Source organism: Mercurialis annua, linkage group LG3 (genome assembly GCF_937616625.2).
Source record: "Mercurialis annua linkage group LG3, ddMerAnnu1.2, whole genome shotgun sequence".
NCBI lineage: Eukaryota > Viridiplantae > Streptophyta > Magnoliopsida > Malpighiales > Euphorbiaceae > Mercurialis > Mercurialis annua.
The window spans coordinates 57,708,860-57,780,948 of NC_065572.1; the positions used below are offsets into that span (position 1 = coordinate 57,708,860).

Below are 72,089 nucleotides of genomic sequence, written 5' to 3' on the forward strand. Positions count from 1 at the left end.
GTCATAGAACAATGTTGTTATCGGTTGTTAGGTCTATGAGAAAAGTTGGAAACAGCCTAAAATACGGTTTAGAGCTGTAAAGATGATTGGTAAATAAACTAGTAACGAGAGAATGTACGGATTTTGCCAACTAGTTTATTATCCTAAGTCTGTATGGAGAATTAGAAGAAAAGTGAGTATTGCGATAATCTAAATCGTTACGTTTGTGTGATTGGACCAATAGTAAATATTTAAATATTATTATTTTATAATGTGTTTAAAGTATTTAATGTATGTTTGTAAGTTGTAAACTCACCAGTTAATCTGACCTCGTTGTTGTACGATTTTTCAGGTACATATGTCTTTTTGGCGGGACTTCATCTTTCTTGATCCGTGAAGTCTCAATTTTGGTGTTGTGATATTATGTATATTTACCTATGGTAGCGCTGCAGTAGAACTGTCTAGACACCTAAACGTTTAGCATGCTTTTTAACTTTGCGATGGATTGCCATGTATTAACTCTGTTTATTTTCATCGCATAATATTATGTATATGTATCCATGCTTATAGTTGATGTTTTGCGATGCCTCTCGATTATATGGGATACCGAGATATATGTGGAAGACAGTAATGAAATTGTTGGCATCGAGACGATAAGTGTGATGTGGGCCCAGCATGGCATATGTATGGATTGCATGTCTTACCCTAATACGGTATGAAAAGGAGTGGTGATAAAGACATCTTTTAAAATTATAAAGACGGTTTTATTAAATGGTTTGATCAAATGAGAATGTTTTAAAATTGAAAAGCAATTATTCTATTCAAGTGAAAAATTAATAGTGAATTTTGAAACATTTTAAGACAAGCAAACTTTTTGAAGTAAAAGTTCAACCGTTTAATTATAAAGTGGATTTTATTTTAAGGCTTGCTACGAGTTTCAGAGCAGCCACTCCCATTCCCTAGCGCCGGTCTCGATCCGAGAATCAGATCGTGATAATGATTCAAGTCTAACTCGAACCAAACATCCAACTAAAGTAAACCGCAAGTTTATAGTCTGGAAACATTTGAATAAAAAAATCTCAATTTGAACCCAAAAACTACTCAATAATCCAAGTATAGCAACAATGCCCATAAAGTGTTCGATAAAAGTCTTCAAAGGACGAAAACACATATATAGGCCAAAAACCAAACCATAACAGCCCTAGTATGTATACTGACCGCATATAATATAATTTATGCCATAATAAAACAATCGAAAGCAAATAACATGCTTTTCCATAAAATCAGCCAAATACAGAATCGTAAAACTTAGCCTAAAATGGGTTCAATCATGAATCACCATCCAAAACATAGGAGATCAGATTATTACATGCCATATCATATTACATGATTTCAAATCAAATCCTAAGTCATTGAAAAAAAAAAAACAAATTCGGATTCATAGCAATTTGACGTAAAACTAGCTAGTTTCACATTTAAGCCAACAAATATCAACACCAGCATGTAACATTAACTGTAAGCAATATAGATTAGATAATAAACACAAAATATAATATTGTGTGATTTAAAATTAGATCCTAGTCATAGCAAAAGATAATATTCGGTTTCATTATAATTTGACGTAAGAATCGCTAGTTTTGCATTTTTAACAAACATAAAGCAAATACAGCACATGATATTGATTTTAAACATGTTAGATCAGTATTATATCATACATATGTCTAATATTTCAAAAAAAATCAGATCCAAACATATTCCATAATCACCTTATGAATCGATATCACAAAAACGCTAGAAATTGCCTAAACATGCTTAATCATGCATCATTGATTAGAATCATGTAACATTAAATTATAAACAATCAAATCAATATAATAATCATGTTAAAACCGTAGCTACGAAATACCAAAGAATTTATATGGATTCAACAATCATAACTCATGAAAATCGCATTTTACGCAACAAAAGCGTAAAACAAATCACATTATGTAAAGGAATGAGAAACGTTACCAAAATATGATTTATGAACGGATATACAATGTATTGAACCAAGGAACAAAGGCCTGGACCAAAATAAATTGAATCACTAAGCCACCAACGATAAACATGAATGCACGAATCGACTAGATCTTGCGAGAAGGATTAAAAATCATGTTCTTAGTGTTTAAAATAGCACCCGGACTTTAGATGTAACACCTCGTATTTTTTTCACTATGTTTTCTACTTGGTTATGGATTCAGGTTGGTTTTAGAATTGTGAAACCCTCATTAAGTCTTAAATTGTATGTTGTATATGTCACATATGTCGTGTGGGTTTTCCATGTTGATTTGATTCCTTCCCATGTAATTTTTGAAGTTGTATTCGCATGTTCTCCAAAACTGTCCTATATTAGTAAAATGTTGATATCTCACAATTGCAATGTCGGATTTGGCCCCTCTTTGGATATGTTATTCCTGAGCGGATATACTAAAATTTGGTCGGTTTGTTCGTTTTTTGCAGACTTCTAACTCTAAAAATAGCTATTAAACCGTTGGAATTTAATCAAAGCCTATGTATAGCCCGATAGAGTCTATAAATAAGCCCACTATTTTAAGTGAGCAGTCCCCTTTTCACCCCACAAATCCTAAAACAAATAGTTTCACACAAAAAATACATATTTCCTTTGTTCTAACAAGTACAGTGCGATTCATAACGCTTAGAACGTGATTTTACATCCTTCTCGCGAGATCTAAATGATTTTTTACGATGTGTTCATCGTTGGTGGCTTGGGGACCCTATTGAATTCATTCCAACCCTTATCACCTTGGGTTAATACATCAATTATCATCTTGTTCACCATTCTTAGATAATATTTTCACTCCTAATTGATTTATGGATTCTTTGTTGCGTGATTTTGCATAGAAATTCATATTCTATGGTTTTTGTTGATTAAATACATGTAAATTCTATGTAATTCATATGCTACTGATTTGTATGTTTAATACGATAAATTATATGTGTATAATCTGATTTGGAAGGATTCAATTACATCTATGCTTGTTTCGATTCATCCTATGCGATTGTTGTGTATTAGGCTAAATCCATAATTTATGAAATTTGTATTACATGAATGATTAGGAATGCTATATCTACTGTTTTAAAATGATTTTTATGATGTTTTAATTTTTTTAATCAGTTGTTACATGTTTGGAACATTAAGTGCATGAGTTGGCATGATTCAGCATGTTTATGCAATTTTTAGCATTTTGTGATTTCAATTCAATTTGATGGTTGGAGATTGTGTTGGATCTTGTTTGTCATAATATCATATGAATATGAATGTTATATTATTCATCGAACTTACTTGGATTTCACAACACCTTTCAAGTAATCCATTGTTTTAGGCATTGTTGCATAAAATGGTGAATTCATGGTTTATGAACATTGTAATCACATGAATGTTTTGAAATGTTGTGCCTACTGACATGACATGTTTAATATGATATTTATATTATTTATGATCAGTGGTTACATGATTGGATTCTATGAATGTATGATTTGGCTTATTTGGCATGTTTCGGCAAATTATAGCGAAATTGCGTAATTGTTTAATTTGGCATCTTTGACAAGAGTTTAGATCTGAACTAACTTGATTTTAATTGTTCATGTATGATATACTACGTATATATATATATATATATATATATATATATATATATATATATATATATATGAGTTTTGAATGTTGATTTATGTTTGGGTTAGCAAGTGTTGGCTGAAGTACGAAACTAGCTAGTTTTACGCTAAAATGTTTTATTTATGGACTCGATGTCCTATGATGACTTAGGATCTGAGTTCCTTTTGATATTATTGGTTATAGTCTGTGTGTAATCTAATACAAGGTTTTTGGATTTGGCGACGCATGTTTAGACCCGTTTTGGACTAAGTGTTACAAATGCTTTATTAGGTTGATTCTGTGCAAAGCATGTTAATGGATTTTAAATATTTTTGTTATGGCATGTGCTTTATCAAATGGGATTATTATGCATGCTAGGGCTGTTGTATGTTGGTTTTTGGTCTATTTGAATGTATTTGTCCTTTTAGGACTTTGATCGAACACTTTGTAAGCACGGTGTTATGTTTGAGTTTTTGTGTTGAATTTGAGTTCCCTTATTTTCTAAATTGAGACTTTGATTTATTAAAGTGATTTCGGACTTTAAACGAATTGTTTTACTTTGGTTGGATATTTGGTTTGGGTTAAATTTGGGTAGCCCAATTTATGAGTATAGGCTTGGCAGTTGTGATGAATCGCCTAACTCGCCACTTTGGTTTTAACTTGGTTTATTAATTTTAACTAAATTATTTGAAAACGATTTCCAGATTATATTTTCAAAGAGGGAACTCAATTTAACTTGATTGTTTGATGACTTTGGCATTGGACTGAATAAGGGTGAATACTCTGTGTTTGGCTTATGCTTTGGCTTGATTTGATGTTTGAGCTAGTCCTATGTGGTGTCTAGTACTCTATAGAGTTAGGGAATGATTTTAATTGTTATTTATGTTTTCTTGGACTCGACGAATGTTCGTGCGTTGGAGTCGAACCACGTTTACTCCTTTGCCGAGCTTTGTAGGGGATTCGCAAGCAGTAAGTTTATATTGCTATTTACCGCTTTATTAAGTAAATTGTATATTTTTGTATATATTGTATACACAGCTTTCGAACTGTTTTTCGACATTATGGATCTGAATTGAAACGGGCTACTCGATGGACATCATCGAGACTGCGGGCGCACCAGTATGATTATTTGGTATTTGAGGTAGTTTGGAGATTTATCTCGCCTTAGTGAGGGCGCCGGTGAAAGATACGTCTCTTGAGACTCACATGATTTATTTAAGTGGCATTCGGGGATCAGTTATGAAGATACGTCTCGCCGGCACGACAATTGGTTGTATATATTTGTGATTTAGGGTTTCAATGCTTATCCATAATGATACAATGCTTTATAAATGTTTTAAAGGTTTTTCACTTAATAAATATAAATGGTAGTATGAACTCATCTCAGTATATCTAACCTCCGTTGTTTCCCCATTTTTTCCAGTTTTATGATTTTTGAGCGCACCTAATTGATCTTCAGGTTTCACGTTCCTTTTGAGGTCTCATTTCTATTTAATAAAGATGGTCAAACTATTTAACTCTTAGGTCTCAATAGTATTAGTGTTATGTCTTTCTTATATTAAACTTGTTGTTTTGTCTGATTGGTCCAACTATTTCTGTATTCATGTTGGCATGTTATTACTTTGGATAATTATTAGTTATATATATGCCATGTTGTTGGAGTCTCGGAGTTGTGCCGAGCACTGTTTTATATATTGTTTATATAACTGCTAGATTTATGTTGGAGTTTCGGTTGCCCCTGAACGTTGGTTTTATGCAATTTATGTGCTTTATATGTGTTGTGAGCAGTGGCGGATCTTCATGAAGGCATGGGGGGGGGGGGGGAGCCCCCCAAATTTTAAAAAAATTACTAATCATTATTACTAGTTTTATTATTTGATTATATGTCTTTTAAAATTTTCTAAAAGTAACCTGTTACTACTTTAACTCTTTAACCATGAGTAACACACTTAATCAATTTAAGCCTTTCATTCTTAATGAGCCCAATTAATCTTGGTCTTTCGTTCAAACAGAGTTTATTTGCCGCAATACTCAAAATTCTATGCTCTCCTTTTGTTTCTTCTACTCTCACAATTCCTAATTCATCCAAAAAAAACCCTTCATTCCTACTAAAATTATTTGCAACAACATTCATAATCAATATCAACCGGTAATTTTTATTTTTTTTGTATTTTGTCTTTTTAAAATTAAAGGTTATAATTTGTAGGCTTATTCACCAAAAAATGTCAAACCTTTGCGGCTTGGGTCAATTTTAGCCAAACCATTTAAAAACCACCATATTTAGCCAAACCTTATATGTTGTGTTTCTTTTTCAGCCATTTTTGAATCGAACCGGAATTTGTACCTACATGTCATCCATGTCACTGCCAACTCAATAAAACTAACTGACGTGGCACATTCCAAATCATTAACCCAAACCTAACCAAATCAAATATAAAATCAAATCCAACTAAATCAAATCAATTCAATTTAAAAAAAATATATATTTAATTAAAAAAAATATTAATTATCTCAACATTTTATTTTATTCCGATTAAAATTCACGCCGACTAATAAATTTTTTTACATTTAATTTCTATATAAATTTTACTTAGTTAAATAAAAAATATAAATTAAATCATCTAAAATTAACATAAAAAAATTTTAATTACCCCTAACTTTCTCCCAAAACGACGATTTTCTGCCCGTAAAAAAAAAAAACAAACCGACCGCGACCGCCAAAATTTTTTTTCCGGCTGTCGTCTTCCTCAACCTATTCTTCCATGGAAGAACAGGCCATGTTCTTTCATGGAAGAACATATCTGATCTGTTCTTCCATGAGATCTGTTCTTCCCAAGAAAGAACAGATTCGATCTTTTCTTCCATGGGAAGAACAGATGCGGTCTGTTCTTCCTATGGAAGGACAGATCGAAGTCTGTTCTTCCATGGGAAGAACAGACGCGGTCTTTTCTTCCCTGGGAAGAATAGATGTTCTTCCATGGAAGAACAGGTCGGTGAAGAAGACCGCCGGAAAAAATTTCCGGCGGTCGGTTTGAGTTGGCAGCGGCAATTTCCGACAGTCATTTAAATTAATAATATACCTATCATTTTATTAAATGAAATAAATTAATATTAATTTTTAAAATATTTATGAGTTTTAAATAATTTTTGAATTGATTTGATTTATTGAATTTGTTTTTGTTTGATTAGTCTTTGTTTTTTATTAGATTTAGGTTAGTGATTTGTAATATGCCGTGTCAGCTAGTTTTGCTGAGTTGGCAGTGACATGGATGACATGTAGGCACAAAATCCGGTTCGATTCAAAAATGGCTTAAAAAGAAACACAATATATAAGATTTGGCTAAATATGGTGGTTTTTAAAGGTTTGTCTAAAATTGACCCAAGCCGCAAAGGTTTGGCATTTTTTTGTGAATAAGTCTAATTTGTATTTGAATCCATATAATTTTGTATTTATAATTTTATTGATTTAATTTCATCAATTTATATTTATCGGCTTATTTGATTTTTATGGATTTCATGAAGTCATTATTTAATTCCTATTTTTATGCTTAATTTTTGTGACACATGATTTGAGTTTTTTGTGATTTTTTTTATTATCATGTTCATATTTTCATTGTTATTCAGATTGTTATCATAGTGAAATCAATAACTATTGATTCATTTTTTAAGAGAAATATTTGTGGCAATGTTGAATGTTCAGCCACACCTTCAACTTCTATATTGGTTCAAGATTCTTTAACTAAAAATGAGAATCGATTAGAATGTGGAATGAAAGAAATTGAAACTGCGAATCGTCCTTCTAAATTTCAGAAAATTCAAACTGAAGAAGTTGATGTTAGTCTTTTGGAACGTGATTCGGGTCTACATCCTCAAATATGGGAGCATCCTATCAATCAAAAAGATGAAATTAGAAGAGCTTATTTGAAGATTTGTCTTGAGAAGTATCCTCTTTCTAGTTCAGAAAAGCACCCTCGTAGATTTTCAGTTACTTGGTTCAGTGTTTTTCCTTCTTGGTTAGAATACTCTAGGCAAAAGATGTTGTATATTGTTTGCCTTGTTATCTATTCAATAAGAAACCGAGTGGACGTCTTGGCGTGGATGCATTTAATGTGAAAGGGTTCAGAAAAAGGAACAAGGTGAACGATGGAAAAAGATGTGCTTTTCTTAATCATATTGGAAGTGAGTCATGTTCACCACATAATGCTGCAGTGAAAAGCTGTGAAGCTTTGATGAATCAATCTCAACACATTGATAATGTTGTTAATGTACACATATCAGATTAAATTGCAAGAAACAGATTACGACTAAAGACTTTAGTTGATGTTGTTCATTGGTTAACTTTTCAAACATGTGCATTTCGAGGTCATGATGAGAGCTCCAAATCAAAAAATCGAGGTAATTTTCTTGAAATGATGAAGTTGTTGGCATCATATAATGATGAGGTTTCAAATGTTGTTTTGGAAAATGCTCATTACAACTCTAAATACACTTCACATCATATTCAAAAGGAAATCTTGCATATTATTTCAGGTAAAGTTCGCAACTATATTCGCAGTTCTTATTTTTCTGTGATTATTGATGAAGCTCGCGATGAATCTAAAAGAGAACAGATGACTATTGTCTTAATGTTTGTAGATAAAGATGGGTATTTAAAAGAACATTTTTTTGATCTTATTCATGTTAGATATATTGCATCACTGACTCTTAAAAATGAATTATATAGTGTCCTTTCTAGACATGCTTTTGATATTCAAAATATTCGCGGTCAAGGGTACGATGGGGCTAGTAATATGCGTATGGAATGGAAGGGCTTGCAAGCATTAATTCTTAATGATTGTCCATATGCATATTATGTGCATTGTTTTGCTCATAGGTTACAACTTGCTTTAGTTGTTGCTTCTAGTGAGGTTATACCAGTTCATCAATTCTTTTCAAATCTCTCATTTATTATCAATATTGTTTGTGGTTCTTGCAAACGCCATGATGAACTAAGAGATAGCAAAGCTGCTGAAATTGCAAAAATGCTAGAAAATGACGAACTCAAGACTGGAAAAGGGGCAAATCAAGTTTTTACTTTAAAACGAGCTAGAGATACTCTATGGGGTTCTCATTTTTATGCTATATGTAACTTGTTAGAAATGTTTGATGCGACTTCTATAGTTCTTCAAGACATCATTGAACATGGATCTAGTTATGCTCAACGTGGAGATGCTGATACTGCTTTTAGGTTTATGACTTCATTTGAATTTATACTTATTTTGCGCTTGATGAGAGATGATAGGCATTACAAATATTCTCTGTCAGGGTCTACAAAATAAGCCTCAAGATATTGTCAATGCTATGCAATTGGTTGCAACTACAAAATTGCTTATTCAGAAGTTGAGGGAAGATGGATGGAACGATATAACTGAAAAGCTAAAAGTTTTTTGTCAACAACACCATATTAATTATCCTGATTTTAGTGCTTCCTATACAACCCGTCGAGGTCGTGCACGCCAACAAGAGCAAGTGACGGTAGAGCATTATTATCGTGTGGAAGTATTTTTTTTTGTTACAATGGACAAACAGCTATAAGAATTGAACAACAGATTCAATGAGAAAACAATGGAGCTTTTGACTCTTAGCTCATCATCGATTCAGAATGATAGATATAAAGCATTTAATGTTGATAATATTTGCAGGCTTGTTGATAAATATTATCCTCTGGACTTCATTGAGCAAGAAAAAATTAATTTGAAATTTCAGCTTCAACATTTTATTCTTGATGCGCCCTATCATCCAAATTTGAAGGATCTTTATAGTTTATCTGATTTATGTAGAGCTTTGGTGGAAACAGACAAGTCAAAGGTCTATTATGTACTTGATAGATTAATTCGTCTCATCCTGACACTTCTAGTTTCTACAACTACTACAGAGCGTTCTTTTTCAGCTATGAAACTGATAAATTCAAAGCTTCGTAACAAAATGGAAGATGAATATCTTAAAGATAGCATTTTGGTTCACATTGAGAAATAAATTGCTGAAATGTTTGATTCAGACTCCATCGTTGACGAATTCAAGTCTATAAAGAAGCATAAAACAGACTTGTAGTAAAGGTATTTTGATATTGTTTTTCATATGTTGTTTAAATAATTTGAATCTTTTTTATGTTTAAATTATATTCCTAAATATTTGATCTGCAAACACTTAATTTGCCCCCCCCCCAAATATTATAGTGAAGATCTACCATTGGTTGTGAGTTTATCAGCGAGGCTAGCTATGGGTTTCGGAATTACCACTCCCATACCCTAACTCCGGTCATAATCTATGAAATTGGGTCGTGACAAAGTTAGTATTAGAGCTTTGGATATGAAAACCAAGGCCTATTGCATGTTATGTGGTATTTGTTTTTGGCATGATAAGTTGATATTGTGTCATAGGAACTACAACAGAATTAGGATTCGTGTCTTTTCTTTTAAAATGTCATCTTTTGATTTTAAACTTTCTGCCTACATCTATAGGAATGTTATATGTCTGTAATATCTCGTACTTTTAAACTATTTTTTTTAATTATAATTAAAATTTTGCATTCCGTCAAGTTTTAGGTATTTTATTATTCTAGTTATTAAATATTTTTATTTAATTTTATTTTAGTTGCTCGTTGATTCAGTCGTGTTTCGATTCTTGTAGTTGGTATTATTAAAATTTAAAAGAAAAATAAAAACAAAAGAGGAAAAAGGAAAAAAAAAACAAAAGAAAAATTATATAAGATTGTATTAATGCATGAAAGATCCATGCAATTCACGTTAATCTTTCATCTTTTTCTTTTAAGTATGAAAGTTGGCCCATTCAAGGCCAAAAGGCATATTCCTTTATAAATTAAAATTCAAATTAAGTGTTAGTTGCAGAATCACCTTCTTATTATATTTATATCCTTAAGTATCTTGTTGAGGCACGATGCCTCAGCCATCATCCCTTTCCCTCCCCTATTAAAACGTTCTGCTACATTTTTATCCCTAACCTAATATTTTCCATCACTTTTAATCAAACCTCAGCCGCCACTCTCCCTTAGCAATTCAGAATCTTCATCAATCGTCATTCTTCCATTTGATTCAAGTCTCGGTAGGTAATCGTTCAACTTATTTCTTTGTTTCGATATCGTCAAATACGGTTCTTGATTCCTATCTCCTTGTATTAGTTGTAATTCGATTATTCTTTGACGATACGCATCGACTCAACGTTTGCTTCGATCCTAACGCTTCAGAATCATACACGGTACAAAAAAATCCCTATGTTTGACGCCGCTTCGATGTCGGTTGTTCTTGCTATTATACTGCCGTTCCTTGGGTCTGCTACTGCCGATTCTTTTGATGATTTACCATCTATTTTTCTGGTTGTATCTCGTGGTGAATTAGTAATTAATAATCGGTTTAAGCTTGTGATCGTTTCGGACCGCCGTTTAATAGTTGTTGCACCGCCGTGAAATCGTCATGGTTGCAGTAACGTGTTTATGATATTATTCTTGTTAGTTTAGGTGACGTTAATAAGGATAGGTTATGATTAGAGGATTTGGTTGATAAGCTTAGGATTAAATTTGCTTTTAGTCTTTGGTTTATTAATAAGTTAAAGTGTTGATTTGGGCGGGGATGATAATATGCAGAAACTGAAATTGTTATATTAAAGGAAGAAGATGGTTTAAGGACCACACTAATCACCATAATGTTTGAGTTAAAACAACTAAGTTCCTAAAGTTGATTTTATCTATTTGTTAATTGATTTGTTAGTAACTTTTGTATCGTTTCGATTTAAATTGACAATTGGAATTCGTTAAATATTCTACAACTTAAATTAATATAATTACTCGGATAATTATATTTAGTTTTAATTGAAATGTCAATTTGGCTAATTTACAATTTAGCCCCTAAAAGTTTTTAAAAACTTATTCAAGTTAAGTTTTATCTTTGGATCTCTGTTTTGATTTTATAATTTAGTAAATTGAGAATAAATAATTAATTTTGATTTCGAATATTAAATTTGGCTAAATTACAGTTTAGTCCCTAAACTTTTATAAACTTAAAATGGTTAAGTTTTGGTTGTTAATTAGGTTACTTGAATTTCAAGTTATTGAATTCTATTTTGAAAATAGGATAATTATTTTATCAAGTATTTAAATTATAAACTCGGGTTTATAAATTTAATTAAATTTTAGTTTGGGTTAGACTGTGGTCGCCCAACCAGTGGGAAGAAGCTTGGTAGTTTTTAATAACTCGGCTGACCCACTGATATGGATTTTAACTTGGGTTAAATTAAATTGTTTAATAAATTACTCGAATTGTAATTTAATATATATAATATATATGGTTTAATTTCTAAAACTTGCGTTATAGTTTTAATACGTTTTAATCTTATGTGTTTGATTATACGTTGGCGTATTGTTGTGTGTGCTAATCCTATGTGGTGTCTAGTACTCTTTAGAGTTAGGGTCTGATTTTAATTATGATTTTAATATTTTATTTAGACCCGTCGACTGTTCGTACTTCAGAGGCGAACCAGAGTTAGGTGCTTGTCAGGATCACGTGGATTTAGCAAGCAGTGAGTTTATATCTCTATTTACCTCTTTATTAAGCAACTATTATATTTTGTATATATATATGTATAAACAGCTTTCGAACTGTTTTCGGCATTGTGGATTTGATTTGGAACGTGCTACTCGATGGGCATCATCGGGACTGCGTGCGCACCGGTAATGATAATGGTATTGAGGTAGGTTTGAGATACGTCTCACCTTAGGGCACCGGTGGAAGATACGTCTCCTGGACTCACTATTTATTAAGTGATAGTCGGGGATCGGTTATTGAGATACGTCTCACCGACACGACAATGGATTTAGAATTATGGTTTAGGGTTTCATTGATAATCCATAATGAAAATGTTTTATTAAACGTTTTAAAGGTTTTTAACTTAATAAATGTAAATGGTTATATAAACTCTACTCAGTAAATCTGACCCCGTTGTTTTCCCAAATTTTCCAGGTTTATGATTTGAGCGTTGGTCGATCTCCGTTTCTTCATTCTCGGAGGTTTTTATTTTATTTTCAGAATAAAAGAGTCGAACTGTTTTAAACTCTTAGACCGCAGTAGTAGTATCAGTTATTCTTGTCTTAGTCTTTTATTTATATTTTAGACTATTGTTTGTTGGATTGGTCCAATTATTATTTTATCAGCTTTGGCATGACTACAGTGTTTATGGTATTTATATTATATTGCCATACTGTTGGAGACTTTTCTGAGACAAGCGTACTTTAAATATATATTGCTTTATGTACTACTAGACTAGGCTGAAATCTCGGTTGCCCCCGAGCATGTGGTTTTATGCAGGTACATTGTTTAAATGTTATAAATTGATTATCTGCAAGGCTAGCTACGGGTTTTGGTACAACCATACCCATACCCTAGCGCCGGTCGCGATTCATGAAAATGGGTCGTGACAATGTCGGTCATGTGGTGTGACTTTATAGGACCAAGAGTACGTAAAACAATTTTAAGTGTAAATTTATTTTATAAGTGTCCCTAATAATATGACGTGGTTATAGGCTTTTAAAATTTAAATTTTAGTAAATGGGGTTAATCGGTACTAAGGAAAAGCTTATAAATTAAATTTATAAGTTCTTACCGAATATTTCTAAGGTCAATATTCGCGAAATAATTTTGAGAAGTTATCGTTAAAAAGTCACAAAATTTGGACGAAGTTTAAATAACTAAGTGAGACTGAATGAGACCTCAAATATCTCTAAAGATTTATGTAAAATAAAATATAAGTCTCGTGCGTATCAAATTATATTTTTATTCGTTTTACATTTTATAGGATTTTTGGATAAAATTTTGTGAAATTAGAATTTGAATTTCATAATTGTTTACGGACTATAATTAAGAATTTGGGTTAAAGTGACATGTTAGTCACAAGGACCAATTTGGAAATTAGCCAAACTATATAAGCTTCATTCATTTAAATGAATTGAAAAATAAGTTTCATTTTCTTTGTTTCTTTAGTTCTAGAGGTGCTAAACGAGCTACGATCTAGGGTTTGTCTTTATTCGTCTGATTCTCGGTTCTAACTCAAATTTCTTTGACTATCCGCAAATATACAAGGTATTAATCACATATGCGATGTTTTAGCTGGTATTTATTGGTTTATGTTCGATAATTAATGGTTATCGAATTGATTGATTGAATTCTAAGTGTTATACGTGTTTTAATTGTGGAATTGAGTTCGATTATCGTTGAATTGACGTTTTATAATGTTTTTGGACTTTGGAGAAGGTCGGGGAGGTCCGAAATCAAGGATTTTGGGGTTGTGCATCTGCATAGGGTATGCGAACGGACAGAAATATGTGTGTGCGCACAATACCTTATGTACGGGCGCACAATACTTCAATGTGGGGGCATTTTGGGCTTTCGTGCTACTTCAATTCGGTTCGATCTGATTCTTTCCAAGAATTTCAAAAATGATTTAAGCATACTGTAAACACCTATGTATGGATGTTTAAACGAATCAAAGGAATGTTGTTTAGGATATATCATTTATCAAAGTTAGTCGATACTTAAACCTAATATTAGGTTATTCAAACCAATTATAGAATAGACATACTAATTATATCGGAAATGAGAAAAAGGGAAGTTATATATTAAGAGTTGTGAATGATTTCTCAAAATAAGAAATTGATTTAAAAGGAGTTATTTAGGTTGTTTGTACGTGTGTATGATTGTTTGTTACGTCTAGAGTCGGAATCCAGACTTAGGAAGTCTATTTATGAAAAGTTATGACGTTTTAAATTATGTATAGATCCGACCATTCGTCAACCAACAGACCAAAAAGCTAGGGTGTTTGACAAACTTACCCAGGGCAATTGTTTTTAGGGGATAACGATTTGTGAGTTTACGTTTTTACATTTGAATGTTATATTTAAACTGTTTTAAATGATAAATCGCACTAATATGAACTTGACCAATAAAGATCCATTGGAACGTGTTTCCTATTAACGACAATAGGACTGCGTGATCACCAGTACTGATATTAGAGTAAGTCTGTGATTAAAATAGTGAAATTGTAAGTTCGAAGCGACATCCTTAGACATGGCGGGAGTGATATGATGCGACGACCTTAAACATATTGGGAATGATATGAGGCGACTGCCTTAAAATCCCGATCAGATCTGTATGGCGATGGTTCTCTTGACGCACAGCCTGGATTTCAATTCAATATTTTTGTTTCTCCGAGGAGGAGCTCCTCATCCTCGCTTGAGAAGAGGAGCTACTGCTCCTCATCCTCGCTTGAGAAGAGGAGCTACTGCTCCTCTTCTCAGAGGAGGAGTAACAGCTCTTCGGAGCTCTTCTACTCGCTTGAGAAGAAAAAATATTAAAAGAAATATTTTTTTTTGCGAAAAGATCTATCAGATATGTTCTCCGGTGAACGCAGACGAGTTCGTAAATCGGAGGAGTACGGTGGATGTTGGTCAGTCGGAAGCATTTTTTAATTGATTTATTTTTTTAAGAAAATCTGAAAATTTAATTAGTTATTAGGACTTATTTGAACGCTTTTAAAACTGAAAGACTTGTTTGTATTTTTCCAAATATAAAAAATGATATAACACTTCTATTTAAATGTTTTTAATGTTTTCATCCTTAGATTAATTGCATTGTCAACAAACTTTAAATTGGCGTAGAGTCGAAACATGAAAACCCAAAGAATGGTGCAATTGGTTTTTTCCTACGTCAGAGTGCTATTGAAAAGAAGTTTTAAGGTGGGTGGATTTTGAGTAATTTTGCCTATTTAAGAGTAATTTACAACTCACAGATCGTGTGAAGATCCTGATACCATTTTTACGCCCACATCGGTTCTGATCCGGATACTCTGGAACTCGATGGAATAACCAATGTATTCAAATCCAAATATTATCATGGGATTCACACTTAAACTTTAGATAAACTCTAGATTGACTTTACACTCAAACACAAGCTATTCAATCGTTTCACACATATAAAGTCAATCATTAAATCTTTTTAAAATAGTCATAATTTAGCTCCGTTAAAAATATTCTTTGAAAATATTTCCATTTTTACAGTTAAAATGTTACCTCGTCGACTGAATTTATCATTCTAGGCTCGACAACAACGTTTTCGTTTTTCATAACCGTCGGCTTATGTCTTTTCCTCCAAGCCTAGTTTTCATTTCATATAATTTAAAATACCGAAAATGATAACTTTTCCATACAGAGTATACACAGATGCACTTTTTAAAAATCACAATCTTTCACATAAAAATTGTCAAAACAATCTATATTGGTAAAAATACTAAAATGTCTATAATTTTCACAATTTTTATAAATTCGTACTCCTTTACATTTTTCTTTTCAAGTTCATCAAATTGATCTATTAACATTTTTGGATATCAACTCAGCCGATAAAATATTATTTGATGGTAAAAATACCAAAACAGTCCTTAAATTTTACAAACTTTATATTTTTCTCCCTCTCATAACTTTTTATTTCAAAATCATTCAAAATAATTTACAAATAATAACTTTAAAACAGACCCTTTATGCCAAAATACACATTTTTAGTTAATTTACAAAAGAACCCTTCAATTTTATAAATCTTACAATTTAACTCCAAATCTTTCAATTTATTCAAACACGTCCAAATTTAACCAAAATCACACTAAAAAATTAATTCATAATTCCAGGCATAAACATTAAGTAATTTTAATAATCAAAGAACAAGAATCTTTACATGCAACTCAAATTATTATTAAACTCATAATTTTCTAAGTAGTCCATATATTTACCAAAAAATCCAAAATCAAATTCATAAATCCTCTAAAAAATTATGATCAATTATTTTTAACTAGAGAAATATAATCTAAGACATGGATTAACCATAGATCATCAATTTCATGAAGAAATTATAAAGTGCAAATCAAAAATCTCACTTTTGAACCAAATCAATCATAACACCAAATTAACAACAATTAAAAGGGTTTCTAGATCATATCCTTATACTGCCATCCTCCAAATTTTAAAAAACTATAACCAAAGAATTTGATAGATTATGATTTTAATGAGAACAGCGAGAAAATGGTTGAAACACGACAAACAGAATACGTTGTTTTTGGCAGAATTTGGCATCGTGGTTCAGATCTATTTTTTGGCCGAATTTTGCAAAAACTAAAAAGCGGTAAAGTTGAAGAGGGCATCGATAGCTTCGGTTTGACATAAAGAACGTCGAATTTCGATGTCAGAAATTGAAAATATCGACTAAAGAAGAAAAACGCACTATAAACGTTTTTTCACACACACATGCCTCTTCGCATGCATGCCATATATCTCTTTGCATGCATGACAAGTGTCCCTTTTACATGCATACCACATGTCCCTTTACATGAATTCCACGTATCTCTTTGCATGCACGCCACATGTTCCTAATCTTATCTTTTATATCCTTAAATTTTTACGTCAAAAATTATATACTTCGACGTTTTAATTTTTGGGATTTTTTTGAAACTTTTAACTCTCTATTTAGAGATACATATTGATATTTTTTTAATTTAACCTATATTTCCTCAAATGTTATTTGCATGCGTATTTTACCCGATATGAGTGTTTATCCATTCATGCCTAACTATAACTCCAAATATGATTATGTTTCATCCTTAAATCACAATTTATTTATTCCCTTGATATATTTAAATTATTTTTATATGAAACACGACACATAGTTCATTGGATTTTAAACAATACGTGAATTACACGTCGGATTCAAATGTCATAACAGTGAGAGATATTTACAATGTACTATGATTTTCATAGAGATAGTGGACATACCACAGAAGAATATTGACACTTGAAGAAGGAACACAAAACTGAGGAAAACAAAACTGGGGATCAAGAAGGAGACCAAAAGAGATATCAAAAAGATACGTGAAACCAGGACAAAACTCCAAGGAGACAGAGGAAGGAGCCGGGTGGCATTGTCGATGTCATAATTGGAGGGACCACAAGTAGAGATAGTTACACAACTAGGAAGATGGCTGCAAGGACAGTATATTATGCTAATCTTGGGGTCCTAGATGTTAGGATGTTCGGAAATACAACATTCTCTAAATTAGAAAATCAAGGACTAGTACTTTCCCAAGAAGATTCCTTGGCGGTGGCAAGAAGGCTGAACAATTTTATTGTATCAAGGATGCTACTGAATACTAGAAGCTTTGTAAACATGATGACTATTGATGTCTTTAGAAGAACTGGTTGAAAAAGGAGGACCTAACCCGAGTTTCTACTCCATTCGCTGGTTTAGGGGGCAAGTCGGATCATGTAGAAGGCTCGATCGAGATTAAGGTCTAGCTAGGGGAAGGAGACTTGATCAAGGAAGTCCAGATTGAATTTATTATGGTAAACATGGACTTTACCTATAAGGAAATCCATAAGAGGCCTTTATTACACGACACTTGTGCCTTAGTCTGCATGAGATATTTGTTAATGAAGATCCTCATTCCAGAGGGTGAAGCTGTGGTAAGGGGATGTCAAAAGTCAGCCCGAAAGACTTATTTTACTGCTCTAAAAAAGGTGCATGTCACGCTACCTATATTAATCATAGATCCTCTTCAAAGTAGAAGAAGCCGGAGCCATATGGCGAGACTTTTGAGTTGGAGTTGACTTCGAAAAAGAATATAAAATTTGGAGGTGAACTGGAGGTGGAAGTCCATTTGACCCTTGTTGAGTATTGTGAGAACTAAAAGACTCAATTGCTTGGAGCATAGAAAAATTTGGTTAGAGTACATCCAAATGTCATCTGTCACCGCCTAAACATTGGAGAAGATGTGAAACCGGTTATGCAAAATAAGCGAAGACATTAGCCAAAAAAGCAATTGACAATAGGGGAAGAAATCAAGAAGCTATAAGAAGCAAAACTGATCATAGAAGTGCGCTACTCCCAATGGCTATCAAATGTAGTAATTGTGAAAAACGTCCAACGGCACGTACCGAATAAGCATAGATTTTACCAATCTTAATAAGGCGTACCCCAAAGATAGTTATGCCAAGTGTCGACTAAATGGATGGCATAACAGGATACCACCAGATCCCAATGTTAGAGGAGAATCTAGAGAAGACCGCAATTGTGACCGATGAGGGGCTAATAAAGATGATGTTGTTCAGCCTTAAAAACGCAGGGGCGACATACCAACGTCAAGTTAACTATATCTTCCGGGATCATATCGGAAAACACATGGAAGTGTTTGTGGACGATATGATAATTAGAAGTACTAGTGCTAGGGAATATATGAGATATGTCAAGAAGGTTATGAAGACCTTACAGAAGTATCGCCTTATGCTGAACCTAGAGAACTGCATTTTTTGAGTGCCAGCAGGCAAATGCTTGGGTTACGTGGTGTCCAAGAGAGGGATTGAGGCAAACCCAAACAAGATCAGTGCCATCATGAACATGGTTCCTCCCAAAGCATCCATTAGGTTCAAAAGGTTAATGGGTGAATCACGACTTTAGGGCAATTCAGATCTTGCTCAGCAAGGAGGTTTCTACCATTATCCAAACTACTAAAGCAAGTTAAGATTTCAAATGAACTGAAGAGTGCCAGCAAGCGTTTGAAAAGCTAAAGCTTTCTTGATGTCGCCCAACTCTTGGCAAGACCAAAGACATGCGAGCTCTTGTATCTATATGTTTAATTCTCCAGTGAAACTATGGCAGCAGTGTTAGTAGCGGAGAAAGAAGGAGAGAAATATCTCATATACTACGTGATTAAGGTCCTACGAGATGCGGAGTTGAGATAACCAAAGTTGGAGAAGTTAGCATTCAGCGTCCACATGGCGAATATCAAACTTTGGCATTATTTTGAAGGTCAACAAGTAATTGTTTGAACCAATCGACCCCTTTTAACAATTATGCAAAAGGCATAGACTAGCAAGACAATCACAGAACGGGATATCAAGATTGGCAGCACATGAGTCACTTAAAGAAGAAAGCATTTCAATAAGTCGGTTCAACGATTAAGCAAACGATTAGAGTGACGATCATATGGTGAAGCTATTCAATTGTAAAATATGACCGTTGAAAGAAAGTCATATGTTCGTATTTATGGACCATACGACCGTATACACAATAACAATTTTAAAATAAATTAGCTTTAATGACTATATTGCAAATATGGACCAATAAGGACTTTGTAAATCACCAAGGGTGATATAAGATAGAGTTCTAGTACATTGGATATGGCTAGAACAATAAGTTATAATGTTTTACACTCTTCAATGATCAAAAATTCAATTATTATTTTGTTGAGTTTTTGTTGTCATAGTTTGTAGTAAGTTTATAAACTCCATTATAGTTAGAATTTTGAAAACTACATTTGCAATAATTTGGTGTTGAGTTAGAAAAATTCTGAGTTCGGTGTGCGCTTGTGAAAACACCAAGTTCGAAGTTAGCTTATAAAACTCATTATTACTCTTTGGGTTAGTGCATTCAAAAAATTATAATTTTTGATTGAGTAGTGTATGTAGGCTTGTGTTTAAGTCAAACCACTCTAAATTTTGTTTTCATCTTTCTAAACCCCAATTTATTCTTAATTTCTCTATTTCACACTTTAAATTATTATAATTTCTATTTCACAACTTATTCATCTCCTCTAAAATTACTATTGAAATTTTGATATTTATAGACCATGTCAACCATAAAATGTTATTAAAATTGAAAAATGCTTCGAAATTGATCTTGATCAAAGACGGTAATTATTTTTATTAATGTGTTTGTATAGTTGAATAACTACTAAATAGAAAAAAAATATGTATCAACTTTTATTCTAATATTATCAATCTTTACGTATAATATTTTTTAATAATTTTTAAACTCAATAAATCCTGTAATATACACATTTTTCGTTCCAACAGAATTGCTCATTTTCTATCCAATATTTTGTTCCTTTCCAATGGCTAATAATCACCCATGGCACCTCAATTTTAGGGGTACGGGCGCTAAACCCCCTGATGTTTAAAAATGGGCGCTAAACCCCCTGATGTTTAAAAATGGGCGCTAAACCCCCTGATCTTTGTGGCGGCGCTCACTAAACCCCTTTTGGACGAAATATGACCAAAATACCCCTGACGCCGTTTTTTTGGTCAACTGACTTTTTTTTCAAAAAATAAATAAATAAATAGTGCTGTCACGTCAGCTGCCACGTCACCAAACTACCCTAAAAAATTAAAACACCTAAAATACCCCTAAAACACCCAACCCAATCAAATCAACCCAATAACATCCAACCAAACCACTTTCACCCGAACCACCACCCCACCGCTCTCCGGCCACCATGTCCGACCACCGCCATGGAAGAAACATTTTCCGGCCGGTCTGTTCTTCGTGGAAGAACAGATCCCAGGCCTGTTCTTCCACGAAGAACAGACCCAGATGGGTCTGTTCTTCGTGGAAGAACAGATGGGTCTGTTCTTCGTGAAAGAACATCGTCGCCTGTTCTTCCACGAAGAACAGATCCAGATGGGTCTGTTCTTCCACGAAGAACAGATCCGTCTGTTCTTCCACGATGACCGGAAAATTTTCCGGTCATCTCGGAGAAGATGACCGCAAAATTTTCCGGCCCGGCGGTGGCGGCGGTGGTTGGGTGGTGTTGGCGGTTGGGTTGATTAATTAAATGGTTAAAAGTGGGTTGATTTGTTTTGTTTTTGTCTTTTCTAAATTAAATTAGGGGTATTTTAGGTCTTTTAATTTTTTAGTGTAGTTTGGTGACGTGGCAGCTGACGTGGCAGCACTATTTATTTATTTTTTTTTTGAAAAAAAAGTCAGTTGACCAGGAAAAACGGCGCCAGGGGTATTTTGGTCATATTTCGTCCAAAAGGGGTTTAGTGAGCGCCGCCACAAAGATCAGGGGGTTTAGCGCCCGTTTTTAAACATCAGGGGGTTTAGCGCCCGTACCCTTAAAGTTGAGGTGCCATGAGTGATTATTAGCCCTTTCCAATAGATTATAACTTTAGAAATTAATTTTTTCTTGTGTTATTTAAAACGACTGATGAGTTGGTACTTATTGTTGCTTATAAAAATATGTAAGTATATTAAATAAATGTATAATAAAAGAAGTAGAAAAAAATATAAAACATGCATAGTATTGATTAATTTTTTTTAAACGTTCGTAGGCAATTTTATTGAATGAGAAATTTTTAGGTAGACTCAGTCCACCACATCACCCGTGGACTAAGCCTATCACATAATGACACATCATTAAAATGATGACAATTTTATAATATTACTATTTAAAAGTGTAAATAAGTAATAAATGAATTTACAATATTACCATCATTTTAATGACGTGTCATTATGTGATAGGCTTAGTTCACAGATGACGTGGTGGACTGAATCTACCTAAGAATCTCTCCTATTGAATTGGTAAAATAACATAATTTTTTTAAAATGTTTAATAATTAAATTGACTAGATATCTTTAAAAAATCATAAAATCACAAAATTGGATTCCAAATTTCCAACCAACAACGCCATGGTGCCATGACTTTTGGTCTTGGATAATTGAATTTATCCAACTCAGCATATTATTTTTTGAAAACGTCGGACAGGACAAAACTCCACTCTCTCCACTACACTTTTTCCGCCAAAAATTTCACTCTCACTGCCTTTCCCCATTTTAATTTTAAAAATACAAAAATAAAAAAACATCACTTCACAGTTCACTCTCTGTTTTTTTCTTCACATTTCTCTCTCTCTCTCTCTTACTTTATTTTTCAAAAACTAAACCCGAAATCACTCGCAATGCTCGTCTTCTCTCTTCACTAATCACTCTGTAAGTTTTTTTGATTTTTATTTAGATCCAAGCGTGTTCTTGTGTTTTCAATTTTTTCAATTTTGTTTTGTTGTACGTTATGTTTAATTGGTTGTTGAGAATGTTGACAAAAACATGAGTTAATTCTTTTATTTTTTTATTAATTGTTTCAGATGTCGGTTACACTGTTTTTTCCCGTTTAAATTAGATTAAATTGTAATTATTGACATTGAAAATGACTCCTGAACTAATAAATCATTATTAGTGCTTGTTGCAAGTGTGATGTTAGCTGCATTGCGTGAAACTTAGGGGTTAACCTGAATTTTGCTATAATTTAAATAATAATTTAAGTTGCTTTTCTTAATTAGTTTCATCTAATTCATTGCTGAGAAACTAAGCCGAATCATTTTTTTTTTGTAATTTGTTATAAGCAAACTGATAATTGGTTAAGCAATGGTTAGAGATTTACTTGATTCGTTTGTAATTCGGATGATGACTGATTGATATAGAACTTACATTTAGTTATTGGTTTGGTTGTTTTATGGTTGTTGTTGAATCAGGGCATTTGTGATTGTAAATCAAATTGTTAAATACAGATTCTTTGATTTACAATGGAGGAACCGTTGACTCCGTCGGTCGTTGAAGAGCCTGTGACCATGAGTCAAGCTCCAGAGAGACCGTCCTCTGTTGCTTCTGTTGAAAGCACGAGAAAGGTCGCTAGAGTTACAAAGCCTACTATTTCAGCTGCATCGAATCTTTTAGCACCAACTGGTTCATTTAAAAAGAGAACTGAGTCAAGAAACAGTTCGGGTTCTAGTTCCAATATGACCAAATCATCTGCAACTGTGACTTCAGCTGCAACTTCATCTCGTAATTCAGTTCCAGTTGTAAGAAGAAATAGTACTGGTGGAATGTCTGAGAAACCTTCTGTAGTAAAACGACCTACTAGCATTGCTGCAACTGTTGCAGGCAAGAAAACTCCTGCTGTTTCTGAACCATTCAGACGGTCTCTTCCGGAGCTTAGGAGGAGTTCCTTGCCTTCAGTTGCTCCGAATCCTGTGAGCCGAACTAGTGTTTTGGAAGCTCGGAAGTCAGCTCCCGGGACACCTTTGGATAGGAGTTTGAGATCATCAACGGGGTCCGATGTAAGCAAACCCAGGTCCGTCGCAAAACCTTTTGTTAAGCCCGCATTATCAGTCTCTTCTTCCTCAAAAGGGGTTTCTTCTACATCGATTGATAGTACTGGGAGTAGTGTGCGTAAGAAGATGATCACAAAGGTTTCTTCACCAACACCTCGTTCGCCTTCAGTTTCTAGCGGAACAAGAACCGGTTCTTTGTCAACATCTGCGAGTAGAAGTTCCAAATTGTCTGGACGAAAAAAATTGGGTACTCCTGAGAGCCAGGATTCTGGGTTCATTGTTCTTCCACATGTGGATATTAAAGCTGGTGATGACGTGGTAAGATTGTTGTTAGATCCTTAAAAGTAGCTGTGATATGCAAGATGTTTGTTTTGGATGTGATAATTGTGCAAGAATGCAATGGAATGTGCAGTGCACTGGGTGGTGGTATTGTTTTTACTCAAGGGTTCTAAACATATTTTCTAACCAATGTCATTTATTTGTTGCCATTTAAAAAATCTCCCTTTCAAGCTGCTTAGCACAAGGAAAATCTTTTTCAAGGACCATTCTAAGTTTAGGTGAAACAAAAATGTTAACTGTTAGAAAATCAGTCCTGGTTATACCTCATCGTCTGAATTGGGTACAATTGATTTTTAGATGCTAGTTTTCTTTCTTTTTGCCAATTTTCTTGGTTGGTTTATTGGAGTGTCAAAAATAATTTAATCAGAAAAAGAAGAAACTGTAGAGAACTTCATCATTACTTGTGGAAAACAGAGTTCCATAGTTATGAATGCTGCTAATTGAGCCTGAATCTGAATTTTGGGTGTTAAGTATATTGAAAAAATGGGCTGTCAGCATGATAGCCCTAAGGTGCTATATACATGTCCAGTGGTTTTAATTGTTTGAAGTCACTTGACCTAACCTTGACTATTCCTCCACCTTTTGTTCTCTCTACATTTTTTTTGCCAAAGCTTTCTTTCTTACTTTATAACTGCTTTGTTGTGGGATCAGAGATTGGATCTTAGGGGACACAGGGTCCGAAGTCTCACTGCTAGTGGATTGAACTTCTCACCAAATTTGGAGGTAAACATATCTCATGCTATTTCAGGAGTTCTTAACTGCCTGTATATGCTGAACTACGTAGTGAAAGACTACTTGTGCTGATAATTTTCACTGATGCTTCTGTTTGACAGTTTGTTTATCTCAGAGACAATCTTTTATCTACATTGGAAGGAATTGAAATACTGAAGCGGGTTAAGGTTTGTTCTATTATAATATGTTTGCATTCCCATTCCTTACCTCGAGTATGGAGAATTTTGACAGAGTAACAGTCTTAAGTTTGATAAAATTCCAAGTTCTCAAGCTATGAAAGAACATTGTCTTTTATGATAAAATCTTTGCAAGTAAAAAGCTTAATAACCATTGGTGTTTTCTGTAAGGTTCTTGATTTGAGCTTCAACGAGTTTAAGGGACCGGGGTTTGAACCGCTTGAGAATTGCAAGGCTCTGCAGGTTTGTTTTTCATGCACATTCATCTATCAAATTTCATTATAACAAACGTTTTTTAATGATAAGCTGAACTATTTATCACTTGTAGCAACTATATCTTGCTGGTAATCAAATTACCTCACTGGCAAGCCTCCCTCAACTTCCTAACCTGGAGGTAAGCCTTTTAAATGGCTTCAATATTCCCGATTTTTTTTTTCCGGACGATTAATATTTTTGATTCTACCTGGTATCAACTTCTATAATTTTGCTAAAAACAATATGCTTTTATTCTTTTGTTGTAGTTTCTTTCTGTTGCTCAAAATAAATTGAAGTCTCTTTCAATGGCAAGTCAACCACGACTTCAGGTAATTTGGTTTATCTAATTTCTACGATATGCATTCTTAGGCTTCCTCATTGTGCTTGGATTAAATTGATATCTTATATCATTCTACCCTTTTTGATCTTGCCTGTTGCAGGTGTTAGCTGCCAGCAAAAATAAAATAACAACACTTAAGGGTTTCCCGTATCTACCTGTCCTGGAGGTCAGTTGTATATATCCTATTACTGCTACTTTTATCTCTGACATATGGTGCATGACTTCTGAACAAGTGTTCTATTATGGTTTTTCATTTCTGACGTAGTCTTATTTGGGTTGTCAAAACAGTGGCTAATATGTGGTATGGTACTAAGTGTTTCTTCACATTGACAAATGATTCTTTCATGACAGGGATTGCAAGATTCATAAGATCTTTTAATTTGGCAGATCACATAATAATGTAGTACATAACCCAAAACTATTTTTCACTCCATTACTGCCTATTATGATGAAAATGTACAGCTACTTAAATGCTTGAAGGCATGGTAGGTGACCATCTCATCCTCTTGAAAATAAGAGATTATTTGAGATATGTTAACATTCCAATTCCCTGCCTTTAGTTCAATTAGTTGTAATTTAGTGCAAGATGGAGTTGAAGATATTAGTACGTGAGGATACAAACCTGTGCTAGGGTGTTGGGACTGGGATTGTGAAGTAAACAAATGAACTGCATGCTTTTGCAATAAAGTTTGAAAAATGATTTTCAACATCTGTTTCCATACCAATTGGCAAACAATTTCTTTGTTTTTATTTTGTGTGTAATTTGTTTTGTATTTAATTTCTGTTTTTGTAACAATAAGAGATAAGATGCAACACATTGAGGACATAGGATTTAAAACTCATTGGTGAACTTAATAACCACAAACCAACATGTTCTGATACCATTGTTACTGTGTTGTGCTGCAGCATTTACGCGTGGAGGAAAATCCCGTACTTAAGATGCCCCATGTAGAAGCAGCATCTGTATTGCTAGTTGGCCCTACACTGAAAAAGTTTAATGATAGAGGTATTTAGTGGTTTCTCTTTAAAATTTTCACTTTGTTTTGATTTTCTTGGTAAAATTTTGAGTCATTGACTACTCTGTTTTTCATGGATAATTATGATTATTTTATCTTCATTTTATTGTTTGATTCCTTTTCTGTGATTCATCCTATAAAAGAAGAAAGGCACTCAGTTTAGCAGGCTTGTTTCTTTAGAAGTTATTATGGTTTTCTTTTTGTTGTTTTCTAATGCTAAAAAATCTGACAGATCTTTCCCGAGAAGAGGTTGCTATTACGAAGCTTTATCCTGCTTGCACAGCCTTGTGCATTAGGGATGGCTGGGAGTTTTGTCGTCCTGAGAATGCAGCAGGTGTGAAATCAGCAAAATGCACTTGCCCTCATACATGGTTTGGAAAATACATTTTTAAAGGATAATATCTATAATGCATGATGACTTTGTAACTGCCATAGGGACGAGTAACCCCCATAAATAATTAGTATGGAAGATTTTTTTTTTTGGTTCTTGATTTGTTTTGGAAGTCAAGCTCCTGCCATTAATACGTAATGCAAGATTTGAATTCTATAGCACATCAAAATTCTCGAGACTTGAGAGATGCTATTGATTGTGAAGGCCAAAGTCATGAAACTACATCCATTTCAGTTAGATTTTAAATGTGGAGGCATTGATATTGTACATGTTACTGCACATTTTCTTGTATTCACTTTCATTTGTGGAGTTGCTTATAAAATGAGCATTTGTACCACCATGCCAAACCTCGTACTTCATTGCACTAATTTTATGCTCAATGTTACAAGCCCACTGCTCACCAACACAAAATAATCTGTTTCTGTTTGGACTCTTGGATTGCCTTTTGAAGGCTATCTATTGGTGTCACCATTATGGCAAACCCAGTCCATGGCTTGCAACTTGTTAAATGTGCTTGACAAGTGTAGGTTCTCTGTGCAAGTTTTGAACTTACATAATAGTTTCTTGAACAGATTCTACTTCTCACTTTCTTTTTGAGCAATGGAAAGATCAGTTACCTCCCGATTATGTTCTCAAGGATGCCTCTATTGATCAACCTTTTGAAGAAGATGCTTGCCGCTGCCATTTTAGTTTTGGCCAAGCCAACACTTTGAATGTGGATCCGCTAGTTTTAAGATATCAATGGTTTATGGGGAGGAGAACACTTTCAAGTTTTGTTGCTATTCCTGATGCCAGTGGAGAGGTAGCTGATTCATGCTTAAATATCAATGAAATTAAAATGTTGAGTGGATATTATTATAGCCTTTTAATCTTAGGTTTTATTGATAGCACTTTATTCTAAGCAGGTATACTGGCCAAAGCATGAAGACATTGGTAAAATTCTAAAAGTAGAGTGTACCCCTAGAGTGGGAGAAACAGAGTATCCTGCAATTTTTGCCATATCTTCACCGGTTAAACGAGGTATCTTCTACTTTTGCATTACTGGAACCAAGTGTTTTAACTAGGACACATTCCTTGTCATCTATCATTGAATCTAATAATACTTCTTCTAGCATTTCTTCACCTTTAACTGGTTAGCAATATGGAGCTCTTAGTTAGCATTCCCGATAAAGAGAATACCTTTTTAGTTACCCAATTTAGACCAGATAGTCTTTCAACCTTGCTTTTCCATTTTGCAAAGGAAGTGGAATTCCAAAGGTTGTAAACCTTGAAGTTCATGGAGATTTAGTTGAAGGCAATGTTATCAAAGGCCATGCTGAAGTTGCATGGTGTGGAGGAACTCCAGGGAAAGGTGTTTCCAGGTGAGATGGGGTTTTAAAATCAACTATTCAGTGCCAGTGGATGTGTAGGAGTGCATGTGTTCCCATTTAAACTTTTAAGAAATGAATTTAATTTTATCTTTCATATTTTCTAGTTGGCTAAGGAGAAAATGGAATAGTAGCCCGGTGGTTATTGTTGGTGCAGAAGATGAAGAGTATCAGATAACTTTACATGACATTGATTCGAGTTTGGTTTTCATGTACACTCCAGTTACTGAGGAAGGTGCCAAAGGGGAGCCTCAGTATAAGTATACCGACTTTGTTAAAGCAGGTTATTAGCAGATAAACTTCTTTTATTATCTCCTTAGTCCTTGGTATTTCGTTCTTTCACTAGCTCTTTCTCTTGAGCTTTTATGTAATTGCTCATAATTCTTTCTTTTTATTCATATATGAAAATTACTTTGCATCTCTACTCTATAATGAAGAATTATAAAGAATGTTTTTTTATCAACATAGTGCAAACATTTAAAGGAAAGGAGGCTTAAAAGAGTTCCACTAAATAATGGAGAAAACGAGTAAAAGATGTTAATGCATTTCCTCCTAAACAAGGAAAAATGAAACAAAAGATTAACTTCTGATACACTACTCTCCGAGTCTTTTTATGTTGGCTCATGATATACCTCTCGCACCGTTCCTAAACTGTAAATGAATATAACTCATCTTCACTCAAGTTTATAGTTAAATTAAGCAGACCTCAGACTTCTAAAGCTTAAATTTCTCTTTATTAAGTTGAGAATGAAAGTGAAATCTTCAGGACTTAAAATGCATGATGTTTATGCTCATCTTCTGGTTTTATCAAATCATTTCATATTTGTAGCTTTGGGTTATTTTTCTGTTTCTTTTAAGCCCAACTATCTGGTTATAGTTTCTGAAAGGCTGTCTTCTGTGTGTACAGCTCCTCCATCAGTCACTAATGTTCAAATTGTTGGAGATATTGTTGAAGGAAATATCATAAAAGGAGTTGGGAAGTACTTTGGGGGAAGAGAAGGTCCCAGCAAGTTTGAATGGTTATGTGAGAGCAAGGAATCTGGGTTAGTGTGTTCATTTGTTTCATGGTCTAATAAGAATTAATCTACTAATTAATTTTATATGGATGTTTCTCATGTCCTTTAAGCTTCCCTTCAATTTTGATACTTATAATGTGTTGGTTTTCAAGTTTTCTGTTTTCTTTTTATGATTAAGTCTGGTACTTGGAGGTTTTCTTATTTTTTTCCTAGGCTCAGTCTTTGTAATTGTCATATTGCTCTTGCTCCGTTCTGATCTTTTTGGCTGCCTTTTGGCAGAAATTTTCAACTGGTTTCAACGGGTACATCTGAGTATACTTTGACTAAAGACGATGTAGGCCGACACATAGCTTTTGCTTATATACCCATTAATTTTGAAGGTTATACACTGCTTTTTCATTTCTGCTTTTCGAAGTGCAATTTGCATGTTCATATTGCCTTTGTATAAATCATCTTGTAATCTATAACATACTGGTCGGCATACTTTACAGGCCAGGAAGGGGAATCTGTGTCAATAGTCGCTCCTCTGGTAAAGCAAGGTAAATGGAAATGATCCTCGTATTTTCTTTGGGGCTTTGCATGCCATGTTTTGATTTTGTAGAAACAACACTTTCCTCTACAGGTCAATACCTTATAGAATAAATATAGATAAAGAATTCTAAGACATTTCAAAGATTTAATGTTGGCTGTTGACTATACATAGCACTCAGGTTCTCAGCTGCAAGGTTACTCACATCTGAAATTTGGTCTATTTGTGTTCTTTGTATGTGAATTGGAACTAAGAGTCATTTCATCAATTATTAGGCAAATAGAAAAGTTTAGGAGTATAAATGCCATTTTTTTTTTTGACAATTATTGCTTATAACTCATCAATTGTTTTTGACAATTACTAGCATCTCTTATGATGATGTTTATAAAGTCGTTTCTTGTTTGATCAAATTCTTTGTGTTTGCGACTTTATGTTTTTGCATACACCTATCCAACGATGTATCTGTTTCTCTCATATTCCAGCACCTCCAAAAGTTACAAATGTTAAGATTATTGGCGATATAAGGGAAAGCAGTAAAGTTACTGTAACTGGCATTGTTTCTGGAGGAACTGAAGCTTCTAGCAGAGTTCAGTGGTTCAAAACAATTTCTTCAATATTGGACGGTGAGAGTGGCCTTGAAGTCGTGAGTGCATCTAAAATTGCAAAGGTAGCTAATGTTTACATGTCGAGTATACAAATGTAAAATGCTAAAGTGTTACTTATCTTTACCCTTCACATATTTTGAATAGATCTTTCACATATATAGGCATTCCGAATTCCTCTTGGAGCAGTGGGCTATTACATTGTTGCAAAATATACTCCTATGACTTCGGACGGTGAATCTGGCGAATCAGTATATGCTATATCTGAAAGGGCAGTTGAAAGTGAGTATCTTTATTTTTTTCCTCATTATAGAATTTAAATTTGGTTCAAATGCAGTGGAAAGATTTTTTATGTTTTTAATGACGGTTTTGACACAATCTAATTTCCTAATTCATAATTTCTGCCATTTCAGCTCTTCCCCCAAGTCTTAATTTCTTGTCCATCACTGGTGATTATGCTGAAGGTGGAATACTGACTGCATCATATGGCTATATAGGGGGACATGAAGGAAAAAGTGTGTATAGTTGGTATCTGCATGAGGTAGTGTAGTGACTTCACTTAGTGCTTAGTTTATGTTACTAACATTTTATCAGTGGACCTCATAATTTTTCGACGTAGTTTCTGCTTTGAACTGTTTTTCGGTTCATATTATTCTCATGATATTTGGATATCTAAGTCATGCAAGACTTCTCTGAAGCCATTTACACTATATTTCCCTTTTGGTCTAGTGAAATGTAGTGTTTCCATGATTGTCTTATATTGCACCTTGTTTAGATGTTAGTATAAAAATTACTTTTAATGAATTGAAATTTGCAACCACCTAGGTATAGTCAATTGATTCAACTTAGCGGCAAAGGATTTTTTTTAATCAGTTCATTGATTTCAGTGTTAACATCAACTTCAGGAAATGGTGATGCTTTCTCAAAAAGTGTCGTATCAATTTGAGAAAACTCCATTGACTTTTCTGAAATAGAAATCATATTACTGTCCAGCATGTCTTTTTGATCATTTTTAATAGTTTTAATTGTCTATGTTTTCTGTTCATCCATAGTAGATTTGTAAGCTTTTCATCAGGCAACTTTTGGTACTGAAACCATAGATGGAGAAAAATGTTTTTTGTTTATTTCATCAAGGGAGTGGACAAGCAAATTTATCTTATGTTAACCTTTAAGGTCATTATAGTAATTGGTTTTTTTCCTACTTTTTAATAATTGGATTAGAACTATTTGTATTCATATATTTAACTATTAATGATATTTTAATGCTATACAAATAATAAAATTAATAGGATTCTTATAAAATTAATAATTTTTTTAAAATATTTAGTTTCAAATTAAATTACTAATAATTATGTTATATTATAATATAATTATAAATTAAAAATTTAATTAATAACATGTCAAATAAATAACATGTAAAATTATAATGACATCTACTAAAAAATTAAATATAGTTAATAACAATTAAGTTTCAACTTAAGTTACAATAACAACATATTAATTAATTATTAGTGAATCAAATGAATAGTATGTAGAGTTACAACTATAACCTCTTTTAAAGAAATTATGTAATGATTAAAATTTGATTTCCAATTTAAACTGCAAATAATATATAATGGGTCAAATGAATAATATTCTCGTGTATAACATGTGGCTAAAAATATGTATATATGTATATGGCAGAAGGTACAAAAAAACCCTCAATTTTTTCTCGAAAGTATAGATCAGCCCTTTTGCTTTTTTTGGGCACAATCAAGCTCTCGTGTTTTTAAAATTGAACAATTAAACTTTTGTTGCTTTAAAATCAAACAAATAAACCCTTTTAGTTTACTTTTGAGACACTTACTACCTCAAATTTTCGGTAAATATTTTAAATATTAAAATTATTTTTGAATTTTTTTCCTATATGATTATGAGACATGTCAGCCATTAACGAGTGTTTCTAATGGTGTTGGACGAAAGGGGTTATTTGTTCTATTTGAAAACAAAAAGGGCTTAATTATGCCCAAAAAAAGTAAAAGGGTTAATTTGTACTTTTGTGAAAACTACGGGGGTTTTGTTGTATGTATGTATGTAGGTATGTGTGTATGTATGGATACTAGCAATCGGCTAGAAGAAGAGAGCAATACTATTTAGCAATTTAAAGCTATTAAAGCGAGTAGACTAATTAGTTCATAATCAAATTTAAACACATGCACATGTATTATATATGTACACGCACGCGCACGCGCACGCACACATACACATGTATAGTTACACATGCATATATATTTATTCGGGTTAAAGTCAAAAAAAATCACGGACTTTACACGTTTTCTCATTTTAATCACGCAGTTTAAATTTTCTCATTTTCATGCACGAACTACCACTTTTTCTCAAATTCATGCTCGATGCTGAGATGGCACTCATTCATTGGTGTAAAATGACCTCCACCTCAGCGAATTACACCAATGGAGCCGTGACACCTCAGCACCGTGCATGAATTTGAGAAAAAGTGGTAATTCGTGTATGAAAATGAGAAAATTTAAACTGCATGATTAAAATGAGAAAACGTGTAAAGTTGGTGAATTTTTATGACATTAACCCGATTTATTCTCATGTTGGATATTCCGCTAATACATGTATTGAGTATTGACTCAAATGTTTGTCTAAATGTGCAGGCTGAAACAGATTCTGGTACTTTGATACCTGAGGGCTCTGGTGTTCTTCAGTATCGTATTACTGGGGATGCAATTGGTAAGTTCATATCCTTCCAATGTGTCCCTGTTCGTGATGATGGGATAATAGGTGAGCCAAGAACTTGTATCGGACAGGAGCGAGTTCGACCTGGTAATTCTCATGCTGATCTTTAGGAATTATTTTTTAATTCATTTATATTTGACATGTTCACAAGTGAAATTTATAGAAGTAGTAAAATCCTTAACACTGATAAGAAAATCATAAATCAAAATTGGAAATTTCACTGTTCAGAAGATGTATCATTTAGCAGTAATTTTTATTTCATCCAACTTCTTTTCTCACCCAAAGTTGGATTTTAAAGATAACATTCTTTTTGTTTGACAAGCTATGCATTTTAGCAATGCTAACATCAGCCAATTCTGAACTTGAAGACTTGCTGTTTACTGATTATTGAGGCACTATATACTCTTGCAAAATTATTGAGCATTAGATAAGTAGAGTAGTAGATCTGGCCTTTCTTAATCCTTTCCAAACAAGGGAAAGGTCCATCATTCATCCCCTCATCTTCCTGACTTCCCCTTTCTTTCCCAACTCATAAGCAAGCTATTAGTACTCAGCTTTCGAATTCAAGGTATATTGAGCATAGGGTACCTTGTCAATTTATTATAAGATCTTGTGTTTTCATCTTATTTTGCATTTCAATTAGCTGAATACTCCAGTTTAAAATCTCTGATGATTGTGAAATGTAATCTAATTGGCATGGACAGTTACTGGGTCTTCAACTGCTTTTTATCTATTGCTTTTGTAGTTCATTTCTTATGCTAATGATCTTTATTATTAGGAAGTCCAAGGTTGCTGGCTCTACAAGTTGTTGGAAATGCTGTTGAAGGAACTGCATTAAGTGTTGACAAAAAGTATTGGGGAGGTGAAGAAGGAGATTCAGTGTTCCGTTGGTTTCGGGTACTTATGCTCTCATCACATAAAATTAAGACTAAATTGACATTGATAAGTGTGTCACTCATTAGCTATATTGAGGCTAAAACATAAGATATCAATTGTATCTTAAAGGTTCTTTTGCCAATAAATATGCCCTACTCCTGTCTGTTAGTTCTGATCATTTGTTCTGCTTCTTCTACTGGTGCAGACTAGTTCAGATGGCAATCAGGTCGAAATTCGTGGTGCTACTACTGCAGCATACAGGCTTTCAATTGGTGATATTGGATTCTTTATTTCAGTTTCATGTGAGCCTGTTAGAAGGGATTGGGCTCGTGGTCCTATTGTTGTTTCTGAACAAATTGGGCCTGTCATACCTGGTACAATTTTTATTTCCAATTCTCTGTAAAATGATTTAGCCATTGATAATCTTGTTGCGTACATGTAAAGTCACAAGGGTGCTGATTCGGGAGTGTATTATCTTATTTTCATGCAGGTCCTCCTACTTGTCAGTCATTAGAGTTCTTAGGGTCTATGATAGAAGGACAACGCCTGAGCTTCATTGCTTCTTACAGTGGAGGGTGAGATCCATCATGCAGAATCTTTAGCATGTATTGAAACTCTTAGCATTTCTTTTTCCTACAGATTCCTGATATTGACGACATTCTGTGATTCAGGGAAAAGGGAGATTGCTATTATGAATGGTTTAGAGTGAGAAGTGATGGGGTGAGAGAGAAATTAAGTGCCGATGGTAAGTATTTATTGAGTTATGTAATTTTTGTTCTTCTACCCTGTTAAGATTACCGGATCAAGTGGTTAAACTCTTTGCACAGAGTTTCTGGATTTGAATTTGGATGACGTGGGAAAAAGCATTGAACTTGTTTACACTCCAATGCGCAAAGATGGTGCAGAAGGAAGTCCTAGGAGCATAAAATCCAATGTCATTGTGCCAGGTGGGGTTATAGTCCATGATTTCACATGTATTTCAGCAGATTACAGCTATCCATTTATATTTACTTACAGCTATACATTTGAATTTTGGGCATCTGACTTGGACTAGGAACATCTTTGAATCTTAATCAATTAGTTGCAATGTTGTCATGTTTATGTCATTATTTATTAGAGGCAGTTCTCTCTCTCTCTCTCTGACAGCTTTTCATATATACTATTTCTTTGTGAATCTAAATTAACACATGGCACATTGTTATGTACATTAGGCATTGAGGAGATTTAGTTGGTTGTGATTTTGGGGCGGACCTAGGAAGAGCTTATGGTGGGCACTTGACCACCTTATTATTTTGAATCTTTGAAAAAATATGAATATATACGTTAGTAGTATAGTTTTTCAACTTTTAAATTTATAGCACTGACTACTTTAAAATATTTATATTATTTATCTTATAAATTTTCTGTACAATAAATCAGCCACTCATTTGCATACAACAATTATTTGCCCTTTACTTATTGATCGTCAAAGTAAACAATATTAGAACTTATAACACAGATTATTTCAAGACCTTAATGGACAAACTCGGTTAACATGCTGGTTTACCTACTATCGTGATTTTAGGAAATAGTCCAATAATTTGTACTAGTTTAATTTTAGGGATTATGACAAAAGTTATCTAAAATTTTAAAAATATTTACAAAAGTACCTGTAAATTTTTTTTATTTACAAAAATATCGACTGATTTAAAATTAATTACAAAACTACCAGAAAATGAATATTATTTACAAAAGTACGATGTGTATAATATCAGTATAATTATGGTATAATTTCAGTATATTAAAACTATAAATCAGAGAATTTAAAAATAGTATTTGGTTTATTATTGATATAATTTTAGTATATATTCGGTATAGCGATAATAATCGTTTATATATTTTTTCTAGTTGATAACATGTATATTTTTTTATATGTATTTTTCACTATAGTTGGTAATGAACTAGAGAATTTGCATATTGTTGGTATAATTTTAGTATATTGTTAGTTTAATTTTTAGTATACGATGTGGTGTAATGTTGGTGTAATTTTTTTCTAATAAATAAAATTTCAGTATATTTTGATGTGTATACTCTTGATATATTGTTGGTATAATTTTGATATATTATTAATTTTATTTTTAGTATACGATTTGATATAATTTTGGTTAATTTTTATTTAATATTAATAAAATCTTAATATGCATAATGTTGGTATAATATTGATATAATGATAATTTATTAGTATACTGACATTATACCAACAGTATACACTGTATGTCTGTAAATTTTTTTTATTTTTTGGTACTTTTGTAATTATTTCTAAATCTATTAGGATTTTTGTAAATGAAAAAAGTCAATATGTAGTTTTGTAATTATTTTCATTCTTTTGGTAAATTGTGTAATTTCCTCTTAATTTTATGGTATTTGTGTGTTGCATAGCAAACTAGAGTCTTGTTTGGAAAAGACAGGGTTCACTGCTTATTTTCTAAACTTTCATATAGTAATTTATATTCTAATGGAATTTTAACATTTAGTTGCTAGTTATTTTAAAGATAGACAGATTTCTGTATGGTTAGCATTTTCATTTTCATGTGTTTTTTTTTTCAATTTTTGGCCAGTGTATGGGATTTATGTTTATTACTAATGATCTTGTTGATTTCTTTCTCCATTTAGTGAAACAAGTGAATCTAATCCATAATTTACTCTATTTCATCATTTATTTTCTTTAGCAAATATATTTGTTCTGTAACACTTCCATTTGACTAATGGTTGGTCCTGTTCTGTGTTTATTTTTTAAATAGCGGATCCTGTGGGACTGGAACTTGTGATTCCTAGCTTCTGTGAGGACCAAGAAGTGGTCCCACAAAAAACATATTTTGGTGGACAGGAGGGAGATGGAGAATATACTTGGTGCAGATCAAAAAATAAGCTACATGGATCTGCACTGATGGATATTTGCAATGCCTGTGATGATGTTTTCATATGCAGTAAAACATTGTAAGTCCTGGTATAATGTTTTGATGTCTAAGATTTCAGAAAATCTCTCTACTTTTGACTCTGAGACCCTTTGGATTTGTGCTTCCCTGGCAGGACATATACTCCATCACTTGAGGATGTGGACTATTACTTGGCATTAAATTGGGTGCCCACTCGTGTGGATGGCACATGTGGAAAACCATTAACTGCGGTCACCGATTCTCCTGTTAAACCAGGTGTAGTAATACTTCTTTGTTGCTTCCATTTTTTTATCAGAACAGTTAGGTTGCTCCTCTTTGAAAGGCCATAGTTTTATTTGTGGAAAAACACCTGTTGGCAAATGTCCAATCTCTTCCAACCTTTGCAAACTACAAACCTTGTGCTCTAGGAATACCCTTGTAATTTTGACATGAAGACTTACCTATTGAAGAGGTTTGACTAACATGGCACTGAACTTTTATTGGGTTGTTGATAATTTTTTTTTCGTTGTAGAATCTTTACGCATTGGTTAGTTTTTGTGTGGTTGGAAGTATGAAAGTTTTTTTTCCTTCTAAATCTGCTGTATTTCCTGTCTTATTGATCCATGATAAAAATGATTATTTTTGCTCACATCTCTCAAATACAGTTTAACTTTTAGCTATTGCCTATCATGATTACATTGTGGTTGTTAACATGTTGAAGTTAAATAATGTGGCAGCCCTTCCGGTAGTTTCTGATGTTCATGTGAAGGAGTTGTCTTTCGGAATTTATTCTGGCGAGGGACATTACTTTGGTGGCTATGAAGGATCAAGCCTCTTCAGCTGGTACAGAGAAACTAATGACGGGACCATTCGTCTCATTGATGAGGCTAACTCTAAAACTTATGAGGTGACAGATGAGGATTACAATTGCCGCTTGTTGTTTGGGTACCTGTTCTAACTATTTACTAATTCTCTACTTTAGGTGTCAAACTGGTAATATCTTGATATGCAACCTAAAATTGATTCCTCTTCCATTTATTAAAATTTTATAGCCTAGACTCATGAATTAAATTTATTGTTCCTTTTGTACTTTAAAACTCATGTAGTTTTACTTTTACCTATTTAAACATATATGTCCATATGCTTCTTATAGGTATACACCAGTCCGTGCAGATTCAGTTGTGGGAGAACTTAAATTGTCTGAGCCCACTGGAATTATTCTCCCAGGTGATTAATTGCTTTTGGAAGTTTTGTGGGCATGCTCATTTATTGGCACTTGAAATCATAATTTACATGTTTTGGTCATTGGCCAGGTCCGTTTTTAAGGTTAATTGCTATAACTCGTGAGGTTTGATCAATTATATTGGTCACTCATTTGGTTACATGACATGTAATGTAACCAAATTTAATTATTATTTCTATCATTACTTGGACCTAGTTAGTTAGGGGTTTAAGTAGGGGATTGCAAAAAATTGAACCAATTTGAATAACTGAAGAAAACTTACAAATTTAATTTGGTTCAATTTGATTGTACAAAAAATTTCAGTTTTTTTGGTTCTCGGTTCGGTTCGCTTTAGGCATAAATATTTTAGTGCAAACTAAACTGCAAATAAAAACATTAATTTTCAAATTAGTTTTGTTTCTAAAGTATATATTGCATCAAAGTTTAACAAACTAAGTATTTTAAAAACTCTTATATGTGATTAATGAAAGGAAATTTAATACAAAATAAACATTTTAAACACCCTTACCTCAACTCTATGATTCTCATAGTAATTTTCAATTTAGAAAATAGTTAATTTCAAATCTTTTCTCAATAGCACTAATTTTGCTATTCAAACTTCAAGAGGGTTTAAATATAATACTGAAGACAAAGCGACCGTGATATTCATATTATTGACAGTTTTAATTAAAAATACTCTAGAAATACTACTTTATTTAATTAAGTTTTATTAACTACTGAAATATAAAATAGTAATTATATTTGTGTAACTGGTATCAAAGGTTAAGTATAGAGTGTGACAATGATACAAAAATATTCACAAGATACTTAAAATGAAAAAAGTTAAAACTACATTAATTCCAATTAATTGTGTTAGCATGCTGGGTGGTAAAATGTTAACGGACCAAATTCACGAGGTACTCTTTTTTTCCACAAATAGACCACAAACCTATTTTTATCAATAGGTAATAATGCTTGTTTGGAAGAATGGCAGTTACATTTTCAGTTAGTCTGCACTTCTGATGGCAGTATTGTCTTTCATAATTAAAATATTTTATTTAGTAAGAATCCTTGTTCTATCTTTTGCTTTATATTTTTAATATCATTTGAAAGGTCACGTGGCATGAATTACATTACTGGGAAATATACAATTTTTTTATGCCATGTAATTATAATGAAGCCACGGTGAATTATTTGTATTGAACTGGATCTTGAATTACTCAGAGGTTCCAAGAGTGGAAATGCTTGCTCTTACCGGAAAGGCGATAGAACGTGATGTACTTACTGCTGTAGAAGTTATTCCCAAGACTGCAGCTCAACAATCTGTTTGGAGCAAGTACAAGAAGGATGTTAAATATCAATGGTAAGATGCTGACACTTCCATCTGCTGCAAGGTTAACTGTTTGAGTTAAAGTCTATTGTAATAAGAGTCTTTTCTCTCTTGTAACTTCAATGATATTTTTATTTTTATATACCCTGTTAGATGAGTGGTTCCATTTGAAAGCTTTGCCTGATAAACTCAGGAACCTACATATGCCATAAACCATTTTTGTTGGCTCTTTAACAGTTTTGCACTTTATTGCTTTCCTTATGACTTGACACAACAATGCTGCAGGTCCTCTTCCTTAGTAACAGGTTCATTTGAGCCCATACATGGACTAAGATCCTGCTCTTACAAGGTGCGACTGGAGGACATCGGTAGATGCTTGAGATGTGAATGCATTGTGACTGATGTGTTTGGAAGGTCAAGTGAGCCAGCATATGCTGAGACTGCTGCCATATTGCCAGGTACTTTGTTGTGCATTTGGAGTAAATTAGTTAAACAATTTTTTTTACGTTTTTAGTTGAAAAATTAATGTGTGGAACCGATTAACTCGACAGTTAGTTTTCCTTATTTAGTTGGAAAGCATAATATTTCTTTCTTCATTGTTGGGATATTAGCGTGGAAGAATATTTGTTTGGGTAATAATAATGCAGCAAAATAGAGAAAATAAGTAATCTATGGTAGACATGGAGTGTTTATTTGTTTGGCATTTGCCTGCATCCATGGGCAAGGGAATGATAAACTGATATCGATTACAGAATGGAGATAACACTTAACTAGAGTACACCTACGTGCTCGCTCACTCAAACACAAAACAGCAATGAATATGAAACTAAACTTACAGTGATACACAAACAGATGGAAATTACTGGTCTTGGTTAATCAAACTCCACGAGTGCCATTACATGGCCAAAACAACTTGCACCCGAAATCGTTTTGCATGAAGCCTGTTCATTACATACTACTTCATAGGCATGAATTAATGAATGAGTGCTCCACAAGCAAAGGACATTCTGTCAAAATTTGGCCATCAAGTTTCTCTCCCTCCATATTCCATTTCTAAAAATTCTTAAGTAGGCACGGCTAAAAGTTAGTAGGCATCTTGTGTGCTTTAATAAATCTAAGGCAGCCAAAACAAACTGATTTGGTAGTGTTGAATTGCTGCTGAATTAAATGCTTAACTGAACTATTCAATTTCAATCTATTAATCTAGAGATTTGAGTTGCCAAAATCCATGTGCTTGTGTTTATTGTGTTCCCCTATGTAATCTTTGAATTTTTGTTAACTTATGCTTGTCAATTTCCAAGTTTGCTGTAAATTTCTTGTATGCAAGCATTACAATAAAATCCCAAGTCATTGTTTACTTAAAAGATTTTGCATTTTCGTTTTCTTTTCAGACAGTTAAGTCAAAGTATTGTAGTTTCAAAAAAAAAAAAAAAGTCAAAGTATTGTACTTCTATGAATAATTTTTGCCGATGGGGAGATTGTACTAGCAAATACTGTTCTCTATTTTCATTGTCTCTTTTGTTGTTTATGGTGGTCTTGGTTCTCTCCTCACATTATTTTGCAACATCTAAACTTAAAATAAATGCTATGTGTGGGATATTACTACTATTATTGTCAGAGGTCTTTGTGCATTTTTTCCTTCTTAAGTCATCTTGATTTTACTGCTAATGCAGTGTCTGTTTTCTGTATGACTGTAACTGGATGCTATGATCGTTATTTCCCTGCGGGGATGAGTCAGTTAACTTTAGTTATTTAAGTAATTATTGTTTTATCTGTAGGGATTCCTAAAATAGATAAACTGGAGATTGAGGGACGGGGTTTCCACACCAACTTGTATGCTGTTCGAGGTACTTATAGTGGAGGAAAGGAGGGAAAGAGTAGAATTCAATGGCTTAGATCAATGGTTGGAAGTCCTGATCTGATATCAATACAAGGTATGTTGAAGAGCATTTTGATTTGTTAATATACTTATATACATGCCAAATTGTATATTAGCCAAATGCTGCCCTTACCTATGGACAATTTGCTAAAATTGTCTTATATTCTAACAAACTTCTTTTTGGCCCTTCCATTCACATTTATATAAGCTGCATTCTGCAAATGATATAGGAAGGGAAAAACCCATTATCCAGCACCTCAAATTTTAGGATTTTTTTCCATGAAGTTCCTGACCTTTGATCTGAACACAATGAGCAGAGGTTCAATGAATACTAAATGCATGTAAAACCAATCCCATTTCGAACCGAGTCTGATAGCTGATAAGTATTTTTTTTGAGGAAGTGCGTAGCATATATAGAGTAGGAAGCACATAAATCTTAAAATAGCTGTTTGGAATCCGTAATTCCTTGTTAACTCTTGGATTGTTTTGAAACTTTAAACAACGTTTCTTATAGTTTTTAATATTTGAAAACTTTAAGGAAACTTTGAAAAGTTTTTAGAGACTTTATTACAAAATTTCTTTTCTAATTGATTGAACGATTTTTATATTATGAGAAAAAGAGAATTCTTCGTTAATTTAAAAAAAAAGTAAATTAATGTAATAAATGTCATTTAAGATTGTCAATTTTATCTTTTAATGAGTCAAAGATCGAATCTTTAGTTTTAACTGATGATCTTATATTAAGGGGCAATGTCATAAAAAATTCCAACTTTACACGTTTTCTCAATTTAATCATGTTCTTTTAAACTTCTCATTAAAATACACCAACTTTTATTTTTTCCAAATTCATACATGGTGCTGACGTGGCACTCATTCATTGCTGCAATTTGCTAAGGTGTAAGTCATTTTCAACCAATGAATGAGTGACACGTTAGCACCGTGTATGAATTTGGGAAAAAATGAAAGTTGGTGTATTTTTATGAGAAGTTTTAAAAAACGTGATTAATTGATGTGTAAAGTTGGTGAATTTTTATGACATTAACCCTTATATTAATGGTGAACATATGATAGTGGTACCCTAAACCCTAAACCCTAAACCCTAAACCCTAAACCCTAAGATTGTCAATTTTATCTTTTAATGAGTCAAAGATCGAATCTTTAGTTTTAACTGATGATCTTATATTAAGGGGCAATGTCATAAAAAATTCCAACTTTACACGTTTTCTCAATTTAATCATGTTCTTTTAAACTTCTCATTAAAATACACCAACTTTTATTTTTTCCAAATTCATACATGGTGCTGACGTGGCACTCATTCATTGCTGCAATTTGCTAAGGTGTAAGTCATTTTCAACCAATGAATGAGTGACACGTTAGCACCGTGTATGAATTTGGGAAAAAATGAAAGTTGGTGTATTTTTATGAGAAGTTTTAAAAAACGTGATTAATTGATGTGTAAAGTTGGTGAATTTTTATGACATTAACCCTTATATTAATGGTGAACATATGATAGTGGTATGATAGAAATTTATAATGCTTATTTTGTTTTTAGATTTAGATTTTTTTAGTATAATATAAATTTTTGATTTTGATTTTTATGTCCCAAATGGATAGCGGACTTTCACACGTATTAAGAAATTTAGTTTTTTTAGTAAACATTGTAGTAACTACTTATAATACCCTTTTTAATTAGTTAATTCAATCTTTCAATATACTTTTATTATTGATGAGATGTAAATGAAATTACTGTTAATATTAAACTTATCAAAGATCATTAATTATTGTTTTTTTAAAAATCATAATCAATTTATTTTAGTTGATTACTAGTATGATTAATAATTATATTAGATATTTATCTAGGTAACCAACTTCGAAAAATGGAAAACAAGCCTACCAATTGGGACAGAGGGGGTATAATATTTATTAAAAGTTTTGAACATGGTTCTATATGTTTATTATGTAACTTTTTCTACGTGTTCCTTTTTTTTTGTTTCCGTGCTATTCAGTACTCCCTGTGTCCCTATATATTTGATAAATTCTTTTTGGATGTCCCATTCTATTTGACAACTTTCATTTATAGAATAATTTTATTCTTCCTTTTACTCTTCCATTTTTTAGAAAATAACTTTTTAAAGGAAGTATGATGTTTTTAATATAACGAAAGGGTATCACAATAAAAATGGGGTTATTTATTGAATTACCTAAAATAATGTGCATAGAGAATTTTATCAATTAGATTGAGACAAAGGGAGATATAGGTAGCTTATGATTGGTCATAAATTAAACTTCTATCACATCTGTCGCAATTTTGATATCTTTATAGCACATACTATCCTAAATTTAATCTTTTAAAAAGTTGAAAAACTGAATTAACAAATGAGCAAAGGATCACTTTCACCCCCGAACTTGTGTCAAAGTATCAAAAAAGTCCAAAGCTGGAAAAAGAGATCACTTATACCCTGAACTTGTGTAAAACGGGTCAAAAATCCCCCTCCCCACTCTCACCTAAGAGAGTGTACTACACTCTTCGGTTTTTCATAGTGGTTTTGTTGCCCAGGGTGGTTTTTGATAGAAAAAAGTTTAAAATGATCCTAATTTTTTTAAACATTACAAATTAAGACCTAATAATTAAAAAAGTACAATTTAATCCCCATTATTCTAAAATCTAAAACAACAAATTAACCCTCTAATTTTTAATATATAACAAATTAATCCCCAAATTTTAAAATCTGAATTAACTAATTAACCTCCAAAATTAAAATATTAACAAATTAACCCTAATTTTTTAATATACATAAAAAAAATTAAATTTTTTTTAATTTTTTTTTTAAAAATACAGACCCGCGGGTCACAGATCCTCAGGTGAGGATCTGTTCAAGAACAAATCCTCAGGTGAGGATCTGTTCAAGAACAGATCCTCACCTTCACAGATGCTCGCGCACGAGGATCTGTTCGTCACAGATCCTCGGGGATCTGTGTTACAGATCTTCCGGCGAGGATCTGTTCAAGAACAGATCTTCCGGCGAGGATCTGTTCAAGAACAGATCCTCAGGTGAGGACCTGAGGATCTGCTCTTGAAATTCCGGCGAGGAGGCTCCTCCTCGCCGAAACGGGAAAAAAGTGAATTTTTTTTAAATAAAAAGTCCAAAAAGATCCCTAAATTAATTAGGGATTAATTGTGATTTTATTAGATTTAATTGTGATTAATTAAGATTTAATTGAGATTAATTAGGAAATAAAATATTAATTAAAAAACCCACTCTCCAATTAAGGTGCCACATCAGCACAAGGGGCTTTTTGAGCCGGTTTACACAAGTTCAGGGTATAAGTGATCCGGTTTTCCAGCTTTGGACTTTTTTGATACCTTGACGTAAGATCAGGGGTGAAAGTGATCCTTTGTTCATTAACAAATTAGTGCCAGTCCAAAATTTTCGATAGCTTGCATAAGTAAAGTTACATTTTTACTAGATTTAAGTGGTTTTCTATCTTTTTGAATATATGATGACTCAAATAAATGAATTGGCATTGCAGGAGAAGTTGGTAGGATGTACGAAGCTAATGTCGATGATGTAGGATATAGGCTGGTGGCTGTTTATACCCCAGTTAGAGAGGACGGTGTTGAGGGGCAGCCGGTGTCTGCATCAACTGAGCCAATTGCTGTTGGTAAGTTGAATCCCTTATTCTACTGGTTCCTTACTCTTCTTTTATGTTATTTAATTTAACTGATTCAACAAATTATTGGTTATGTGGTGGTTTACTGAACAATTATTTTGTACTTAAATGTTATTCTCTTTTTATTTTAATTATTTGGCAGCAGGATAAGTCTTATAATTACAGAATCCTGTGTGAGAAATTCCAAATTTTGATGTTTATTTTGGCATGATTAATTTACAGAGCCTGATGTTCTTAAAGAAGTGAAGCAAAAGCTTGAACTTGGATCTGTGAAGTTTGAGGTCTGTACATTCTGATCATTTATGTTATGCTTAATTATTTTTTTCTTTTTTCATTTTATTATTTTTAAAATATCTTTAGGCTACAGAGTAGACATAATTATACAAGCTAGCATGTGCAAACTATCATTTAATCTGGTTAAAGGTCACTAAGGCTTTTGTAAACACAGAGTTTTCAAATGAGTCTTAATACCAGCACGTGTGCAAGTCTTTACATTTGGTAGTATTCTTATCCCGAAGGCAAGTGCATGGTATTTGCATGTTATTTCTATTACGGGTGAAGTTGCAATATTTGATAAAAATTGTGATAAAAAGTATTTCCAAGTGATTTGTATTTGTTGGTTATTTAAGTGATAACTTGCCACGTTCCTTCTCTAATGTGCATATGTAAAGTTTCATGTTTGTCTTTCTGCTTTTGTTTCTGTTTTTTTCACCTTATAAGTGGTGCATGTTTCAACTATGTCCTTGTGAACAGGCATTATGTGACAAAGACCGTTCTGCAAAGAAGGTACATTTGAAACTATATGTGCTCATTTTTATCATTTTTTCAAAAAAAATGTGTATACTTATAAAGTGTCATTAGACTGTGCAGGTTCCAGGAGAGGGAAGTCTTGAGAGAAGAATTCTAGAAGTTAATAGGAAAAGAATCAAGGTTGTGAAGCCAGGTTCTAAGACCTCATTTCCTACAACTGAAATTCGCGGAAGTTACGCTCCTCCTTTCCATGTAAGTTTCTTTTTGAACTTTGGATAGTTTCACTTGCTGTTTACTTTTTTATAGTAGAAGAGTCCATTTTCTGATTCACCGGCTATGACTTTAGTTTGATGGTTTCAGTTATTCACTTGAAACCATGCCAGAAGATCTTAAATATGAGAATTTTTTGGTTTTATTTGATGAATATATTTATTTTTCAAGTTGAAATATTTCTGGCCTTGTTTGGAATAAATCTTTGGCAAGAATTCAGTTTGATTTAAATTATTTCAATTTTTTGTATTTTTTCTTGAAGTTTTTGATTCTGGTAACTATGATTTCTCCCTCTCTTTGACTATTTTAGATTCAGTTGAATTGAATTCTTGCATTTTCTCTTTTTGCAATGAAATTGGATATGAATTTTTTTTCTTGAATATGGATGTGACTTTGTAGTTCAAGCCATTTTCTCCTTTTGGTTTTTATGGTACAAGAAATTTTAGCAACCAGCTCAAAATTATTAAAGCACTCGCTTAAAACGTTTAACAGAACCCTATAGTAGTTAAGCTATCACATAAGCTAGGCAATGCAACGGAAGGTCCAATGTACATAGAGAAGAAATTAGTGATAAAACCTACTATGTTTCTGTGTAATCAGGACTTATTAAACACCAGATTTGTATCCAATTTTTTGGATTTCACGGGACACCAACCCAACTCCTGTCTTTTTGCACTCACTCTCCTCGGTTTGGGAATTGGCAATTTAGCTGCTTCGCATATTACAAAAGCCGTATTGCCCGATACTTATAATAAGATAAAACTTCAGATATCAAGCGCTTTTTCCGTTGATTTTTCCCCTGTTGGGCAATGTTTCATGAGTGAGAAAGTCTTGATCATGCTATCCTAGTTCTTGTTTATCATGCTGTTAATGGTACTGAATCTAATGCACAAAATTGTGGCAGGTTGAACTTTTCCGGAATGACCAGCACCGCCTGAGGATTGTAGTAGACAGTGAGAATGAAGTAGACCTGATGGTTCATTCCAGGCATTTGCGGGATGTCATCGTCCTTGTGATCCGAGGCCTAGCTCAGAGATTCAATAGTACATCTCTCAATTCTCTCCTCAAAATAGAGACATGAAGTCAATTAATAGAAAAAGTATATACTCATATGTAGGTTTTAGTTCAACTAGTCATTACACCTAGTTTTATTCCCCAATTTTTACAGCATCATTATTTTTATTGTTGTCATTTTAATTTTTCTATGCAAGATGTGTAGTGCTCGAAAATTGCTGGATGTGTCAAAATATTTTTGTATAGTATTACATCAATTATGATATTGAGTAGTCCAGGAAACCCCTGAAACCATAAGCCAACAAAATCTGAAACCATAAGCTAATAAGGCTCCAACCCAAGATGAATTTTTAATTAATCAAGAATATAAACTTTTTATGATGGAATCAAGAATATAAACTAACCACTCATTTAGTGCAAACAACCCTTCAATTCAAGTAAATATTTGTCCTAAGAAGGTTATAAATAAGATGGAAGTAATAATAATGAGTACACCTTGGACAGACTAAAAACTCAACAACCCATAAAAGAAAATGAGTGTAAATATTTAAGTGATAATAGCATTTGGCATATCTTATCTATGGTGGCTTGAATATTTTCGAATTAACGATAGAAATAGATTCGATTACATAATTTATACATTTTTATAATTAGTTCATGAAAACAAACATAACTAATACACATAAAGGGATAAAGAAATTTATAATTATCCCAAAAACTTACTTATCAAAACACTAAAAAAATAGAAAACTCTCCCTAAATGTTCACTGTTGATTGCAATTATTTTATTTGCATCGTAAGAAGCATCCAGCGTCACAAACAGTATACCTTTTCAGATTGAAAATCTGGTGAGTGATGTTGCGTCGATGGATCCCATATAAAGACGTTTATAGCAATGGAAGCAGATGGCAACCATGGCACCAATGGTATCCCCACAGTTTAGACTTCCTTGCTTGCTTTAGTGTGAGCTGTAGTGCTAATGTGGAGAAAAACCAAATTGGTACGGTTATTATATAACCGATCTAGCCATATGAGACTGCCCAGTAAATAGCAAAGGCGATTGAAGATGCTACAATTAGGCCCAACAATCCGATGAGCTTCTTTTTGTCGACATTCGATGTCTCATCAGTAGCATGATACCGTCTTACCAACAATGCAAGAGCTACGAGAGAAAAGATGAAAAGAGTGGAGATTGGCAGAAGGTTTTTTAATTGGGTGGTTATTGGGTAATGTTGGCATAGTCCGGGTTTACTTAATGATTTGCAAAGCATTAAATTCCGGATTTTTTACACAAATCCCCTAGAAGAGCTCATATATGTTATTTCTACCTCAGAAATTTATTTTTGACAGTAATCACTCAAAAGAAAAAGAAAATTTACACAAATCACCCATACCCCAAAATTAACTGATTTTATACTAAAATAGGACAAGTCTGCCCTTTATATGATAAAACACGTGACAAAGTTTAGCCAAAAGGGTTGGCACGAAGGAAGCTAAAAACAGATATGCATCTTCGGAATAAATTCGGCAACGGTCAGACGTAGGTCCGGCGCTTCGGTGGAGATTCAGCGGCGGTCAGATGGAGGTTCAGTGGTTCGACGGAGATTCAACGACGGTCTGACGAGTTCTTATAGCAACATCGAAGATTCAACAACAGATATTTTGCAGAATTTAAGAACCTATAGAATTAATAATTTTTTTAATAGTTTCCAATTTTATTGCTGCAATAGCTGATGTGCTAATCCTATAACTTAGGTTTCGAGTGGCTTGCCATTAGAAGCCTTAGATATAGTGCTTAGTTTTAGACACCATTTGAGAGGCAATGACTTAAGATAGGTTGCAACGTCTATTTCTTTTTATTTGAATAAGTAGGAAGAATTTTAATTGGAATTTCAACTTTTTGGATTCTAATTCTAATTGTTAGTAGAAATTGAGGTAGTGATCAAACTGAGTAAGGTGATATCACTGCTATTAGAGCTTAATAATTGCTTGCTGGCTTAATACATAGTTTGACCTCTGAACTTATACTCTTTTATCCATCTAATCCCTAAATTTAACGTCTCACCTATCGAACCTATGAACTTGTTAAATAATCCGATTTGACCCCTGAACTTGATAAATATGCAAATATTGAACCCTTCGTGTCCACCTGTCACTTGAAACGTTCTAGAAGAAATTGTGTACGGAGGGGTTTAATGTTTACGTATTTATCAAGTTCGGGGGTCAAATCGGGTTATTTAACAAGTTCAGGGGTTCAATAGGTGAGACGTTAAGTTTGGAGGTTAGATGGGTAAAAGGGTACAAATTCAGGGGTCAAACTATGTATTAAGCCATTGCTTGCTAGATGTGAGACTCCATGTTAATTCTCTTTCTTGCATTATTTTTACATTTTCGTATTTTCTTTTATCATTTAACTTAGAATTTGTCAAATTTGGGTCATTTAAAAATGATTTTAAACGACGTTTTATATTCAGAAAATTTTGAGATGTAGTGTAATCACAAATTGAATATTCCTTTTTAAGTGAAATATATTTAACAGTATATAAATCAAAAATCAACCTGATATGAAATCACTTGAACTATCTTAATTCAATTTTTAATAAAAATTATCTGACTCCTCTTTACAATCTTAAATGATGTTTTATATGAGAGAATTTTGAGATTTAGTGTAATCACAAATTGAATATATGGCATTCTATAAAAAAATCAACCTGATGTGAACCATATGTGAACCTATATTAACTGAATTACTTTAATTCAATTTAAATAAAATTTGTCTTTCTGCTCTTTACAATCTTAAATGACATTTTATATAGAGAGAATTTTAAAATTTAATGCAATATACAAATTGAATATCTATTTTAAGTGAAATGTATTTGATAGTTTATAAAACCAAAAATTAACCTAATATGAAACGGATGGGAACCTATATCAACTGAACTACCTTAATTCAATTTTTAATAAAATATAAAACTGATTGTTTGCAGTATATACAAACTATAAATAGAGTTAAAAACTTTATCATAGATTCATAGATAACAACATAAAAATACTATCAAGTATATAATTTCAAATCTGTTATGATTACAACAGAAAACAATGATTTTTTATAAGATAAACATTGAACTGCTAAGGCCTTTTTTTAATTCTACAAGAGTTTTAACCATAACACTATCCTCATCAAAATTGTCACTTATGATGTGCTTGATAAGATACCAGTCTTATTTTGTTACTCTAAACATTCCATCCTCATAATTAGCATATAATTTTACAATAGCAGATGTTGAATGCAAAATGTGATTCAAAGCTATTTTCAATCAAAAACACCATTACTTTAGTAGAAATTTCATATATGTCGATAACGCAACAACAAAAACAAGAACCGACTCAAACATTTCAAAAGCACTAAAAAGACAAATAAGAATCAAGAATGCTAATTATGAATCTTATAGGAGAAATTAATCAAGAATGATAATTATAAATCTTAAAGGAGAAATATAAGTCAAGTCTTGGATTGTTAAAATGTATTTTTAACCATAAACGGGTTCATTTTTCACTTTTTGCATTTGTTACACAAAAATTATAAATAGCAAAACAAGTTCCTTAAATAATGCAAACTCACTGTCATAGTTCCATGGATTTGATTGGAGATCAGAAACATAATTTATACTATAAATAATCAAAGGTCCAAGACAATAGACTCTTTATGCAGGTAGTGAATTCTTGTGCATACTCTTGTCATTTTCTTCTTCCTTTTCTCATTGATTTCATTTTCAACCTCCACCCACCAAAAGAACCAGCACCACCATTAACAATAAGATGAAACACACAATACCCATCTAATCATTTTCATAAATTATTTCAATAAAAAAACAGAAACGACTAAAAAGCTATTGATCCAGCAATCCGGATCCAGCAAGAAAGAGAGCAACACCGGAGATCCGGCGGTTGGAAGCAACAATAGGAGGCAGCAAGAAGCATCAGAGATTTGACAATTGATAGTTACTGTTGAAATTAGCGAGGGAGGGAGCAGAACATGCAGTTCAGCTATGACACCAAAAGTCTGGCCACCGGCTGTCCGGCGATAATAAACTGGTCATGAATAAGCTGACCCAATCATTTACTCTAAATATAATGGTAGCAACTATGAGTGTGGGTAATGGAGAAGACAAAGAAAGGGTAAAACAAGAATAAAACTAAAATGAGGTATATATGCAAACTGATTTTTTAAAAAGAGAGATTTTTGTATAAAAATATTTTCTGAGTCACTAACATAAACTTTTCAATTTTCGAGGAATTCCATATAATTTTCTCTTAAATTCCAAGAGTTATGGGCTTTTGTGTTGGCATTAGGCCCTTTAGTAATTTGTTGATATTAGTCTCATTAAACCTTATCTCCTTCCTTCCTTTTTCATCTCTTTTTTTGCATTTGTTACACAAAAATTATAAGTAGCAAAACAAGTTCCTTAAATAATGCAAACTCACTGTCATAGTTCCATGGATTTGATTGGAGATCAGAAACATAATTTATACCATAAATAATCAAAGGTCCAAGACAATAGACTCTTTTATGCAGGTAGTGAATTCTTGTGCATACTCTTGTAATTTTCTTCTTCCTTTTCTCATTGATTTCATTTTCAACCTCCACCCACCAAAAGAACCAACACCACCATTAACAATAAGATGAAACACACAATACCCATCTAATCATTTTCATAAATTATTTCAATAAAAAAACAGAAACGACTAAAAAGCTATTGATCCAGCAATCCGGATCCAGCAAGAAAGAGAGCAACACCGGAGATCCGGCGGTTGGAAGCAACAATAGGAGGCAGCAAGAAGCATCAGAGATTTGACAATTGATAGTTACTGTTGAAAGTAGCGAGGGAGGGAGCAGAACATGCAGTTCAGCTATGACACCAAAAGTCTGGCCACCGGCTGTCCGGCGATAATAAACCGGTCATGAATAAGCTGACCCAATCATTTACTCTAAATATAATGGTAGCAACTATGAGTGTGGGTAATGGAGAAGACAAAGAAAGGGTAAAACAGGAATAAAACTAAAATGAGGTATATATGCAAACTGATTTTTTAAAAAGAGAGATTTTTGTATAAAAATATTTTCTGAGTCACTAACATAAACTTTTCAATTTTCGAGGAATTCCATATAATTTTCTCTTAAATTCCAAGAGTTATGGGCTTTTGTGTTGGCATTAGGCCCTTTAGTAATTTGTTGATATTAGTCTCATTAAACCTTATCTCCTTCCTTCCTTTTTCATCTCTTCTTCCTCAACATATACAATTCAGCGCTGTCAACCATGGCTGAAACTCAGCAACTTCACGCCCGCCTTTATCATTGACACATCTAATTTTCGATTTTCTCACATCAGCTCTGGCTCTAGCCTACCCTAGTCTGAACCTAAATCCGCCCCTACTTGTGGGGGAAATAAGAATATGTCTACTTGCTACCATAATACTTTTTCCTCTAATGATAGAAGGGTTAATGAAGTTTAATTTGTTCGCTAGTAGAATAGTGGCTAAATATTTTTGTGGTTGAGGAACAATGACATTTTAATAAAAAGGTTATTGACCTATAAAAAGTGACAAAACAGTTACGAAAGTATACCTTTTTAATAGAGTGGTTATCAAATTATAAAAAATTACAAAAGAGTTATCGAACTATTTCCTTTCTTTCATAAAACGATTATCAAACTATATATATGTGAACGAGGCAAAGATATACGCATCAACTTGACAACCATTTTGTAAAAAAGCCAAGTTCATTATTTTTTGTAGTTTTTTTATAATAGAGTATTCTATAGTTTGATAAAGATTATACTCTTTTACAACTGGCAAAAAGTATAAATTAGTTCTTGTGGTTAGAGCCTGTAGATATTTAGGCACATGAAGTGGACTATGACTCACTTAAATTTTTATGGTCATAAAAAAATGGTATAAAAAGAAACATACCGTTAATTCTGTTAAAATTCTATTTCTTTAAAAGAGAAAATTCAAATAAGCTCTCATGGTTAACTATTAGAAAATAAGAAAATTATTTTTATTATTATAAAATTATTCTAAATTAATGACTATTATTTTCATTTCTTTGAATTATTTTTAATATTATTAGAAATTTATTTAATCTATTTTTGATTTACAAAAAGGTAATTTATTTATTATAATTACCGATCATATTTTTTTTAATTACAATAAGTACAGCTAGAGATGAGCATCGGTTGGTTTGGTTGGAATTTTTCGGTTTTCGGTTCGGAAAATTTCCAACCGAACCGAACCGAACTTTTATTTTGGAGGTAAAAAACCCGAATCGTACCGAAATGAAAATTTCGGTTCGGTATGGTTTGGTTCGGTTAAAACCGAATTTGACTACTTTTTATTTTTTTATATTAAAATTAATTCAAATATTAAATAATTAGAGTCTAATAAACTTCCGTATATGTTTAAATAACGATTATTAACTTATATATAACTAATAATTAAGATATAAAAACAAAAAACATATAAATATAAGTATATATGAAAATTATTTTTAGAATATATATATATATATATATATATATATATATATATATATATATATATATATATATATATATATATATACTGTATATGAAAGTTCGGTCAATTCGGTGTTCGGTCGGTTCGATTTTGAAACATACAAACCAAACCAAACACCGAACACCAAACTTTACCTAAAGTAGAAACCGAACTAAACTGTTTTCACCAAAAAACCAAACCAAACAACGAAGTTCGGTTTGATTTTTTGGTTTAGTTCGGTTTTTGCTCACCCCTTATTAGAGGCCACAGCTGCTGCCCTGCATCTGCTGCCTTCATTCACCGAGCTACTCGATCCGCTGCTCAGAAATAAGCTGAATTAGGAATGATGAAGGTTATATTAATGCTGAGTTGTCAATGCCAGCTATATTACAGCTGGACAACATGATATGTGTGTGTTTCTTATTTTGTTAAAGAGCAGTTATTGTTAAACCAGCTCTATAAATTGGTTTCTTGTAATCAGTTGAGACTTAATTTTTGTAATCTACAAAATTCAATTCATATTGTGTTTCTTCGTTCTCTCTAAAATCTGATACCCCTAAGTACAACAATTACTTCGGATAAGTTTTATACTACAATAAAATTACTGTGACAAATCTACCTGCTTACACACATTCAACACATTATTTATTAAATCTTCAATACAGCATTTTTTTTCATTTCCGATAAGATAAAAGGCATCAACACAAATTTACTTAGGATAAATATAATGCATGGGTAGATGAAATGGAGCGTTAATTTAGAGCGGTTCATCGGAGGCTTCAGTTTGGAAGCCGAAGCAATTGGCACCAGTGAAAATACCGTCATGCTTTTTGATAGTTTCTAGTTGGCCATTAATGAGGGTGTCCTGCTGCATGTAGGAGAAAGGAACATCGCAGAATCCAAGCGTTGCAACAAGAGTGAGTGTCATCTTCGTCATCGGATTGACGCTTACCGGGACTCGTCTTGTCAACGTGGTGGATGAGTTTACGGTAGTTCCCCACTCGTAGTCGCTCCCGGTTGACTCCGTGGTTTCAATGCCAGCGTCTACAATAGAAGGAATACCCATTGACACTCCGCCACTAGAAGTAGATGAGGAGGAAGTACCCGCACTGATGGTGTACATCCTCTGCTGAATGTAACTCATCGACACCTCTAGTGTTGCGATTTCGTTACTCATATTTGTGACACAAGATCGCGCCAATGACACGATTGATTCGTTATACACTCTCGCGTCTTCCAGCCGGTAATTCACATCGTAAATTTGTCTCCTGTTAACTAGCTCTTCCACCACCAGGTAGCTCTGTTTGTCTATGGTCGTCGCCCAAGATGACGCAGCAAGAGAATCGACCAAGCCATCCTCACTGGTTCTACGCAAAAATCTGTCATTACCCTTGCTACGGAGTGCGATAACGTTTCCCTTGATTCTGACTGGCCAAAATGATGTTGTTGGACCCAAGTCGGCTGCAGTTGATGATGGCAATATCCAATTTGGTGAAGCCCTCCAGAATAATCCATTGAATTCATTCTTCAGGCGGATGCTTCCGTCGGGATTGGTGAAGATTTCCTCTCCAACTCTATGATCTCCGATATCATTAGCTCCAAACTCCAAAATCAAGTGGCTGCGGTTATTTAGATACTTGCCGTTGTCTCCCTTCAGTGCCACATGTTTGGGCAGTATCACGAGCGATTCCCAGTCGGTGAATGTGAAGAGATCCCATCCAGCTCTATCCGAGGAAGACCATCGGACAACTAGGCAGAGATCATTGTCACGGCCCGCTGTTTGAAAATTGCAGAGATTGTTTCCGGTTCGAACATGCTGCAACCGAAATGTGATGCTGTCGTTGGGCATGGCTCTAAACAGCGTGCATGACCACTTCGATTGGTCTTCCTCCGCAGTATCACTCGTTGCTACCACAAAATCCGACCCTTGTCTAAGGCAAGCAAGGTATCTGTTGTTGTAGCAGCATCTTATGTGCACTAAATCAGGGTTGCTACTCGATCTTTCAACTCGAAACTTTGATTGAGGATCAAGAATATCATTTCCATCGCATTTCACGTAACGCAAATACGTTCCTTCTTCTTTAACGTAACGCAAATACTTGTCACCGTTTGATTGCAACACAACAAACCGAGGAATTACCAGTGGCTCCATGGCGTTTCTCTCTTCTGCAATTTAATGTATTTAGACAGAGAATAGGTAATTTACTTGGCTTAGTTGCTTGTATATCTACAACCCACTTCGGCACCGCTATTTATAGTAAAATTGGTACAACTTTGCAGATTTTATTTGATATTTTTTTAAGCCTCACTCATATAAATCACCATTAACAAATGGATTATCAAAGTCATGACCGAATCGAAGTTATGTATACTTCCTTCATTAATACTTTTGACTTATTTTTAAAAAAACTACTGCAATTGAAATATATTTCAAAAAAGATACCGAATTTTTATTTACTTTAAAAGGTAATCAAACTATCAATTTATTATAAAAAAATATCAAATATTATTTTGTTTTTAAAGCATTACTAAAAGTAAATTTTTCCAACCATCTGAATCATAAGAGACAGTTTTAAAGTTATTTGCCACATCAACTGCATGTGAATAAATCTTCAATTTAATTAAAAAAGTTATCATTGAGAAAAAAATTAATATTTGAGATTCTTTTAGAATAAATGAAAGTTCGATATACTTTTTAAATAAATTGATGTCTCTATAGCCTTTTTTAAAATATATCAAAGTTTGATAATCTTTTTTGAAATAAATTAAAAGTTTGATAGTCTTTTAGAAATAAATTAAAGTTCGTTATCTTTTTTAATATAAATTGATAGTTTAGTAACCTGCAAAGTATTTAATCCCATATACCCATCACGTTTTGGCTCAATTAGTTGTATGTATAATAACAAGCACAAGCATGAGACAAAGGTTAGATTACTAGATTGGAATTTAATAATTAACAAATTGATTATCAAATTCAACCGAAATAGTTAATTATATATACTTCGTCCATTGACCGCATTAAATACTTTGCAAATTACCGAACTATTAATTTATTTTAAAAAGGATGTTGAACTTTTGATTTATTTTTAAAAATCTATTACAATATAAATGTATTTCAAAAATAAATACCGAACTTTTATTTATTTTGAAAAAGTTATCAAACTATCAATTTATTACAAAAAGGATGTCAAACATTATTTTGTTTTTAAAAGATCACCGAAAGTAAACATTTTCAACCATCTGAATCAGACGAGGCAATTTAAAGTAATTATTTGCCACATTAACTACATGTAAATAAATCTTCAATTTAATTAAAAAAACTCCTCATTGATGAAAAAAATTACTCCCTCCGTCCATTTTTAGTTGTCGCTTTATGTAAATATTTTTGTCCATCAATAGTTGTCACTTTAGGATTTCTATGTGAGTTTTACAATAGTATTCCAAATTTGACCTTCTTATTAATTCACTTCATTAAATGGTAGTTTAATTTTTAAAGTTAAATCATCCAATAGTGAGTTAATAACTCTACTTTCAAAACTAAATTTTTCAATAGTGGAGTTTATAAATAGGGTTATATTAGTCTTTATGCTTATAATTTAAGACAAAAGAAGCACTTTCTCAATCTTATCAATATAATCTAAAGCGACAATTAAAAATGGACGGAAGGGGTAATATTTAATAAATCTTTAAAAATAAATGAAAGTTTGATATAGGCTGCATATGCGCATTAGGGTTTCAATTAAGAGACCAATCTGAAAGCAGTAAAACAAAAACTAAGAGTAAACCTCTTTTCATGTGAGTTTGACTATATTTAACTGTCTTTTGTAGAATGAAAAAAAAATCTTGCAGCCATTTTTTTATGTCAGTGAGGCTATAAACCCCCTTTCAAGAGCAACTTCTTATTTTATCTTTTCATGTCTAAGCTAAAGCATTATACCTTTATTCACTTGTAGGAATTATCTATACAATACAAACAGATAGCACCAAAACAAGAAAAGAAGGCAAAGTTAAGCTTAAAAAGGAGAGATTCAGTGGCGGTTTAGGATCTAGGGCAAGATATCATTTTTAAAATAAATTGATATCTTGATATCTTTTTCCAAAATAAAATTAAATAAACTTAAAGTTTGATAGTTTTTTAGAAACAAATCAAAGTACGTTATTCTTTTTAGGGGTATTCCTATTAAATAGCACCACCTTTAGCGTTTTTTGCGATTTAAGCCACTACTACAAATTGTCTCAATTGTTAGCCCAAACTTTCCAATCTTTTTAATTATTAGCCCAAGTTTCAATTCCGGCATCTGAAATCCCACGTGGCTCGCCGGATTGCCTCGTCAGCGCCAGCGTGGCATCTTTATTCGACGTCGTTTTGGATTATTCCTACCAAATAACACGAACTACCATTTTGTCTCAAATATTAGCACAACTTTTCAAATATTTTTAAATTTTAGCCTAAAATTCGTTTTCGGCTATTGGAATCACAACTAACCCTACGTCACAGTCATAAATTTATAACCCTAAAATCACAACTATAAATTCACAAACTCTAAATGCTATGTATGTTATGTTACTATCAACTATTACAGAATGTTATATATGTTATCAACTGTTACTCACAACTACTGAATGCTATGTATGTTATCAACTGTCAAGCCATATAAGTACAATAAGTTAGTACTTGTGTTAATAGCGCCTACTTCATCTTAATAATGGGTCATATAAGTGCAACAAATTAGTTTAATTGATATAAATATATTTAACGGGTTATATAAATGTCGCTCTCATACAAACAATTACTATTTAGAAATAAATATTATATTTTGATATTTTAATTAATTTTAATTGTAAATGAAAATAATTTATTTAAAGACAAAGTATTATATTTGATATTTTGATTAATTTTAAAGTTAAATAACGGGTCATGTAAATACCTTAATTAACATTAATACATATAACGAGACATATAAATGTCGCTCATGTGCATAGCATGTGATAATAATAAATTAATATTATATATAACGGGTCTTATTAATTAATATCACAAACGTGGTATAGTTTCTATTTAAATAAAAATAATTATAATAATTTATTTACAAATAAAATATTATATTTAATATTTTAATTAATGTAAAATTTAAATAACGGATCATGTAATCGCTCACATTTATAACACGTGGCAAAACGCTAGTACTATATATAAAACCACGGGTTGGGGTGGGGGGGCGTGGGGGTGGGTACAGGCACATTTACGTTATTATCCTCTTCACTTTATAAAATATAATTATTAATTAAAAACTATTGAGATAATTATTAGAAAGAGTACTAACTAAAATAAATTTCTAATTTAGAATACTAATTAAATTAAACTATTATATTAAGATAATTGTTTAGAATATTAATTAAAATAAACTATTATAAATATTTAACAATTACTATTTTAATTATATGTATATGATATAAAATTCTAAATAAGGTAAACTACTTTCAATAAATTAATATTTTAATTATTATTTGATTTTTTTATTTAAATTCTTTATATATAATTATAAAATTTTATTATCAATTAAAAATGTTAAACTATTAAATTAATCATCCAAAGTATTATATAAGATAAATTAACTATTATTTTAAATATTATTTAATAATTTGACGAGTCACACTGCGAGCCAAGTGTGAAACACATGAAACGACACTAGTTATTCTTAAATGTGCACATTAGATTCCAATAGCTGAAAACAGATTTTAGGCTAAAATTTAAAAATATTTAAAAGGTTGTGCTAATATTTGAGACAAAATGGTAGTTCGTGTTATTTGGTAGGAATAATCCAAAACGACGTCGCATAAAGAGGCCACGTTGGCGCTGACGAGGCAATCCGGCGAGCCACGTGGGATTTCAGATGCCGGAATTGGGATATGTGCTAATAATTAAAAAGATTGGAAAGCTTGTGCTAACAATTGAGACAATTTGTAGTAGTGGCTTAAATCGCAAAAAACGCTAAAGGTTGTGCTATTTAATAGAAATACCCCTTCTTTTTAACATAAATTGATAGTTTGGTAACCTGTAAAATATTTAACTCTATTTACCCATCAAGTTTTGGCTTAATTAGTTCTATGAGTAAATAACAAGTATGAGACAATGGTTAGATTACTAGATTGGAATATCAATTCCCACGTGGAACTTTTTTTTTATTATAAATAGAGAATAAATTTAAAACCAAAAGAAATGAAAATACCTTAATTCAAAGTTTTTGCATAAAAAATAATATAAAATTATGTAATAAAGGTTATGACGAAGAAAGAAGATTGCAATACTGAGTTCAGAAGAATGAAATTTCTTGAAAGCACTTGGAAGAGCCGATAAACATAGATATTAAGAGCGAAGTCTAAGAGATGAGATGCAGAGGCTATATTTTGAAGGATATACCTAGATGGTCTAACTCAGTAGGTATTCTCCGTCACAAAAAAATACTTCATCCGTTTTAATAGAGTTATATATTTTTTGAAAAATTTAATCATACAAATATATATCTTCTTTCTTTATTTATAACCCAGTCTTTTTAAATTTTCAATTTAATCCATTCAACAATTTTTAGTTCAATTATATCCATTTATGAAGTGGACAAATTTTTAGTTATCATGTTCATAATTTTTTATACTAAAAATACTAATTGACACAATATGAAAAAATATAAAAGACAAATTAAGTTTTCTTTCGATTTTATTTTAAATAAATGACTATAATAAAAATAATAAAAATGGGTCACAATTGAGAAAATTTAAAATAGGAGTCCATAAAAAATCAAAAAAATATACTCTATCTTCTCAATTTAAAAAATCAAAAAAATATACTCTATCTTCTCAATTTGAAGATCTCATTTGATTTTACACATCAATTAAAAAAATATTTATTATTTTTATCTTTTAATAATTCTTTTTTATTTTTGTTTATCAATGATAATGGAATTTTTCCTATTAATTCTTTTAAGGTGATTTAAATAAAGTAAAAGTAGAAGTTTTATGTAATTTTTTTAAAAAAAATAGAAATGAAAGGTTTGAAATGGAATAAAATATGAAACTTTTAAAATGAAACGGAAAAAATAATATATTTAAACAGTTAAGTTTTTTCTTTAGGGCAAATGACTAAAAAAACCAAACCTTTAATGAAAGTTTTCATAAAAGTACAAATCTTTCAATTTATTAAATTTATCCTGAAATGCATGATTTCGTTTCAATTATGTCCAACTATACAATTTTATTTGTTAGTGATGTGCGGCATTGCCACATCAGCGCCCCATGAGCGAAATTATATAATTGGACGAAATTAAAATGAAAGCATGCGTTTCAGGACAAATTGGATAAAATTGAAAGATTTGAACTTTTGTAAAAAAAATTAAAAAAATTTGGCTTTTTTAATTATTTGGCCTTTTTTTATTATACAATTTAGAAAAGGCCAAATGTTGTAAAAAGGCCAAACCTTTTATAAAAGTTTCACAAATGTCCTGACCTTTCAATTTTGTCGATTTTGGCCAAAAATAAATTATTTGGTTTCAGTTGTGGCCAACTCTCAATTTGATTTCAATTTACCTATGTGGTGCCTATGTGACGCCTATGTGGCATGCCAAATATTGAAAGTTCAGGACTTTTGTGAAATCAAATAATCTATTTTTGGCCAAAATTGACAAAATTGAAAGGTCATGACTTTTGTGAAACCAAATAATCAGTTTTTGGCCAAAATCGACAAAATTGAAAGGTCAAGACTTTTGTGAAACTTTTGTGAAAGGTTTGGCCTTTTTATAACATTTGGCCTTTAGAAAACTGATATAAATGTTATTGATTTCCACACAAAAAATCTTCCCTCGGTTGTTTGATGGATTGATATATAGTTGGACCTTTGTTAAAAAAAAAAGATATATAGTTGGACCACAAGCCTAGTGATGACATTTCTTTGTCTCTCTTTTGCAAAATAAAAAATATCTTTGCTTCATACTCAGCTTTCCAACAGCTATTTATGGCCAAACCAATCCACCTCGGTCCTTTCCTTTTTCTTCTCAATTGACTATCTCATCCTTCAATTATTTCTCTAAAAAAATACAAAAAAACCCCTCGTAATTTTTATAAAAATACATATCAGCCTTTTTATCTTTTTGGGTGCAATTAAGTCTTTTTTATTTTCAAATAGAACAAATAATCCTTTTCATCCAACACTATTAGAAACACTCGTTAATGGCTGACATGTTTCTCATAATCATATAAAAAAAAAGTTTAAAGTAAACTAAAATGGTATATTTGTTCGAAATTAAAACAACAAAAGTTTAATTGTTCAATTTTAAAACACGAGAACTTAATTGTGCCCAAAAAAATAAAAGGATCTATTTTTTTTTAAAAAGTCGGGAGTTTTTTGTACCTTCTGCCATTATTTTCTCAATTCCATTTCAAAAGCATTAATAAAAAATAATCCCCTTTTCTCAAATGACATCTTTCCTTTTAATTATTTTGATACTAGTCGTAACTCGTGTATTTGTACAAAATTAATTAATATTCTACTTAGACGATGATTTTTTTATGAATTTAAAAGATGATTTTATTTATACAAATTATGTAAGAGAATCATAATTTAAAACTAATAAAAATAGGATTAGGATCCCCTCAAGTTCATTTCAACTTGAGGGAATGTTCACGATCTACACCATTCATTGTAAAATGGATGGTGTAGATCAATTTAATTAAAATTGTACCCTTTTAATCTACACCATTCATTTGGTAATGAACGGTGTAGATTTATTGAACATGACCCTTCAAGTTGAAATGAACTTGAGGGAATCTCAATCTATAAAAATATATTCTAATAATTCTAATAATTTAAAGTAATGAATATCTATAATCAATTTTTTGCATTTTATTATTTTTTATACTCTTTATTTTTTTGAAAGTTGATATTTTTTCCTTTTATTTTTTTGTAATTTTTTTTAACTCTTCTTAAGTTTGTATATGATTAATATCCAAATTAATCAATTGATGAGTTTAATAATAAATATAAAATAATTAATTAAGGATCAAATTTTACGATAAAAATAAATGATGTTAAAAATTATGTACAACATAAAAATGAACTTTTAAAAGATTTTCGAAGACTCACCAGTGAGTATTTATTTCATTTTATTCAAATCAAATAATTGCATAAAATGTAAAGTAAAACATGATGTGATTACAATTCATCTTCCATCTATCATAATTATCCTCAAGCAGCATAACAAATAGCATGATTTTCTTTTTCTAAAGGCCTAATTATTTAAAAACCATCCAGGTTGACACCTTTTTTTTATTTATATTCTGACGTAGGAAAAAAACCAACTGTACTCTTTTTTGGGTTTTTATGTTTCACCTCTATCACGAAGCATTAAAATGTTCTTTTTTCATTTAAAAACAATTTCAAAATAATCTTTTATTTTTAACTCATATTCTAATTAAACACTAATATGATTAATTACACAAAAACACCTTCTTCAAAAAAAATATTAACAAATAATAATACTTTATTTAATTAAATTTCTATTAATTGTTTATTATTTTTTAAAATCAAATACCGTTAAAAATATTTTCCGGAGACCCACTAGAGCGGCTCCTTCTTCATCGGTGAAGGAGCAATTGCTCCTTCTCTAATAGGAGAAGGAGCGAGCCAGCTCCTCTTATTAGAGAAGGAGCAGCTTGATCCTTCTCCAATCTGAGAAGGAGCCCGCGCTTTTATTGTTGTGGAGTGGGTCGATTGGGAGTTTTTTTAATTTATTTGAAAAAATTGAAAATTAATTCATTATTAGGTTTATTTGAATATTTTTAAAGCTGAAGAATTTGTTTGTATTTTTCCAAATACAAAAACATATAATAGAACCCTTATATTTAGTTGTTTCTAATGTTTACATCCTTAAATTAATTTAATTGTCAATTTTACCCTTATCTGAGGTAGAGATGAAACATAAAACCCAAGAAAAGGTACAAACGGTTTTTTTTCTACGTTCGAGTATAAATAAATAAAAAATTAACGTGGGTGGTTTTTAAATAATTAGGCTTTTTCTAAGACATTTTGTAAAATAAATAGTAATAGTAGTCGTAGTATTAAGTTATTAACAACAATAAACACAATTATATTTTATTATACATTTTTATTATAAACGTTGTTTCTAGTCTTTACAAATGATATCATTTAAATGTTTTGCATGTATAATTCTCTATTTTCCAACAAATCATTTTCTTCGGCTGATGGAAAACCTTAACTTATAACCATTTAATTAAATTTTTAATTATATGTTGTTTATATAATTTATGCTTACATTAAAAATTCTATAAATCACTTGTACTTGATATTGTCATTTTATAGCTATTTTGAAAGGAATTTCAACGGTAAAATATATTGATGTAAGTTGTATCATATATATCAAACTAATAAGTAAAATATATTATTAAATTTATATAGTATATTAAAAAATATAATCATTTGGGATCTTTAAACGAGCCGATCATTTGAGATTTTTAATCGAGTCGATCATTTTGAACTGACTATAATAAATATATTTTAAAATTATTACTATAACTTATATAACATAAAAGTACAGAAAAGTTACACTTTTGCATAAACTAAAACCTCCAATTAATCAAAAAATAAACATCAGTACTCTATCTCGTTTCCTTTGAGAGATAGCTAGTATTCCATTATTATAGATATTTCAGATCTGTATCAGTCTTTGTCCCTATCAGATGATGAAGACATTATAGTTTGTGATCTCGGTGAGAAAGTTAGGTCCATTGGAGAGCAGAAGGTTGCTTTATCCTTAATTGGAAAAGTCATGTCCACTGAAAGAGTGAATAGAGAAGGGGGTATCTCTGCAGTTAATTATCTATGGAGAACGAAGGAAGCACTAAAAGTGGAGACGGTGGGAATAAACATGTTTGTTTTCCATTTTGGCTCGACGAAGGATGAAAAGTTGGTCCTGGCTGGGGAACCGTGGAAATATCTCTAAAATCTTATTGCTATTGAGACACCTTCTGGGGTGGGTGATTATGATGATATGAAGTTCAATATAGTGCCTTTTAGGGTCCAAATTCATAACTTGCCTCTGGTATGTTTGAATAAGGAAGCTGGTAAATCACTAGGGAGTCAAATAGGGGTGGTGGAGGAAGTTGAACCTGGAGCATCAGGAGACTGTTTGGGAAAATATATTCGAGTAAGAGTGAAAGTTGATATCTCAAAGCCTTTGATAAGAGGCTTAAAAGTGAAGATTGGTAATAAAGGCACTCTGATTCTGGCAGCTTTGAGGTATGAGAGATTGCCTGACTTGTGTTATCGTTGTGGGATCAGTAGACATCCCATTGGAGAATGTACTATTGCAGCTGCGCATCCTCAAAATCTATTGAAGTGTAATGATTTAATTCGAGCTGGGTCAGTTCAACGGATAACAGAAATGGGTAAACGTGTAAGAACAACGGCGGTTAGTGATGGTCGAAGGAGTACCCAGGAAAACCAGCCATTATCAGAGCTTGTTAGAAGAGATTAAGTGGATATGGTAGTTAAAGGAAAATCAGGATTTGAAAATCACTGATTTGCGGGAAACATGGCAAGTAGTAGTAAAGATAATTTGGGAATTCAAATTTCTCATTTAAATGGAAAAAAAAATATCTCAGTTGTCAATGAGCTGGTGGAAATAGATATTGATGAAGATACTGATCTTAAAGGCAAGGCGATGATGGCGCGAATAAATTCAAAAAAACAGGTAGAAGAGGAAGAGAAGATTGGGCTCAAAATTAAGGCCAAGGAGAGGGGTTTTAAAAAGCCCATTTCGAAACATAAGGCTTTTAAGAAAGGAAGTATGAAGGGCGTGGGTAATTCTATACCATTACTTGACATTTCAAACTTTTTGAATGTTGAGAATGCTACAGTTAAAGCAGAAGGAGCTCTAGAGGATTTGGAAGAGGCCGATGGAAGTCTAGAAACATTATCTCAATTAGAAGACTGTCTTACTGGAAAGGAAGTTCAAAATGTTATATCAGTGGTACCTGTTGATCAGGTCTGCTGGGTCCAATGAAAACACTGACTTGGAACTTTCAGGAAATGGGCTCCCTTTGAACGTTAAGGTTATTGTGTGACCATATATACAGATTTAAGCCTAATCTTGTTTTCTTAATGGAAAATAGAATGAGTGCTACGAAGATGGAGAGTTATAAGGATAAACTGAATATGAGGGGGTGTTTTTGTGTGAGCAGTGAGGGCAAGAGTGGTGGATTGGCCCTTTTCTGGGATGAGGAAGATCTTATCTCTATAAAAGGCAGTTCTAAGATGTTTATTGAATGTATTGTGAATGAGAAGAGAAGAAATGCCTGAAGATTTACAGGGGTTTATGGAAACCCAATTCAATCTCAACGTGTTCATTCTTGGGTTTTATTAGAAAGATTGAGTGGTATCTGGAATAGCCCTTGGCTCTATGGAGGGGACTTCAACGAGATAACTAATTCTTCTGAGAAAATAGGAGGAGCAATTCGACCTGAGTATCTGATGGCAAATTTTAGAAGGGCTATGGATAGTAGTAACATTTTTGATGCAGGAGGTCATGAAGGAGGGTTTACTTGGTGGTGTAACAGAGGGATGGGAGTTATTAGGGAAATACTAGACAAATGCATTATTAATCTAGATTGGTAGTGTATGTTCCCAGATTATGCAGTCTTTCATCTTGATTATGGAGGCTCTGACCATAGGCCTATCATAATATGTGGTATGAAAGCTAATTCCATTAAAAAGAGTTGGAGGAGAAGAAATAGATTCCATTTTGAAGAAATCTGGACAATTGAAGCTGGGTTTGTAGATGAAGTTAAGAGGTGTTGGGGAGAATGTTTTATCAGTGACAATAGAGAATTCCCAGATAAATTAAAATCTTGCGCAGAAGGTTTTAGAAGTTTGGGGGAGGAAGAATTTGGGTGATGTTAAGAGGAGAACTTCTGAGCTAAAGGAGCAACTTGGTGTTTGCTTAGATTCTCATAACAATGACTTGTTTGCAGATGAAGTCAGATTGATAGAAAGAGAGCTAGAAAATTTGATGCTTCAAGAAGAGATTGATAGGAGTAAAATTACTCCTATATTCTGAGTCGTTTCTAAGCGTATTTAATCACTTTTATCGTATTATGCATACATTATTTAGTATTTTTATGCTTTATGGTGTGTGTTAGTGTTTCAAGGATTATTTAGTGATTATGGAGCATTTTGAGCAATAAAGAGTATATATCGTGGATTAGATCGAGGTCGTGAAGCTTGGGAATGAAGAAAGCACATTTGCACACATGAAAATCTGACCCCGGCGCATTCATTGGCAATTTTGGAGCAGATAATGACTTCAAATGACTTTATGTTCTTCATAAGAAATAAAGTAGACATCCTAAGCTTTCCAGCGGTTCAAGAACCGACTCATTTGGAGTTTTCTACATCGAGTTATGAAGTTTTGAAGTTAGTAGTTTTGCAGCTGAAATTGTGTCTCGAACGGGAAAGAGTGTCCCGAACGAGAGCTTTGCTCTCGGTTACAAGTTTTTCGAACGGAACAAAGGGCTTCCCGTTCGAGACCATGTGAAAATTGGCTGTGTCTCGAACGGAACCAAGGGCTTCCCGAACGGAACAAGAGTAAAACACGCATGCTTCAGGATTTGATTTGGACTGAAATTCTTCCTCAACTCACAATTACAACTCCTATTACAAATTGATTTGTAATACGAATTAGAAGACTCCGGAACTTCTCCTACTATATAAAGACCTTGTACTAGACTAAAATTAGTATGTAGAATAGTGTAGAATAATTTAGAATACATTAGTTTTAATTATTTTCTCTTAGATTAGCGTTTTAGTTTTCTGTTTCTCAGCAGTTTATAAGTAGTTTATAATTAGTTTCTGCAAGACGATTGTTGAAGATTTCAAGCTTAATCAAGACGATTCTTTCCGAAATTGACAACTCCGGTATTTATTGTTTAATTATGCTTTCTTCTTCATCATCCTTCTTGTTTTGTTTCAGTTTTAATATGAGTAACTAAAACCCTTGTTCGAGGGTTGATATGAACTTATAAATTGGTAATTATTTGGATTGGATGGATTAGTGTTAATTCGTGTCTTAATTATTAATCTTATTGCTTGGATTAAATTAGCTACTTAGTTCATGATTTTGTGTTTAATTAACTAATTGAGAGATTGTTAATTAAATAGACATAGATAATTAAGAACTTAGAGAAAAACGCCGTGAGAGCGGGTTGGAATTTAGGTAGTCATTGAGTTTGCTTCATAATTATAATTTGATTATTTAATTCAGTTTTAATATCGTGAGAGCGAGTTAATAATTGGTTAGGTAATTAGGTTGTGATTTTATTTGGATCTTTGAGGCTTGAGAGGGCGGGATTCGGTGCTTTAGAATAGCTCGATTCACGATAAAATCGCTAAGAAATCCTATTCCATAATTTTGCTTATTTATTTGGGATTATCAATCCTTGAGCTTTTTAATCTTATTGTTTTAAATCATATTTTATTATTTGTTTTCAGTTTATATTAGTTTAATTAAATTACAAATCCTATTGATTTTTCTAGCTAGCCGATTAAAGAATATTTGAAATTAGTGATTAAGTCCATTGTCTCTGTGGGATCGATACTTGGTCTTCCAAGTTATATTACTTGAGCGATATCGTACACTTGCGATTATTTGCCAACAAGTTTTTGGCGCCGTTGCCGGGGACAATTGCGTATTTAATAAATTAAGAGTATTATATTCTTGATTGTGTTAGCTTTTATTTTCTGTTTTTTATTTTTATTTTTTTGTGTTTATTGAATTTTACGTGGGGTGTTCTTGTTTTTGGGTGTGCAGGAAATTTGATATTTGTTGGTTTTTCCTCAATTTGTTTTTGGTGTACCTATTTTGGAAAGAGTAATGGCATGGAATCAAAATTATATGCAGTACCAAAATTTTCAGTATAACTGTGAAATTTGTGGGGATTTTGGTCATACTCGAGCTGACTGTCATGTACTCTATCCAGATTGGAATGGACATGTCAACTATATGGGTGATCAATGGCAAGCTAGTGAAACTTATGGTTGGAACGATACTTGGGAGAACTTCAATGAAAATTTGAACTTTAATTCAAGTTATCACCTACATCAAAACGAATGGGATTTCAATTCCAACTTTGATAATGAACCACAACAATCACCGGATTTTCAGCAAAATTGGAATGTGGATGAAGGAAGCAAGATTGACGAATTCATTGAGGAGATGAGAACCGGTTTCCAAAATCAAGCCGCGGTCAACCACCGTCTTGAGACGCAAATTTCTCAATTGGCTATTTTGATTCAAAATTTAGCTCAAGATGGTCTACCATCTACAACAGAATCAAATCTAAAAGAGCAAGTAAAAGTAATTGAGCTTCGAAGCGGAAAATCACTTGACAATCCGCATGTTACGAAGGTGGTTCAAGTTGACGATGTGCCGATCAATAGTGACGATGAGATGGCTGAAACTCCATATGTCAATGCCTTAGTTGGACATCATCCAACAAAGGTACATGTAGATGCCGAAAAAGAACAGTGTGAGGATGGTGAACTTGAAACTCCGATTTTCCACCCAATTACAACATCCATGAGCTTAAATAATGAAAGTGGAGAGCAATTTGGTATTACGGTACTCTACAAGGAATTTAATAAAACCTTTGATTTTAAAGATCCATTCTTAGAAGGGTTTGATTCCGAGTATGATGGAAATAATACTAAATATATGGATATGCTTCATACTCCTCATGTTCCCTACTACAGAGTACAAGCATACTCTATATCATCCGAGTTTTATTTGAAGGAGCCAACAAGGAAAAAGAGGAAGAAGATGCTACCAAGACGGCTTCCTCATGTTAGGTTGTATTTTTAGCAACCTTACGCGAAGAGTCTAGCTTTAGACTCTAACTAAAGCGCACTTGGGAGGCAATCCCAAGAGGTATTTTTTTTTTTTTCATCTTACACTCATGTTTTTCAATTTTTTTATTTCATTACACTGAGGACATTGCATGAAATAGTGTGAGGATGGGGGAAAAACATATCGTTTAGTTAGGATTTTTTTTATTATTGTTTGTTTATTTATGTTTTCTTAGGTTTAATTTGTTTTTTTTAGTTTGTTTTTCTTGTGTTTTCATGCTTTAGTAGATTGTATTAGGGTGTTTTAGGATAGTCGTAGTTTTTTACAATGCCTTGTATTGCTTTAAATCTTTGTCTTTTAATTATGAAAGTGTTAGTTGATTTGGTGTGTATCTTAATTAATTTGTCAATCTTAGATTTCCCCGAATCAATGAATGTATAAACGCGATTTCTTAATTCGACAATTGATAAGCGATGCTTGCTTAATGACTTAATAATTCGTTGACATAATCCGATGAAATAAGGGTGAATTCAAAATTTAGATTTGTTCAAATCGTTGAAACATAATTGAATAACTTGATGCGGATTCATGACATGTTGATTGTTTATTTTTATAGTCGTTTTTAACTTTTGGCATAAGTAGCATAATTTTTGTAGGAATTGAGTTTATGGCATAACACTACACACTTTTGAGAGTTTTGAGCTTAATTTCCTTGTTGTGAGTGTTGATTTCATGTTTTATTCCTAGAACTTGCTCGGTGTCCGTTTAAAGTTACACGATTGAGTTTTCAACAATTAGATGATTATGGCAATTAGGTATAACCTTTCTTTTAGACCACTTAAATAGACTACCCTTTATCCCTTAGATTACACCAATTTGAGCCTTAAACCTTTTTATTGTTTTTACCATATTTTACACATTTTACCGTTCTATGTTTTACCTCTTTTGTTTACCTTATCGACGTGATATATTATTTGTTATGACTATGATGAATATAGGTGATTAATAACTCAAGATTAGTGAAAAGAGAAAGTGAACTACATTGTGCTTAAAAGATAAAGTTACGCCTTGAAAAAAAAAAGAAAAAAAAAGAGATAGAAATTTGCAAGCAAAAGCTTCAAAAAGAAGAAAAAAATTCTGAGATTGAAAAAAAGCAATGAGTAAAGCGTAATTCAAAAAGAAAAGAAAGTTATAAGTTCATATAAACGCAAAAGCGGAGTTAGATCGACCTAGAAGTTAATAGTAGTAATAAATAGTTTATTAAGTTGATAATTAGCCTTTGTTTTATCCTTTTTACCTACCCTTTACCTTAACCACGTTACAACCCCAATAAAGACCATATGATTTTTGTTGATTACCGAATCAAGTAGCGGAGTCCGGGACTATGAGCAAGCTTATGGTGAGTATTCATGTTTTCAAGTGTGAGTTTTTCTTTTGATTATATATACCCTAAACACTTGTTATTATATTGATGCCATTAGCTCGGATTCTACTAAATTGTGCTATGATTTGCTTAAGTGGAAAAAAATTGATTATTTTCCATGTCCCGCAAGTGATAGTGAAGCTTGAAGTGTGATTCAATTTGACCTTGTACTAATGAGTTAGTAACCGTTGTTATATTGAATTATATCATAAAATTATTATTATTATTTGATTGCATCATTATTTAGTTGTCGGGTTTAGAAGTTTGTTTTTCATATTGTTCATAGGTTTGGGGATTTCTATTATTGATATATTTTCAAGATTGTGCTAAGTTTTCTAACATGTTTTGTAGAGTAAGATTTATTTCTTGCTTGAGGACAAGCAAAGGGTAAGTGTGAGGATGTTTGATAGGAGTAAAATTACTCCTATATTCTGAGTCGTTTCTAAGCGTATTTAATCACTTTTATCGTATTATGCATACATTATTTAGTATTTTTATGCTTTATGGTGTGTGTTAGTGTTTCAAGGATTATTTAGTGATTATGGAGCATTTTGAGCAATAAAGAGTATATATCGTGGATTAGATCGAGGTCGTGAAGCTTGGGAATGAAGAAAGCACATTTGCACACATGAAAATCTGACCCCGGCGCATTCATTGGCAATTTTGGAGCAGATAATGACTTCAAATGACTTTATGTTCTTCATAAGAAATAAAGTAGACATCCTAAGCTTTCCAGCGGTTCAAGAACCGACTCATTTGGAGTTTTCTACATCGAGTTATGAAGTTTTGAAGTTAGTAGTTTTGCAGCTGAAATTGTGTCTCGAACGGGAAAGAGTGTCCCGAACGAGAGCTTTGCTCTCGGTTACAAGTTTTTCGAACGGAACAAAGGGCTTCCCGTTCGAGACCATGTGAAAATTGGCTGTGTCTCGAACGGAACCAAGGGCTTCCCGAACGGAACAAGAGTAAAACACGCATGCTTCAGGATTTGATTTGGACTGAAATTCTTCCTCAACTCACAATTACAACTCCTATTACAAATTGATTTGTAATACGAATTAGAAGACTCCGGAACTTCTCCTACTATATAAAGACCTTGTACTAGACTAAAATTAGTATGTAGAATAGTGTAGAATAATTTAGAATACATTAGTTTTAATTATTTTCTCTTAG

At 32.5% G+C, this 72,089-nt stretch overlaps 3 protein-coding genes and 1 pseudogene across 5 annotated transcripts in view; 3 read left to right on the plus strand and 1 right to left on the minus strand.

The window, feature by feature from the left end:
- Positions 1–6,396: 6,396 nt before the first annotated feature.
- On the plus strand, positions 6,397–9,724 carry LOC126672726 (uncharacterized; annotated as a pseudogene).
- Positions 9,725–22,362: 12,638 nt separating this feature from the next.
- LOC126672143 (187-kDa microtubule-associated protein AIR9) lies at positions 22,363–47,315 on the plus strand. Of its 3 annotated transcripts, none has more exons than XM_050366083.2 (38): positions 22,363–22,482; positions 23,022–23,918; positions 24,591–24,662; positions 24,773–24,838; positions 25,019–25,090; positions 25,176–25,241; positions 25,369–25,431; positions 25,543–25,608; positions 26,349–26,448; positions 26,691–26,792; positions 27,422–27,651; positions 27,755–27,869; positions 28,090–28,210; positions 28,324–28,499; positions 29,124–29,259; positions 29,512–29,612; positions 29,724–29,771; positions 30,244–30,428; positions 30,528–30,645; positions 30,777–30,904; positions 33,024–33,192; positions 33,884–34,002; positions 34,187–34,355; positions 34,472–34,556; positions 34,653–34,726; positions 34,809–34,928; positions 36,762–36,957; positions 37,051–37,172; positions 37,634–37,841; positions 38,050–38,123; positions 39,343–39,481; positions 39,734–39,906; positions 41,227–41,382; positions 44,859–44,990; positions 45,222–45,280; positions 45,753–45,785; positions 45,861–46,001; positions 46,924–47,315. In XM_050366083.2, the coding sequence occupies exons 2-38, from the start codon at positions 23,073–23,075 to the stop codon at positions 47,098–47,100; spliced, it is 5,157 nt and encodes a 1,718-aa protein (XP_050222040.1). In that variant the 5' UTR covers positions 22,363–22,482; positions 23,022–23,072; the 3' UTR covers positions 47,101–47,315. The 3 variants fall into 3 exon arrangements, with proteins under 3 accessions (XP_050222040.1, XP_050222042.1, XP_050222045.1); XM_050366085.2 differs by having other exon boundaries at positions 23,058–23,918; XM_050366088.2 differs by having other exon boundaries at positions 22,365–22,482; positions 45,870–46,001.
- Positions 47,316–54,345: 7,030 nt separating this feature from the next.
- LOC130015272 (uncharacterized) lies at positions 54,346–55,740 on the minus strand. Its single transcript, XM_056105056.1, has one exon. It carries the CDS (start codon positions 55,738–55,740, stop codon positions 54,346–54,348), a length of 1,395 nt encoding a protein of 464 aa, XP_055961031.1.
- Positions 55,741–68,615: 12,875 nt separating this feature from the next.
- The window catches only part of LOC130015273 (uncharacterized), a 6,569-nt gene continuing 3,095 nt past the window's right edge, over positions 68,616–72,089 (plus strand). Inside the window, exons 1-2 of the mRNA XM_056105057.1 lie at positions 68,616–68,667; positions 68,982–69,188. Of these exons, the coding sequence (XP_055961032.1) occupies positions 68,616–68,667; positions 68,982–69,188 (259 nt within the window). The remainder of the gene's footprint in view (positions 68,668–68,981; positions 69,189–72,089) is intronic.

What these genes read in the sequence shown, in the direction of transcription:
- LOC126672143 (XM_050366083.2), top strand. Translation starts at nt 23,073, where the DNA reads ATGGAGGAACCGTTGACTCCGTCGGTCGTTGAAGAGCCTGTGACCATG. An exon ending in ACAGGAGCGAGTTCGACCTG is followed by an intron (nt 33,193 to 33,883) that starts GTAATTCTCATG and finishes CTTTATTATTAG; the next exon opens with GAAGTCCAAGGTTGCTGGCT. An exon ending in AATTGCCGCTTGTTGTTTGG is followed by an intron (nt 37,842 to 38,049) that starts GTACCTGTTCTA and finishes TGCTTCTTATAG; the next exon opens with GTATACACCAGTCCGTGCAG.
- LOC130015272 (XM_056105056.1), bottom strand. Translation starts at nt 55,740, where the DNA reads ATGGAGCCACTGGTAATTCCTCGGTTTGTTGTGTTGCAATCAAACGGT.